The sequence below is a fragment of the Humulus lupulus genome, chromosome 3 (assembly GCF_963169125.1).
Source record: "Humulus lupulus chromosome 3, drHumLupu1.1, whole genome shotgun sequence".
NCBI classification, from domain to species: Eukaryota; Viridiplantae; Streptophyta; class Magnoliopsida; order Rosales; family Cannabaceae; genus Humulus; species Humulus lupulus.
Genome location: NC_084795.1, coordinates 74,916,159 through 74,988,247, shown reverse-complemented (window position 1 = coordinate 74,988,247; position 72,089 = coordinate 74,916,159). Strand labels below are relative to the sequence as shown.

The following is a 72,089-nucleotide window of genomic DNA, read 5'->3' as shown; positions in this document are numbered from 1 at the left end:
GCATCAATGGAGAACTCAAGATAGTGGTCCTAGGAGACCCCAAGAGAGTGGTCCTAGGAGACCCCAAGGGAGTGGTCCTAGGAGACCCCAAGAGAGTGGTCCTAGGAGACCCCAAGGATTTGGTCCAAGGAGAAACATGGCATGCTAGAGGAGAGTTCCATGTTAGGGGAGAGAAGTGCATGTCCTACCACCATGCACGTCCGACCAACAAATGTTTGTCCTACCACCATGCACATGTTCGACCAGCACTTGCATGGGTGGTCAGTAGGAGAGGTGGATCAACTAGCTAGAGGAGGACTAAGTCAAGATTCCCAGAAACAACTTCAACAAGATATGCAGGAATCTCTCATTCTTCCCACAAATGGGGGGTTTGGTTACATTTTGAATGTTTTTTGTAATTTAAATGTAATAAATATAATAAAATATCCTGATTCTAAGGGATATCAGTTGTATGACCCTAAGCCTATAAATAGAGGGCTTATGGGATTAGAGAGGGGCTTCTTCTGCTTCTTCTTTCTAGAGAGAGAAAATTTGGGTCTGAGTATTCTAGAGAGAGAAAGTGCTGATATTTGAAAGAACTCTTGTATTTTTGCAATCTGTACTGAAGAAACTCAGTTGGCTCAGTCCATCTGATCTTGAGTACGGATCTATAAATCACAACTCTAAGTGGATTAGGCTATTACCGACAATCGGGGCTGAACCACTATAAAAATCTTGTGTGTTCTTTATTTTCTTTATTAAAACTGTCTGTTGTCGTTTACATTCTCTTGAAGGCTTGTCGTTATTGACGTTCTCACGTCGTTGGCTAAAAACGCAGTCAACAGATACCAATTTATCTTAATTAATAAATCTGCCATAATTTCTCTTTTCTTCTCAAAATTATACAACTCTGTGAAACTATCCAAAATTGACCTGGTCAACTTTGATAATTCTAATTGATGATTAAATCAATTGATTGAGACTATCTAGATGATTTTATCCAAGGTACAATGGGGACCATGGGCCTATGAAATCAAGCTCCAATAAGTTATCATAAATCTAAAATTAAATTTACTAACTTATTAATTCCTCGTGACTCCACTATAGACTTGGAATTGCACTCTTGAATTCATAGAACGCTCTATAAAAAATATAGATACGCTATTAATTATCCATTGTTACAACCATAATTGTCACTCAATCCTCTATAGACGGTCTACAATGAGATAGGACTAAAATACTGTTTTACCCCTCATTGTATTTTTTCTTTAAAACACTTAGTTCCTTGTAAATGATATTTCAGTAAACTAATTTAATTACTGAAATGAGATCTCTATCATTTAACACCTTGAACCAAACTAAAAGGAAACCATCATTTCACTTCTTCATCAGAAGCTATAGATGTTCATATCTATGATTAACACTCCCACTCAATTATACTACCGAGTTCTCAAGATGTAAGTATGGGCTAGTCCGTAGGGTAAGCTGGTAACAAACAAGTCAAAGAACTCAAATAATACAATCAGTTAGAATACTAACCACTCAGAATTGAGATTGAATTGACCTATGGTCAACTATATGATATGACTAGAATAGATAATAACGGTATGTTTACTTATCTTATCAACTGTCAATATCGGTCCTGTCCGATGTAACAAATACATCCGATCTTATCTACTTTGCTAATGTTCTGGAAAGAACATAACACTGTAATGTGTAAGTAGATCATATCGTTGATTGGCAAGTCAGTGTAAATCTGGTGCACTGACTAATCTTAGGACTAACTTATTTTGAACATATAATCATATTTATATTCCATTGTGATTACGTCACTATAAATAAGATTAGCTATATGCTCGGGATTTAATAGAAGTTTATATTAAACAAATAATCATGAAAATAAAACATGTGAGCAAAGTGATTGACCAAGTCCAAAAAAATTATTTCTATTCTTTTATTGATAATAAAATGAGATTACAAAGAATTTGTGTTTTAATTAGGGCATAAAACCCCAACAAACTCCCACTTGCACTAATTGAAACTAATGCCTTAATTCTACTAATCCCATCTCCTTGATATGCTTATCAAATGTAGCTTCTGGTAGTGTCTTTGTAAACGGATCCACAAGATTGTCTTCAGTTGCAATCTTCATAACCTTCACATCTCCCCTGACCACATATTCTCGAATAATGTGATACTTCCTTTCTATATGCTTACTCCTTCTGTGACTTCGAGGTTCTTTTGAGTTGGCTATCGCTCCTGTATTGTCACAAAACAACACAAGCGGTTTATCCATTTCTGGAATAACACCAAGATCCGAATAGAACTTCTTTAGCCAGACTATTTCCTTAGCTGCTTCTGACGCGGCTATGTACTCAGCCTCCATGGTGGAATCTGAGATTGCAGATTGCTTTACGCTTCTCCAAATCACAGCTCCACCCCCAAGAGTAAACACCATTCCAGAGGTAGACTTTCTGTCATCGACATCAGTCTGAAAATCTGAATCGGTGTAGCCTACAGGGTTCAGAACAGCACCCTTGTAGACTAACATATAATCCCTAGTTCATCTCAAATACTTCAGGATATGCTTAACTGCTATCCAATGTTCCGGTCCTGGGTTTGACTGATACCTGCTCACTACTCCCACTGCATAGCAGATATCTGGTCTAGTACACAACATGGCATACATCAGGCTTCCAACTGCAGATGCGTAAGGAACTTTTCTCATTGCATCTTCCTCTTCAGGAGTCTGGGGAGACTGCTTCTTTGAAAGATGAATTCCATGGCGGGACGGTAGACGCCCTTTCTTGGAATTTTTCATTGAGAAACGTTCAAGCACTTTATCAATGTAAGATGCTTGAGATAGAGCTAAAATTTTGTTCTTTCTATCCCTGATGATCTGGATACCTAGAACATAACTTGCTTCATCCAAATCCTTCATCTGGAATTGAGTGCTCAGCCAATTCTTCACATCTGATAATTTCTTAACATTGTTTCCAATGAGTAAGATATCATCTACATAAAGAACCAGGAATACCACTATTTGATTTGCCTTCAGTTGGTAAACACAGGGCTCATCAATATTTTGTTCAAAGCCATAGGTTTTGATTATTTCATCAAACCTAAGATTCCAGGAATGAGAAGCTTGCTTAAGTCCATAGATGGACCTATTTAACTTACAAACTTTTCCTTCTTGTCCAGATACTTTAAATCCTTCTGGTTGATCCATATAAATGACCTCGTCAAGCTTTCCATTAAGAAAAGTTGTCTTGACGTCCATTTTCCAAATCTCATAGTCGAGAGCGGATGCTATGGATAGGAGGATGCGAATGGATTTGAGTATGGCTACCGGACTAAAAGTTTCCTCATAGTCCACGCCTTCTCTTTGGGTATAACCCTTTGTCACTAATCGAGCTTTATAAGTCTCGATATTTCCATCAACACCTCATTTCTTCTTGTAGATCCACTTGCACCCAATGGCCCAAAAGTCACTAGGTGCTTCCACAAGATCCCAGACGGAATTTGAGTACATAGACTCCATTTCCTGTTTCATGGCTTCGAGCCATAGTTCCTTTTCAGGGCTAGCCATTGCCTGTTTGAAAGACAATGGATCATCATCACTAGTGTCACCAACAACCATATTGGTTTCACCATCCAAACCATAGCGAACTGGGTTTCTAGAAACCCTCCCACTACGACGAGGCTCCGTGACTGTTTGCTCAGGAACAGTAGTACTTTCTTCATTTAAATCGACTTGCGTCGGTTGTACATGAAGAGTAGGAATTTCATCATCAACTCGCGTTGATGACGATGGAACATTGGTTGGAGTCAATTCTTTAACCATCTCCTCTACAACTACTTTGCTGCGAGGTTTAAAGTTCTGGACATAGTCATTTTCCAGAAAAGTAGTATTTGTAGAAGTAAACACTTTCTTTTCTGAATGACTATAGAAAAGTCCACCCCGAGTACCTTTAGGATAGCCAACAAACATGCAAACTTCAGTTTGCTGTTCTAGCTTTCCCTCCTTTTTCCTCAAGACGTGAGCGGGACACCCTCAGATTCTATAATGGCGTAAATTAGGTTCACGACCATTCCAGCGTTCTAAAGGTGTTTTGGGGATTGATTTTGACGGCACGACATTGAGAATGTCATTTGCGGTTTCAATTGCATGTCCCCATAACGAAGTTGGTAGAGTTGAGTAACTAAGCATGCATCTAACCATTTCCAATAAATTTCTATTTCGGCGTTCCGCTACACCATTTTGTTGCGGAGTACCTGGGGCAGTAAGTTGTGATAAAATCCCAAGTTCAATTAAATGATCTTGGAACTGCATATCCAAATATTCTCCACCCCTATCAGATCGCAAGATCTTTAACCTTTTACCTAATTGGTTCTGAGCCATTGCTAGTAATTCCTGAAACTTTGAAAATGTTTCTGATTTCCTATGCATTAGGTAAAGACATGAGTATCTAGAGTAATCGTCAATGAAAGTGACGAAATACTCAAAACCACCCCTGGCTTGTATATTCAAAGGTCCACAAACATCTGAATGCACAAGACCAAGTGGTTCTTTGGCCCTATCACCCTTTGCAGAGAATGGACGCTTGGTTAGTTTGCCTTCTAGACAAGATTCACAGACAGGTAATTCACCTAAGGTGAGTTCCCTCAAAGGTCCGTCCTTTGTAAGTCTTTGAATCCTATCATAGCCAATGTGACCTAGTCTCAAGTGCCATAAATACGTCATATTATTGTTATCGGTCTTTTGACGTTTATTGGTCCTAGGTTTAGCTACTTTGAATAAATCATTGTTAAGAGCGAGGGGTTCGTTAGGTCACAGAATATAAAGCCTGTTTTCCAAACATGCAATACACAATTGTGATCCATTGAAAGAAATAGATATATTAAAACTTGTGAAAGTCATAACAAATCGTTCTAATTGCGACATGGAAACTGAAATTAAATTTCTACTAAAATCCGGAATAAAAAATACGTCTTTAAAAATTAAAAATTTATTTCTGAACTTCAGACGAGCTCTTCCTCTAGCTTGGACCGCAACGAACGCTCCATTCCCAACTCTAAGCTTTCAGCCGCCTTCGTTCACTTCCTCCCACGATTCAAGAAGTTGTAAAGAGTTACAAACATGGTTGGTAGATCCAGAATCAATAATTTAAACGGATTTATCATTCTCTAAAACACATGTTTCGAAGATAAATGAACTATAATCATTACCTTTATTTTTCGCTACTAGAAACTTGGGGCAATCTTGTTTCCAATGCCCCTTCTCTTTGCAGTGAAAACATTTATCTTTACCTTTCTTGTATTTCATGTTCTTCCCCTTAGGCGTCTGTGCACGTGGTTGTGCACTCGTCTTTGCAGCCTTTGCAGGCTTGGGGCTGTTGTTTTGTCCACCTTTCCTCTTATTTCTAGCTTTCGAAGACGAAGCTGGATGAGCTTCAACCTTAGCTAGATCAGCAGCAACATCAGTAGTCTTATTTTCACCTCCTTTACTAGGTCCACCCATGATAGGTTCAATAATCTGAAGCTCGTTCATGAGCTGCGTCAGACCATAGTTGAGTTGAGCACGAACGTGCAAACACGGTGCCATCCGAGAATTTACGGTGCCATCACGAACGTGTAGAGATGATGCTATCCAAGCATTTACGGTACCATCACGAGCATTGACGGTGCCATCACTAACGTGCGGACACGATGCTCATTCTAGGGATTCCTCAATCATGACGAACTCGGAGTTGTCACCAATCAACTTTATGTTGATATTCTGCTTCCAATTAAGGAAGTTTTTTCTAGTGAGTTTCTCCATCGAAAGTTGAGAAAGGATGGGAGTATACACAGACACTTAAAACTACAAATTATCAATAAAATAGAAATCAATCACATTTGCTCAATAAAACTTCTATTCACACAAATTTTAAGAAATAGCACAACATATACCAAAAATATGTAAGATATGAGAAAAAATACCAAAAACAATCATATCTCTATTTCTTTAGGATTTTAACTAATCTATGATATCCTTGTCCCGGTTGGCGAGAGTAAAAAATACCACTAGTTAAATAGAGTTGTAAACTCATTTAATAATGGACACCATTATTAACAACCTACTATTCGATCAAAATAAGAAAACAAAATCTCTTATTTTATGAGCTAGACCCACGGTTTCAATAATCATAGATTTAGTCCTAGTAGTCACCGTAGGGGCGAGTCTAGTAGAATTTGACCTATAATTATCTATCTTTCGAAATCTAACCTTGTCAAAATAACTAATGAACACCTTCCGTAGGGGGACGAATCACAGTGCCTCGAGGCCCCATTAAGCTATTGACTATGTTAAACCAACGGTGGAGATCGAATAAAATTCTTAAAATAAGCTCATTATAAAATTAAAAATTAGTATTTTTATTATTTATTTTTAGAAAATTAATGACTATGGTTTTCCAAAAAAAATTAAACAAATTAAAATTTTTAAAACCAAAGTCCTATAATTTCTTATTAATTCTAAAGTGTCACATTGAAACAAATTCAATTAATTTGTTGCTAATCAATATTTAGGTTTAACTAATATAATGAACCTATACAATTAAGTCCAACTCAAGTAAATGAGCCTTAACAATTGGGCTTGTATGGAGGAGGGCTGGGTCCAGTATGTCGTTCCCACTACAAAGGCCCCCTATCTTCCATACAAGGTCCAAAAGACAAGAATTTAAACATTTGTTTTATTAATTGTTATTAATTGATTAGGCCCACTATAGTTATGCGAAGCAAATGGGCCTTCACAAGTGGAATCACCCACAAGAGAAGAATTTAAACTTTACATTTTCTAATGGGCCCAAATAAAACCTATCATTTTTATGAATATTTTATTTGGCAAAATACCATATATCTAACAAACATATGAGTCACTATATGCATCTAAGCCCAATTGCAAAAATACCACATATAGTGCAAACAGACATGTTATAATTGGATGGGCCTAATCATGTTACTATATGAGCAATTCTATGAATTTATGCAAAAATTCCACAATTTATTTCATTTGCAAAAATACCACAATTAATTATCTAGAATTTATCAAAAAAATTCAAATTAATTAAATTTTTACAAAAAATAAGTCAATTTAAATGAAATTTATCAACAATTAATAATAGTTAATTTAAATTTCATTTATCAACAATCAACTTGATTTTAGGTTAATTTGAAAAAAAAAATATTAATTTAATTTAAATAGGATTTATCAACAATTAACCAAAGTTAATTTAAATCTCATTTATTAAAAAAAATATTTTATTAATTGGCTGAAGAAAAAAAATTGATATTTTTCAAAGTTAACCAATTTTAAATTTTAAAATCAATATCTAAACTATTTTCCAAAAATATCTTGTGTTGTTTCAACTATTATCTAATATTTTAACCATTTAAAAATAATAAAATACAAATAGTTATAACAAGCCTAAAATATCTCAAATAGTTAAACAAATTCAAATATCCATAAAAATATCTAACTAACAATATTAAATTTCAAATAATTTAAATATTAAAAACTATAGAATAAAATGATATTTATATTTTCAAATAAAGATTTAATAAAAATATCAAGAATTTAAATGAAAATATCTTAAATATCTGATATCATAATTCTAATATTTTAATATATTAAAAGATTTTAAATTAAGTTGTTAGTCTAATTTTAAATTTGAATTTGAATCTTTGTAGAAAATATCTAATTATTTAAATCTCAACTAACCAAAATATCTTATTTTAAAAATTTTAAATGATAAAACAAAAAAGATATTTTAGATTTTGATTATACATAATAAATTTCTACAATTTTAATTTTATTTATTTTTCAAAAAAAAAAAATCTGGATGAACAATACCCGTATCGGGTGCTGTTCACCCGAGTGCTCTGGCTGCTGGTGGCGCGAGCGCGGGGCTGGGGTGCGCACGCGCGTGCGTGCGCGCTGGTGTGCAGTGCGCGCGCGCACATGGGAGCCAGTGCAAATTTTTTGAGCAATTTTTCAAACCAAAACCATTTTCTAATTAATTTTTAACATGTTTTACACAAAATAAAGCATATATAAAAATTAATAGCATAAAAAACACAACAAAATAATCTAAAAATTGCTAAAATTCACATAAAATCAATATGCTCATAAAAACATGAAAACCATCCAATTATTCAAACATATCAAATAATCCAATGTTAAACATGTTCATGCATGAAAATAAAGATTACCAAAGGCTCTGAGGCCAGTAGTTTGAAAAAGCTTATACATGATCTTTATTTATTTTCATGTATATCTAATATTAAACAAATTAATACAAGACAACCTAAAACATGTTTCTAAAATTGAATTCAAAGAGAAACAAAAAATAGAATACTTATAGTATACGCAGCAGAATTAAAGAGTCCTTCCTTCAGTTTCTCTAACTCTTGTATCCTCTCTGTCGCAGAGTATTATCAAGAAACTGAACCGATCTTCTATTTTCTTCACGATCTTCCAATGTCTCCTTAGAACCACCTAGACTAGTGTGGGCAATTCTCAACACATGAGATAGATATAGAGAGAAGAAGAGAAAATAACAAAGTGGCTTAGAAAAGGACTTGTGTTTAGAGAGAATCTAAAACTATCAGAAAATCTGACTTGTGACTTATCAAACTTATCAGAAATCTTAACTGATGACTTCTCTCTAAGCACTCCTTTTATAGACTCAATTAGGCCATTTAATTTAATTAAAAAATCAATAAAATAATAGCCATTTTGAAGCCCTAGGTCGAAATTATCATGGGCTATAGGCCCGTGAAATTTCCCATTCGATTATAAGCTCATTGGACTTAAAATCAAGGCCTGTATTATTTTCTATTGATTTAATTAATTAAATAATTATTTAAATCCTTTATCAAATTAATTATTTATAATTTGAACCTTGATTTAAACTTATTTATTAATTTAGATACCAATTTATCTTAATTAATAAATCTGCCATAATTTCTCTTTTCTTCTCAAAATTATACAACACTGTGAAACTATCCAAAATTGACATGGTCAACTTTGATAATTCTAATTGATGATTAAATCAATTAATTGAGACTATCTAGATGATTTTATCCAAGGTACAATGGGGACCATGGGCCTATGAAATCAAGCTCCAATAAGTTATCATAAATCTAACAAATAAATTTACTAACTTATTAATTCCTCGTGACTCCACTATAGACTTGGAATTGCACTCTTGAATTCATAGAACGCTCTATAACAAATATAGATACGCTATTAATTATCCATTGTTACAACCATAATTGTCACTCAATCCTCTATAGACGGTCAACAATGAGATAGGACTAAAATATCGTTTTAGCCCTCATTGTATTTTATCCTTAAAACACTTAGTTCCTTGTCAATGATATTTCAGTAAACTAATTTAATTACTGAAATGAGATCTCTATCATTTAACACCTTGAACCAAACTAAAAGGAAACCATCGTTTCACTTCTTCATCAGAAGCTATAGATGTTCATATCTATGATTAACACTCCCACTCAATTATACTACCGAGTTCTCAAGATGTAAGTATGGGCTAGTCCGTAGAGTAAGCTGGTAACAAACAATTCAGAATTGAGATTGAATTGACCTATGGTCAATTATATGATATGACTAGAATAGATAATAACGGTATGTTTACTTATCTTATCAACTGTCAATATCGGTCCTGTCCGATGTAACAAATACATCCGATCTTATCTACTTTGCTAATGTTCTGGAAAGAACATAACACTGTAATGTGTAAGTAGATCATATCGTAAATTGGCAAGTCAGTGTAAATCCGGTGCACTGACTAATCTTAGGACTAACTTATTTTGAACATATAATCATATTTATATTCCACTGTGATTACGTCACTATAAATAAGATTAGTTATATGCTCGGGATTTAATAGAAGTTTATATTAAACAAATAATCATGAAAATAAAACATGTGAGCAAAGTGATTGACCAAGTCAAAAAAAATGATTTCTATTCTTTTATTGATAATAAAATGAGATTACAAAGAATTTGGGTTTTAATTAGAGCATAAAACCCCAACAATAATACCATTACGTATTGGGTTAATAATTTTACAATTTTTAATGCTTCCCTCAACATGATATCTTAATCTTACGAGTCACTTATTAAATTTGTTAACAGTTGGATCCTTAATTTAGTGGCTTTGATGGTTGGGTGATCAAAAAAAGAAAAGCCAATAACTACGTATAATATATATAATCATGTATCTATATATATATATATATAAAAGATCATGTATATGTGTGAAGACAATTGCTAATTATATAAATAGTGTAAAAGACAAATCTCAGTATGATTCTAGTCATGCTAATATTGTTTTAAAAAGAAAATAAAAAACAACGGGTCGGGTCTGACCCGCTCCTCTTCATTCGGGGCGAGTCAAACCCGCCCCGGAATCAAGACTCTCATGGGGCAGGGCGGAACCTTAGCACCGCAGGGCGAGTCTTTTGCGAGGTGGGACCAACCCACCCCATTTACATTCCTAATTGAAAGTAGTACTCACTAATGGTGATGGCAGAATGGCTCTTGCCATTCATTATTTCTTGTCATCTTCAACTCATCGACTTTGTGAGTGGCACTTGGGGAACAATGCAACAAAGAAAATTAAGTTGCCCGCTTTCACCACAACGTTTGTTAAGTTAATATACCAACTCTACATACAGGAAAATTTTGAAGAAAAATGGGCTGCGTTGTTGGAAGAGTTTTACCTCCAGAACAGTAGTTGGTGTCGTGAAAAATACAACACATGTGATCACTAGTCAGAGACTTCCTTATGAGAGGCGTTGTATGGTGGCATGCGAACAACTCAAAGGTGTGAGTCTATTGCACTAAAGAGATTTCTACTTCCTAATACACATTGTGAGACTTTGTATCATAAACTGGCCTAGCTGTCACCACAATGCGTCACAAGGAGGCCTCCAATTATTACATAAGCACCTACATTGCTCCTCTGCTACCTTCCAAGACAGATTATTTGCTACCATGTTACAAACAGGCCTCTGAAATATTCATATGAAATATTCATAAGAAATATATATTATAAAGTAAAAGACAGATTGAAGAGGAGCATCCATATTCTATTTCTCACAGGGAGGATTGTGGTGAGTATTATCTTTTTTCTTTCAAAAGATTCCAACACTGTGAGATAAGGCATAGAGTGCGTGATGTCAAAGAGACCAATGAGTTCAAGTTTTCATGTTTGTTGTTTGAGTCTGATGGTATTCCATGGAAGCATTATGGTGTACAATGAAAAGTCTTGACATACGAGTTATACCTGAATCCCTAATTTTAACTCGTTGGCGAAAAGACATGAAGACTAGTTGTCGAACACAACTCCCTGCACAATCAATTGATCTTCAAAAGATGATTCAAATGTTAAGGTACAACTAAAATCTAAGTTTAAATCTAGCTTCTTATTTTGTTCTTCTAATAATGCATCCTCACAGGTTTGGCTCACTTAATTTGTATTCCAACTTAATGAACTTTTATGCATCACACAACGATGCCACATTCCAAATGCCAAATACTGAGATGGCAAGGCTGACGAACATGTTTAAAAAGGCTTACGACCATGGGCAAAGTAGCCAGACAACTTCATCAAAAACATCAAGACAACATCAAGAAAACCCAAACATTATAAAAGATCCAGTAGTGGTGAGGACAAAGGGCATGGGTACCCCTCTAAAAAAGCATCAAAATCACAACATTCAAATGACTGGGTACAAAGTGGTAGGCAATGCACAAATTATGGAGGTCGAGATCATAATAGGCGTACATAAGCGAAAAGGTCGGGAATGCCCTCTACAGCTCGTGCAGGGCCTTCGTCTTCAACAATTGATGACGCATACATTCCAACCCCATCTGAGTCAAACTACAACAACATTTTTTAATTCCATTACCATGCAAATTCGACACAAGAATCCTTCAATTGAATTAAAACAATAGATCTACATCAGCTTGTTATAACTGACTATGGTTAGTTTTGTATTTCTACATCAAATTAATTAATGCTCAAACAACGTCAATTAATTTAATATTTAGTCCACAGATACACATTGCTCATAGTAATAATTAACATTATGTCACAAATACCCTTGGTATGAATCTACGTTATTTACAAAGCATTGTCTAAATTAATCCAGTCAATCTCATATCACTTGTGACATATTAACATTTGTTCAGAATAAATAGATCCATCAATGACCTACAATTGTATCAGATTACGTTTTTATTACTACACAAAACATATTACTCGTAATTAATATAAAATTTATTCCACAGATACACATTACTCATAATAATAATTAACATTACATCAAAATTATGCTTCATATGAATCTATGTTATATAATATCAGTTTGATATTTGTATTATATTATATTTTTATTTTTATTTTCTCAGTTATAAATGTAGATAAACGTTACAGCACTAGTAGGTATAATATTATAGATTTATTTAAAAGTTAAATTAGGAGCATATTACACACACAATATTAAGAGCATAATTATTACTTCCCCTTATTTTTTATTTTTTTGCTCCTCTTTGGCCATGTTTGGTGGATGATGGACAAAAATATGTGTGATTAAGTAATATTTATTCCACAGATACACACAGGGAAATTTCATGTTCTATGCATAATAACATAGTGAATTTTTTTAATATGCCAACATAAAGATTCCTCCCACTAATGTGTCCCTACCATATTTTGGACAAAAATACCCCTGGCATTCAAACACTCCCTCTCTCTCAGTTTGAACTCTCTCTCTCTCTCTCTCTCTCTCTCTCTCTCTCTCTCTCTCTCTCATTCTCTCACACTCTCACTCTCTCTCATTCTAATCTTGTAGATCTCGAAAAAATACCAAAATTTAAAAAAAAAATTATCTGAAACTGATATTTGAGTGAAAAGATATGAACCTCCAAAGTTTTTGTCAAATATCAGTGTAGAGCATCGAAATTGCATCAAAATTGTATCAATTTTGCATCGAAAAAGTATCGTTTTGGCCAAAAATCAAGTTTTCATGATTGCATTGAAACACCATCAATTTTGCATCGAAAAAGCATCGTTTTGGCCAAAAATTAAATTTTCTTGATTGCATCAAAACATCATCGACTTTGTATCAAAATTGCATCAAAAAAGAATCATTTTTGCCAAAAATCAAGTTTCATGATTGCAACGCAAAAGCATCGAAACACCATCAATTTTGCATTGAAAAAGCATCGTTTTGGCAAAAAAAAAATCAAGTTTTTATGATTGCATCGAAACACCATCAACAACGATGCTTTTTCAATGAAAAATCGATGGTGTTTCAATGCTTTTGTGATGCAATCATGAAAACTTGATTTTTGGCAAAAACGATACTTTTTCGATGCAAAATCGATGGTGTTTCGATGCAAAAACAATTGTGTTTCAATGATTTTGCGATGCAATCATGAAAACTTGATTTTTTGCCAAGATGATGCTTTTTCGATGGAAAATCGATGGTGTTTCGATGCTTTTGCAATGCGATCATGAAAACTTGATTTTTGGCCAAAACAATGCTTTTCCGTTGCAAAATCGATGCAATTTCAATACTCTGCACTAAAATTTGATGAAAACTTTGGAGATTTATATTTTTTCACTCAAATGTCTGTTTTAGATAACTTTTTTTTTAATTTTGGTATTTTTTCGAGATCTACAAGATTAGAATAAGAGTGAGAGTGTGAGAGAATGAGAGACGTTAGAGAGAGAGTGTGTTTGAATGCTAGGGGTATTTTTGTCCAAAAAATTGAAACTATCATATATTTGGGATAGTAACTTATGTTGGCATTTTAAAAAAATTCACTATATTATAAGGCATATACCTTGAAATTTCCCTACACGCATTACATCAAAATATCACTTCCTATGAGTATACTTTATTTATTGAAATCGTCTAAATGAAACTAGTTAACCTCATATCACTTGTGTGTTATTAATATTTGTTTGCAATAAATATACCCATCAAATTGTATAAGATTACATTTTTATCCCTGCTCAAAACATTTGATATTACTTAATTGTCCAATTATTATTCTGGCACCAAGGTATCTGGTAAGTAATACAAGAGATAACAGATCATTCCTAGGCTGGCAGAAGTAATTCGTACAAGTTGTCAGTAAAATAAAACATTATTATAATAAAGCTAGCCCACATTACTAATATACATATTAGAGTAAATGGCAGCTAAAATACCTAATGTTTTCAAATTGTTGCACTTTTATACCTAAACTTTTTTTTGGCGATAAATATACTCAATGTTTTTACAATATTGAACTTTTATACCTATTTTTTAAAATTATTTTGATGAATAATAAGAAGGGCTTCTTGGAAAATTGACCTATTTTTCAAAGTCATTTTGCACTCTAGTATAGTTTTAATAATTATTTTCAAACTGATCTCTCATAATTTAGACAGTTAGTCGAAAATTTAGACTGATGGTCGAAAAATTCAAACAGGCAGTCGAAAATTTTAGACAACTGGTCGAAAAAATTTAAACAACTAGTCAAATTTTAGACAGAGGTCATTTTGCAAAAATTTATCAAAAGTAGGCCAGAGTGCAAAATCACTTAAAAAAATAGGCTATTTTCACCAATTTCTATAATAAGAAAGTGAAGGAAAATATAGGATTTTAATTATTTTTTAAATTTTAAATTATTTCTCTTTCTTATTCTTTCTCATAAAAACTATTTTAAATTAAACATTAATAAGTGTTTTATTAAAATTAATAAAAATGATTTAAAATAATTAAAAACTTATATATTTTTATCAATTTAAAATATAAGTTTTTTTTTTTAAAAAGTAAGAAAAAATTTAAGCTTTAATTATTTTGACTAATTTTACTAATCTTTAATTTTTTATTATTTTGAAAGTAAAAGTAATTTAAAATTCTAAATATAACTAAAACTCTATATTTTTCCTTCACTTTCTTATTATTTCTTAAAATAATTTTAAAAATAGGTATAAAAGTGCAACATTTTAAAAACATTAGGTATATTTACCGCAAAAAAAAAAAGTTTGGGTATAAAAGTGTAACATTTTGAAAATATTGAGTATATTTACCACTAAAAAAATTGGTATAAAAGTGCAACATTTTAGAAACATTAGGTATTTTAACCGCCATTTACTCTATATATTAATACTTATCAGCCTGACAAAACACATTTTTTTGCCAAAACAGTTTTATATCCAGAGTCTATAAATATATATATATATCTTCTATATAAAAAGCGTGTAGATAACGAAATTTTTTAGTTTTAATAGTTTTTTATTTATTTTTTCATTAAATTTAACAAAATATTCTTATATTTAACATAATATTTTTTTTATTTAGCACAAAATTATAAACATGACTTAAACTTAAATAATTAAACAAATTAAATAAGATATTTTTGAGATATTTTACAATGATAATTATTTAAAAATAATAAAATTGTATGCTTTATAACTTAAATAAAATTGAATTAAACTTAAATTTCAAGTATTAGAATAATATCATATTAAACATATAATATAATATGATCTACTATCAACAAGCAAGAAACTTCTTTTCAAAAAAATTAAAAAAAAAACTAGCAACAAACTTAAATTAAAAATTCACGTATAATATTAATATTATATTAAACATATAATATATAATCTATTGTTGTTACTACCAAATTCAAAAACTAGAACAAACATAAACTTAAATAAAAATAAATGAACTAGCTCAATTGGCTCTTATTATGGAGATGTCCAAGGTTTGGTGGCTAAGATTACGATTGTATTTGGCCTTAGTTTGTGTCTTTTCTTGTATGCTTGATTGTCTTATTGCCTTAATGAATTTACTATTTTCACTAAAAAAACAAAAATAAATAAATAAAAAATATGAGATATTTTTAAGATATTTTATGAAAATTTAAATAATTAAATCATATTTATCTAAAAATAATAAAGCCATACATTTTTTTTTATCTTATAAATTTGTGTGATAGTTTGTTTTTTATCAAGAGATTTGAACTCTTTTTCTTCATCAAATTCACTAAAGGACATTGCGAGATACGTTAGAAACTAAAAATAGTTGATGCATATATACTACTCTACAATGTGACTTTTTCTATTCTTATTTTATTATGTAATTAATTTCTTTTTAAATATTATTGTAATTTATATAGGAAAAATACCAGTTTGGCCCTTGTAATTTTTCCGACTACGCGATCAGCCCCTGTATTTTCTTAAAAGACAATTTGGACCCTGTATTTTACAAAATAGATCAAGATAGTACCATATACCTGATTTTGCTCAAGATATTTTCATAAATAATATTTCCTTATCAACTCCTTGACCACTTTTCCTGCTTCACTGAACCCATCGCATCGCCAGCAACCTAAGAATTGATCTTATAATTAAAAATTTACCAAAATCGGGACTAAGGTACTATTTTAGTCAATTTTGTAAAACACATGGTCTAAATTGTTATTTAACAAAATACAAGAGCCAATATAGTATTTTTTTTCATTTATATGTCATGTAATTATGTAAATTTATATCTAAGTTAATGTTGTGTTTAGATATTATATATGTACAAATTATTGATATAAATATTTTTATATACTATAGAATTGTAATTCATTATATTATATATATATATATTAAATGAATCAATTTTTATTAAAATTATAGACAATATTTTAACTTAATTTTTTTAATACATTTATGTCATTCATTATATTAAATATCTTTTATTTATTTTTATGATATTATTTATTTATTTAAAATTTATATGATAATTAAAAAATATAATAAAAATAATATTTGTTTAAATAAGCATGTTTACAACTTTAAAAGTAAATAAATATGGATTACATATTGCTTCTAACTAGTATATATATATATATCGTCTGAAAAGATCTTACCCGTAAGAACTAGATAAAATATAACTGCCCTTAGCTACGCCATATTATACTGAGTACTCATTAAATTAATTGTTTTTTTTTTTTTGGCAAAATTACATGTATTTCTTAAACCACATTCATTTGATTAAAAAGTGATTCGATGGGAGGGCTCTGAACACTTCTCTCAGACTCAGTCTGCACTTGAACGATGTCGATTAAGTCTTTGCAAGAATCGCCTTAATGCACTGATGAGAGGGAGAGGATTCTCTACGTGAACTGCATGCCCACAATTTGATATCTCAACCATTTCAGATATAGCATTATCATTAGATGGGTCATCGTCACCACTTCTCCTACTGCCATCAATCGCATTGCACATATCTTGACCTATTCTTTTGAATTTCTCATCTTTTTCTCCAACAATGATCAAAAGGGGCGTTTTGCTGCGGTTCAAGTCGTCCCACAACGGCCTGTTATGCAAAGAATCACACATGTTAATGTTAATTGTCACACTTGTACATATTGTTCATCATGTATACAAGAGTACTGGAGTTAACAATGTCTGCTGAGTATGTTGAAAATTCAAATAAATACTAATATGATATGATACAAATTTGGTAAGGGAAGCCAATTAAAGGTCTTAATGCGATTAGTAGTACAGTTTAACAGGACAGTTGTCATGAACTGCCTGGTTTTAGTATTGGAGGGATTGCTTCAGCTTAAAGAATCAGCACAAATGAAAAACATGTGGAAATGATATTGACAAACAGACTTGAATCATATGCCAACAGATTATAATAGGTTACAACAGGTTTCAATTTTATAGGAATCCTCGCCGTCTTGGGTTGGTTAGAACTTTGACAAGTGAATTAATGCATTTACAATTTCTTTGAGCGAAAATATCATTGATTAGATAAAGAAAACTCAACAAAAAAAAAGTATACTTACAGCTGCCTCCCAATGCTTGAATTAGACAGAACTTTTGCAAGACAACGCACGTCTTTGTGGTGATTCCGGCGGCTACCTACTATCTGGTTAAATTTGGGGTGTTCTCTTAAGCTGTCCAATAGGCAAACCTTAATGTTTATTAACAAGAACAAACTTCTTACATTGTACAAAATTTTAAAACGTAGGAACAGAACAACCATGCAGAAAAGAAAAAAAAAAGAAGAATTACCGGTTCCATAGTTGTCCGGCATACCAGGTCTCCAGAAAGATATCCAAACCATAAGAAACAAGGGATTGTGCTCGAGAATCATCTATGGCTCTCCGGATTTTTCTTGCTGCTTCATTCTTCATTCCAGGGCTTCCAGATATTACAACAGCTCCATTCACCTTCACAATAAACGTCAGCTCTTGTTAACAATGTAAATATATGAAACATGACTTGCCTATGACTATCTTCAAATTTATCAATTTATCTACTGTGACAAGAACAATTAATTTCTTCAAATTATCTAGTTACCTTGTCTGTAAACCTAAGGGCCATGTACAATGCTATCCTGGCTCCCATTGAATATCCCACGACAGTAACTTTCTCTGGTGTAATATGATGAATCACTGAATGTACTACATCTGCAACTACCTCAATCGATAACCTTGTTCTCAGTATGGTATTCTTATCACCATGATATTGTATTTGTGTTCCTCCGTGCCCAGGAAGGTCAATTGAAATACATCTTGCTCCTCTGGAAACAGCCTTCATGATAGCTGTCCAGTCTTCACTGGTTCCAAGAAATCCATGAAGGAAAATAAGTATGTTATCCTGCAGCAATTTTAATTTTCTTAGAGAGACCCAATATAGCAGCAGCACCACCAATAGATTAAAATCTAGAATAATGTCTGCAGCATATTAATGGCACTGAATAAAAGAAGTTTTGTAATAACACCAAAAAAGAATGTAGATATTTCAAAATAGATTAACATGCACACATGATTTTTTGAAATGGAAATAATACGTGGAGACGCAAGCAACACACACACAGATTATTAAAAAGTGTATTGGTTTCACTAACATGAGATGATTCTCCAATCTCCTGAACCTGGATACAATAAGAGACACCATTTACATCCACGGGAAGTAGGTATCTACGAATATCACCTCCTGTATATTCTTTACGAACTATATGATGATTAATTTGAAATGACTGCAGAAGTTGATTAGCATCAGCAATAGATGCTTCTATGAAGCCACTGTATGGATTGCAACTTATCTTGAGAGGAGTTGTAGCCACATCTTCTTTAAGCCATCGGTAAGTTCCTAGACCATGGAATACAGATGGGCCTGTTTTCTTGTTCATTAGTTTGCTTATCTCCCCATAATTCAGATCAAGATAACAGGCCAAATGAATATATGCTGACAACCCTAGGCCACTTTCATACGTAGCACTTACAACAGCCATTTTCCCATGCTTTTGGGCCCATTGGGCAAGCAATTCTGTGTTCTCAAAGCCACCAACCACACCTGGTTTAATAATCTGAAATAACCAATGTGAAAGTAAAAAACTGGAAGAAACTGACCACATTTTCCTAATAAATAAAATAATTTGCAACAATATTTCACCAGGATGTAAACCACATTTGGAGATTATAGGGTTTCTAGTAATCCTTATAACTTGTACATTTTGTTGATTCTTCTATTTCCTACAAGAGGTTGTAATTTCTGATAACTAAAACTATAGTGATAATGAATGAACACAGTACGGAACCCCTAGTAAGGAAAAGCATGACATAAATTGAATTAATAGGTACATGATCCAAATGTGCAAAACAAATAAAAAAATGTAATACGCAGTTTGAACTCCACATCCTGGGAGAATCAATAAGAGAAACTACAAGATGAGTCCAGCACAAAATTGATCATACCTATATATTCGAAAACATTCAATATCTGATTGCCTAGAAAACCTTTTAGATGTGACTTAACAAAGTGGCAACACACCTTGAATAAAAAATATACAATCCACTACTTCCTTCGTCAGAAGAACTATATGGTAATTGATCCAAAATAATGTCTACATTAATAAATTATACTAATGAGAAGAAGCTAACACTCACAATAGCAACTATTCCTGGATGAGTATACTTCATTAATTCATTAAGTGAATTTTCTTGAAGACAATCAAGAGTTTCATCCAATGCCACAGGTAACCCACTTTCTTCACAAAACTTGATAATATCAGCCTCATTCTGAACAGGTTCCTAAAACACATGAAAGTCAAAGGCTAGTTACATTTATAAGTTAATTGTCAAACTCCCAAGTCAAGTTACAGTACAACCAGAACAAATTAAAAAAGGTACCATATGACACAAAATGAAAGCTGCAAACATTACAAAAAGATATACACGTTATTCTCATTCATTACCTGGGATTTGACGTATTTATACTCCTAAATTAAATGTAGGTAGAAGATGTACAAATTGAATAATCTATAACAAATCATGACGCCCGCAATAGGATAAAATCTATGATAAATTAAATTATTACAATGCATAACCTGGACTCATATATTAAATTTATTAACTATCCATAAACTCTACCTCAATATACTGCAAATCACATTCCTTCACTAGAGAGCCAAACTCGATCGCTTCTGTATAGGTCCAGTTTCGATTGGCATCTACACGAAGTTCAATTTTGTGTCCAATCTTCTTTCTAACTTCTTGTATTACTTCAGCATCGTGTGAAGGACTTCTCTGGCGAGCTACCTGGTCACTAATTGAAGTATAATAACTGAAAAGCCTACTAATATTTCATGCAGATTCAATCCTCTCTATTCATATAGCCCATGGTGCCAGCATATATTATGTTTATAGATGTTATCAGTTATATAAACTGACCTTCAGCTTTATTGCACCAAAACCTTCTTCTACAAGTTTCGCAACAATATTAGCAACCTCAGTGGGCGTTCCACTGGAATCAACAAGGCCACAAATTTTAACATTTGATGATCCTTTAGGTATAGCTTCAACTTTTTGAGCATGGAGTAGACTTAAAAGATCGAGACCTTGTCTTGCAGCTAAGGCATTGAGGATAGCCATTTCCAAACCACATCTAACACTTGGGAAGAGAGATGATGGCTGATAAAATTCAAAATAGAAGAATTTATGTGAGCATATATTTAGTTCCTCTTCTCTCAAGATTATTAGTCAAGCATATGATGATGCATTACAAAAATAATTCAATCTACCCGGATTCCCAAGTGGGTCCATATCCAAGAGGAAAATGAACCCTTAAGCAGAGGAAGGAAACAATCAATTTCAGCCTCTTTCATTTTATAAAGAAGAAACCTCAGTTGTTCTTCCACTTCCAGCAAGTTTGCATTGCTGACATTAAATGGAGAAACCTGTTTACAAGACAATTAAATGTTAGATGATCAAGATTTTCTATTTCATTTTCTTTTTTACTTTAGTTTTGTGTGGGAGGTTTGAGGGGCAACAGTAGTAGGACAAATACATGATGAGCCAAAGATAAATGACATGATGAAGAAATACTTTTTTAATAAAACCAAAATTAAAAAAAAATAAAAAGTTGGAAAAAGGAGAAAGGAACTGTAGAAAACATTTTATTTTTAGCATTTATTTAGTATAGCTGTGTAATTGTAGTAGATACTATAATTAGATTATTCTGATTAGGCTAATTGATTTACTCTAGAATATTTGTAATTATTTTTTGTATATTTGGTATTAACTACCAGATTTGTTAGAGCTGTACAATGCCTAGTGCCTATTTAAAGGCCTTACTCCTCATGAATAAAAGTCTCTTTTTCCACATGGTATCAGAGCAATCCCTAAGAAATTCGAAAATCTTTTTCAATCTCAGCCTTCTTTTCTTACTCATGGCCGCCCCTCAAGAAAAAACCTCAGAATCCATCATCTCATAAAATAATTCAGCTGGTGCATCCATCCTAAAAAACCATTCTGGTGCGCCAGCTGAGTCTTTTCCCTTCACTCAAGCTCAGATAAATCAACTCCATCAGCTGCTTAATGCTTCCTCAACACCACCAACAACACCTGATCCTTCTACCTCTGAAAGACAAGGTATTTCCGCTACCTTTACTACGCAGAACTCTGCTTGGATTGTGGACTCAGGTGTCTCGAATCATATGACTGGTCAGTCACATCAGTTTACTCCCTACACGCCATATTCAGGTCACCAAAAAATTAAAATAGCTGATGGTACTCTCTCTTCAGTAGCTGGTAAAGGGTCTATCTATTTATCTCCTTCAATTACCCTTACAAATGTTCTCCCTGTTCCAAAACTCTCTTGCAATCTACTCTCTGTTAGTAAACTCACAAAAGATCAGAATTGTGTTGCATCTTTCTCCCCTAATTGTTGTACATTTCAGGACACGTCCTCGAGGAAGACGATTGGGAGTGCGAAGGCATGTAGTGGGCTGTATTACATCGATCTGTTTCCTATCAATTCTGCTCAAGTGAATTACACTCTTGTTGCCAGTTGTTTTTCTTCTAGTGATAATGATATTATGCGGTGGCATTATCGGCTAGGCCACCCTAGTTTCCCTATTTGAAATATTTGTTTCCTATGTTATTTAAAAATAAACACTTGAGCTTATTTAAATGTGAAATTTGTTAGCTTGCTAAACATACTCGTGTTGTTTTTCGTTCTATTCCATACAAAGCATCTCACCCTTTTTCTATTATTCATAGTGATTTATGGGGACCATCTAAGATAACAAATACTACCAAAACCAGCTGGTTTATCACATTTATTAATGAACACACACGAACTAGTTGGGTATATCTTCTCAAAAATAAATCTGATGCTGCCATGACATTTAAAAAAATTCATTCTATGATTAAAAATCAATTCAATGCAAATCTGAAAGTCTTTCATACAGATAATGGAACTGAATACTTCAACTTATCTTAAATGATTATTTTTTATCTCATGATATTCTTCATACAAGTTCTTGTCCCAGCACACCCCAACAAAATGGGATTGCCGAACGAAAAAATAGACATCTATTGGAAATTGCTAGAGCCATTCTCACCGCTGTTTACCTCATAAATCGTATGCCTTCTCAAGTGTTAAAATATAATACTCCTCTCTCTATCCTTCTTAAAACTCATCCTCATACACATCTTATTTCTAATCTTCCCTTGAAGACATTTGGTTGTGTCTCTTATGTGCATGTTTTAGGTCCAAATCGCTCAAACCCACGTGCTCTTAAGTGTGTTTTTTTTTGCTACTCTTCTACCAAAAAAGGGTATAAATGCTATCACCCCTCTACTCGTCGTATGCATGTTTCATACGATGTCACCTTCAATGAAGAGCAATTTTTTTATCCCACCCCTTCACTTTAGGGAGGGACAGTGAGTGAAGTTTCTGGTTGGGATACTTGTCTGCCTAAGGCTATTCCTGATTTTGCTATTCATCCCTCGTTTGATCAATCCTCTCAGCAGCCACTATCTCAGTCATCTCAGCAGCCACTATCTCAGCCTATAACAAAAGAGGTGATAGTATAACATCGAAGAAATAGAAACCATCAAGTAATACAGTCAACTACCGAGCCTCCACCTCATGAGTCCGACTCTCAAACTACTCCTAATGTAAGTAACCCTTCTCTTAATTCTATACTACCTAATGAAATTCCTAACAGTATGGAGAAACATGAAGCCGAGTTACCTATTGCCAAAAGAAAGGGAGTTCATAGTTGCATTGTACATCCTATGTCCAAATATGTATGTTATAGTAAGCTCACTCCTCAATACAAAGCCTTTCTTACAAAAGTTGAGCAAGAGGTGGTTCCAAGAGATATAACCGAAGCTTTATCGAGAGAAGAGTGGAAGAAAGCAGTCTATGAGGAGATTGGGGCACTTGAGAACAACACTACATGGACAATAGTTACAAAGCTTGAGGATAAACATGTGGTAGGATGCAAATGGGTGTTTACTATTAAGCATAGAGCTGATGGAACCATAGATCGGTATAAAGCGAGACTAGTTGCGAAAGGGTTCACACAAACATATGGAGTGGACTACAAAGAGACCGTTGCACCTGTTGCTAAGCTAAATATTGTAAGGGTTCTGCTATCAATTGCTGCAAATCTCGATTGGCCACTTCAACAATTGGACATAAAGAACACCTTCCTTAATGGACACTTGGAAGAAGAAGTTTACATGAAGATTCCTCCAGGGTTCGAAGAGAGATATGGAAAAGGGAGGGTGTGTCACCTGAAAAAATCCTTGTATGGCTTGAAACAATCCCCACGGGCATGGTTTGATTTAATCAGGTAGTAAAAAAGTATGGGTACAAACAGGCGCAGTCAGATCATACCTTGTTCTTTAAGCATTCACAAGAGGGTAAGATAACTGTTCTTATTGTCTATGTCGATGACATGATACTAACAGGAAATGATTTTAGAGAACAAATGGAACTCAAAAGACTGCTAGCCCAAGAGTTTGACGTAAAGGACCTTGGATCAATGAAGTATTTTCTGGGTATGGAGGTTGCAAGAACAAAGAAAGGAATTGTTGTATCTCAGAGGAAATATGAGCTTGATCTACCCAAAGAAACTGGAATGAGTGGCTGCAAACCTGTAGCAACACCAGTCGAACCAAAGAGCAAATACAAGGATTTAATTAAAGAAGATACAATTGACAAGGGAATGTATTAACGATTAGTGGGAAAGCTGATCTACTTATCCCACACAAGGCCTGATATTGCATTTTCCGTGAGCCTAGTTAGTCAATACATGCATAATCCATTAGAGGAACACATGAAGGCAGTATATAGGATACTACGGTACCTAAAAGGAACACCAGGAAATGGATTACTGTTCCAAAAAATGAAGAAAGAGGGGTTGAGGCTTTTACAGATGCAGATTGGGCAGGTTCAGTTAAAGATAGAAGATCAACAGCTGGATATTGTACTAAAGTATGGGGGAATTTAGTCACATGGAGTAAAAAACAACCAGTGGTAGCTCGCAGTAGTGCAGAGGCAGAATTGAGGGTCCTTGCTCAGGGAGTTTGCGAACTGTTATGGATCAAACGAATATTCGAAGAATTAAAGCTGCAACAAACTGAGCCTTTAAAGCTGTATTGTGACAGTAAGTCAGCAATCAGCATAGCACACAATCTAGTTCATCACGACAGGACCAAACATGTTGAAGTGGATAGACACTTTATCAAAGAAAGGATCGATGGAAAAGGGCTATGCGTTGTGTACATTCCTAGCAAACTGCAGCAAGCTGATATGTTAACCAAAGGCTTGTCAAAAGAAGTTTTTAACGAGTTAGTTTGCAAGTTGGGCATATGGAATCTTTATGCACCAACTTGAGGGAGGGTGTAGAAAACATTCTATTTTTTGCATTTATTTAGTATAGCTGTATAATTGTAGTAGATACTATAATTAGATTATTCTGATTAGGCTAATTGATTTAGCCTAGAATATTTGTAATTATTTTTTGTATATTTGGTATTAACTACCAGATTTGTTAGAGCTGCACAGTGCCTAGTGCCTATTTAAAGGCCTTATTCCTCATGAATAAAACATAAGAAAAAGTCTCTTTTTCCACAGGAACAATATCAAGCAAGCATCAACTACCAAACTTCATTTTTCAGTAACACTGCAGACCATAGAATTCGCTTGAGAAGCTAATTGACATCAAAAGTACTCTGCATGACGCAAGGGGAGACACAGTCAACCAACACTAACCTCACCAAATCCAACAGATCCATCTTCAAGAGACAAAGATAAGATAAACCCTTCTCTATAGAAGCCGGTGCTGTTGTAATCAACAATGCTCAAAGTAGGTGGTGCACATAGTGGTATTCTGTCACAAAGAGGACAGAAATAATTAAATTTGTGTTGCCTTTGTAAATTATTTTATAAAATAAAAAAAAAAGTTTATTCAAGGAAGCAAAATTACCTAATTATTGAGTACTTGATAGATTGGACTTTGCAACAAAAAAGATCAGATACAGAGTCTTCAACAGGAAGCCTTAGAAGGAATCTTAAAGCACGATCTGCCGCTTGACGTGCAAACTTTCTCAAAATACTTACATGAGAAGCAGAATATGACAGAAATCAGTTAATAAGCTCAAAATTGATTTGTATTGAAAAGCAACATAAGGTAACAACCTGTGGAAGGTAGCGTTGGAATCGATAGAGCTCACAACTTCAATAACACAATCAATTTCTTGGTATTTAGATCGGACTAATGCATCATGAAGGTCGGCCTTTGTCTGTACTTCCACATGCTTCACACTATGCAATCAACATATCTTTAAGTTAAGAAGTGAAAACTTAATTCACAAATATACATGGTGGGAACCAAGATCAGGTTGTTAATAGAATTTGCAGCATAGTTTCAGTATAGTGGAAAAATAATCATGCATTTAAGTCTGCAGGTACATTCTAAATTAGTAAATCTATTGGATCTTCCATTTTAAGTGGCAAATCCAAGATAAAAATATCTTCACTTGGTACAATCTTAATTGAAATTTAATCAAGACATATACAACTCTAACTTGCTTCCCAGAAATTTAAAATTGCAACTTTCCACAAATCTTCATCCCACAGACAACCATAAAAATAAATAAATAAATAAAAACATATTTGATATTTTCACTTTGTTTTATAGGGAAATGTATGGCTGCACTATTACATGAGGGAAAAAGAAAAACAGGGGAATAAAATGAAAGCACATACAAATGGGATGCGTGGTGTACAAGTTTACTTATGAACTACTCATAAAAGATTTTACCCATGTGCCATACACAGTCCACGGATTGAAATGTCATGAGAAGTGTAGAAATATTGATTTAGTATTCTTTCTTCAGTTCTTTCAGCAATTGGAAGAAGGCTGAAAATCGCACCTCCGTGATTGTTATTCACAAGTACTGTCATTGGTTTCCGTGAATTCCTGCACACATTGTAAATTATTATTGAAGTTACCGAATAGTATGTTGAATTTGTTATTAATGGATAGATGCAATGTAAATATATTGAACATCGAATGGATAACAAAATTAAAACCTAATAACCCAAGCCTGAAAACTGAAATGATAAGATCCCTACCTTTGCTTCAAAAGTGCCAAGCCATTGGTATCATGAAGAAAAGAAACATCTCCAATTACACAAAGGACCTGAACAACAACACAGAAACAGTGAAACACTGTTTATAAGAAGCTTTGTAGAAATAGTGATAGCATATGTGTAAATACCTAGGGTGTGTTGTACAGCTAAGCATAGGTTGTCATATTTATTTCTTTCCTTTTTTAGCTATCTTGTACATTGTAATATGCCTATATATTGGCCTTTCTATTCTTCAATAAAATCAGATTAGAAGAATTAATCCCAAAAACCTACACTATGTAATAACAGCTTATTGATTTTGCAGATAATTTTCTCATATTCAGTCTCCACTAAGGTCACAGTGGGAAACTAGCCATCCTGATTTCCAGTTATCAGTGCCCAGCATAGAATCATAAAAAAAATTCTATAAATATGATACATAAGGAACTTACCCGTTTATTGCATCCTACTGCAAAGCCAACAGCTGTACTGACCAACCCATCAATACCACTAGCTCCTCTGTTCCCAACGACCCAAACCAATTGACAAAGTACTTCTGAGTTTAAAACCATTGCTGAAGTACTGTCACAACTTGACCAGCCATGACCATACATGTCTGCATCACGTATTGCCATACTATTTCCAATGAAAAGAGCTGTATCACCAGAAAGTTCTTCTGAAATTACTTGTGCAACTTGCGGCTCAGTCAAGGAGTATTCAGCAGAAATTTGAAATGACAACTCCCTGGCTACCTACAAAATAGGGAAAAGAACTTACGAAGGCACGAATACAATCCCGAAAGAATAGCTTAAATTTGTTTAGAACTTTACACAGTGAGCTCCACTTTAACGCTTCTAGTCTCTTTCTAAAAAGAACATGTCGGAAGAGCAAAATAAAGTTTTAATTTTTACATTAGAAGTCTCAAACTTATGTCCAAAAGAAATGGACGAATTAATATAAAGACAAGGGATAACAAGGACGTTATATTAAATCAAAAAGAATAACACAAACCTAGTAATGAATACAATTTTATAGATTACCATCAGATTCACTGTGTGTAGATAAGAGCTCCATCTGTTTCTCTTTTGCGGAAATTCAACTTGCATTATATAATTAGCAAACTTGACGATGCTACTTTGTATCCTATGTGTTACAATATGAGAAGGATCATAGCGGAATGGATGGTGGTCCACCATGATGTAAGAGCATGGAGAGCAGTCCTCTAACATCTTTGAAACACGCTTGCTTATAATCCTACTCCCAATCTGATCATGATACATGTTAAGAAGGAAGATAATCAACGTGGGAAAATAAATAACCAATATGCAACTAGCATAACATCTATAATCCACAAAGAAGCCTATTCTAAAATTTATATATAGAATGGCTTAAGAAAATTACTCATATCTGAACTAGATTGTCCATTCTATTTTCTGAAGGGTATGAAGATGTGGGACTGTTACAATTTCTTTTTATTAAATGAGTCAACTTTTGGACTGTGTACTTTTAACAGTGATTACCAAAAAAATAAGCACCTAACACACCCAGAGTAGCAAGAAGATAATATACCTGAATAATCACATCTACATGCATCCAGTCACGGACAACATCTGACAGCAGAGAATGATCAAGATGATCAATGAATAAGATGTTAGCTTTAATTTCAGGAAAAGACGTCAAAAGTTTTCTCAGCCGTAATCCTGACAAAATATCAGCTACAACAGGCCATGAAAGGTGTTTAGCCAAGAGAAGAACCGCCCACATCTCATCCACTGTATGAATCCCACCAATAATTAGAATCCCTTTGTTTGCCTTTTGAATTGCATTTACAACCTCTGACATGTCATGAGGGCAAACTTTACATGCATGAGCACAATGTTCATCAAAATACTTGGTAAATGGCTCAGCACTATTTATCCAGAAATCTAATCCTTTTAAACAGCTTGACATCCATTTGCTAGGACTATTTTCTAGTGGCTCCCTGAAAGGACAATTAATATGAACAGGGCCACCAGGTGAAGAAGTTGCCCAGTGTACAGCAGAATCAACTGTCGTAAGTACCAGTCTAGCAGGAATGCAATCGGAGGGTGCAGGAAGGCTGAAGAAGAACCTCACAAAAGAACCAAAATGTTTTATCTGGTTTTACGAATTAAAAAGTGAATTTAGGGAGGAATCATAAATTTGTAATCTCATAACGACAACTAATTCTCTACATTTTAAAATTAGTATATTATGCGCTAAGGAGGATATTATGTGCATTTTAGAAACGCTAAGATGCTATAACTTCATAGATGATCATGACAAACGGAAGCACTTCCAGATATAATCCCATGATTAAACAATAGAATAGCAATTTCTTGTTTCCAGTTGTAAAACTAATAGCTATGCTCATGGATGAAATAATTTTCTTCCGTACCTGATTTATTGATTGGTTTGCCCCAGCATCCTGCAGCTCAGCTGGGCGATCAGCTGTGAGCAAGAGAAGAGGTACAAAATCTTGAGAAGCCTCAACAACCTGAACATTATAGAATTTTGTATTAAAGCAAAACAAGCAAACAATCATTGCTGGTGATGAGCAGTATCTTCCATTTGAAGCATGTATGAAGGCTGTGTGGAAGCTAAAATTGATGAAACTTTATGGTTACTAGAGTCAAAGAGGGCCCAGGACAGTATTACAACCTTGAATTTGCAGAATTAAATAGAGCAGGAATATATACTCACAGCAGGAAGAAGATTTGAAACTGCAGTTCCAGATGATGTTATGACTACTGCTGGTTTACGAGATCCTCTGGCATAACCAACAGCATGAAATGCAAGTGAGCGCTCATCATAACACACAACACATGTAATGTGTGGATGAGTGGAAGCAGCAATAGCAAGGGGAGATGATCTTGACCCAGGGGCTACACAAAAATACTAGAATGAAAAAAATCAGATTCATGTACTAGAGCAATTTGACCAGTCAAGAAATATTAATCTCACCATCAAACCGAGACGAGAACATTCCTCAATTATAAGTGATGCCCAAACAGTATTTATATTGGCACAATCTTGCATTGAGTAGCCGAGTCCACTGTTTTGATCCAGCTGCTAGTAGAAAGAGACAAAATCGGAACACCTTTACTCATATGTTTCATCTGACACTATTGCTCTAAAATATCAATATGGTCAACAACAGTATAAATCAAAAGGAAGCTACGTAATCGGTCAAGAAAGAGCAGAAATGTGTAGATTAAATATCTGATAGAAGCATTAAACCAGAATTCCACAAGCAGTCCTCCCAAAATCCCTTTTCTAGTGAACGTGAGTAATGAATGATTCCTTTACACTTTCAGACCTCTGCTCCTCAAAAGATACTTACCTCACCAACTTTTGTACTCTCCCACATTACAATGATTCTCTTATTTATATTTTACAATCAGAATAAAATTTAAGTTTTATATAATTACTCCTTACATGTAAGAAGCAAGGTGTCTCAAATAACCAAATGCACAACATTTTTTCAACTTAAAAGTAAACCTCGTGCACATCAATATTCCCAAGACAGGCATAGAGAAACTCTGCCAATATGTCTATATAATGTACTCCTACTTAGAAGAAGAGACAATTTTATGTAAAACATTCCCCTTTAATTTCACTAACATGAGAGTAGCATACCATGTTACTGGAAACAACAATGCTTCCAGAGAGCCTAACACAGAACTGCTTGGAAGATGGAGCTTCCCTCTGTAGTGTGTAGAAATCAAGATGGTTTCAGCAAGGGCTACTAACAGAATAATAATAGTTAACTGAGACCGGAGTTAATTATGAGAGTTATGACTGAAAGTCCTCCAAATAGATTGGCGTTAAAAGAACGAGGATGAAAATTACCAGGAAAAAGAGGATACCAGTTCTTTGATGTCATCCACAACATACTTCCCACTTGGCAAAAGAGTGTTCATGTAAACCTACAAAACCTTGTCTCAATAAAGGGTTACCAAATATGAAGAACAAATGAGAAGTATCATAGATAAATGCCAAGCCAAATAATATGAATATGCTCACTAAAATAATTTTTTTTAAGAAAACAAAGAAATCTGAGAGGAAAATGTATATATATATATATAAATATATATTTATATAAAATGACATTATATATTGCACGTGTAAATGGATGGATAAATACACCATAAGTAATTCAATCCAAACAATGAAAAACTGGGTGATGAAACTGAATTAGCAACTACAAAAATATGTCTATAACAAATAGTAATAAAATATATAAAAAATAAAGAGTACCCAATGTTTTCAAAATATTACACTTTTATACTCAATTTTTCTTTTGGCGGTAAATGTACTCAATGTCTTCAAAATGTTGAACTTTTATACTTAAATTTTTTGTTTGGCGATAAATATACCCAATGTTTTAAAATGTTGTACTTTTATACCTATTTTTTTATTATTTCGAGAAATAATAAGAACATAAAGGAAAATGTAGGTTTTTAATTATTTTTTAAATTTTAAATTATTTTCTCCTTATTTTTTCTCAAAATAACTATTTTAAATTAAAAATTAATAAATTTTTTATTAAAATTAATAAAAAAATGATTTAAAATAATTAAAACTTATATTTTTTCCATCAATTTAAAATATAAGCTTTTTAAAAAAAGTGAAAGGAAATATATAAGTTTTAATTATTTTGATAAATTTTTTTTATTACTTTGAAAAAGAATAAGGAAGGGAAATTAATTTAAAATTTAAAAAACAATTAAAAATCTATATTTTCCCTTCATTTTGTTATTATTTTGAACTTTTTTATTATTTCTCAAAATAATAAAAAAAATAGTTATAAAAGTGCAACATTTTAAAAATATTGATTATATTTACCGCAAAAAAAAACGTTTGGCTATAAAGTGCAACATTTTGAAGCACCAAGTATGTTTACCGCTAAAAATAAAAATTTGGTATAAAAGTACAATATTTTAAAAACATTGGATATTTTAGCCGCAATTTACTCAAAATAAAAAAAAATTAACTATTGCACAAGGAAATGTTAGGCCCCTAGTGAGGTTCACATATGCTAGATGTGGGAAAGGCAATCAAGGGCAGGGGTAATATTGGACAGTGGGGATTGTGTAATAGGGAGGGCATTTTATTCTTTGCTGAGTTAGTTAGGAAAAAGGGGATATAGTGTGGGAGTGCTGGTGCATGGGGTATGCATGAATTCAGACAATTGCCTCATTGCATCAGTGGAGAGAGACAGGCTCTTGAATTCCTGTATTTGCTTTTGGTTACTTTTGGCTTAAGTCAATAATATATCTCCCCATTTCCATTACTGTGTTTGTTGTTCTTGGTGTTTTTCCTGCTATACTGGAACTGATTTGCAGGTGGTGCATATCAGGACAGCATGTCAAGGAATGGACAAAAAGATACAGTTGTGTCATTCAACACATATCATGCAAATGAATTTGAATTCAGACAGTTATCTACATGTCATACAATATAATCGTGAAAAGGAAAAACAAAAGTGGAAGAAAAATTTCAAGGTCTTTATGAAGCCGTTAAGTCTCTTAAGAATGACTTAAGACATTGACAGTAACTGAAATTTTTGACATCATCCTACAAAAGAAAATAACTAGAAGCCTAAAAATCGAAGATTCTGCCGAAAGTTGGTATTTTTGATTTTTTTTTTTTGCTAGTTCAATGTATAAGATTAAAACCAAATCCCTTTGCCAATGAAAAGGGCTTACCCTACATCCCAAAGACAAAGACGAGGATAAAGCTTAAATTGGTATTTGAGAAGGGGAAAACAGGAGCATGAATTAGTTCATGTACTTGAAGAGGATCAAACCTCTTAATAAGTAGGAAGTCACTAACATGTATAATTGTCAAAAAGATGATGCTACAGAAATCTGGAACATAGAAATCATTCAGCACTAAGATTAAATACATAAATTTAGGTATCTGCTAGACCTTATTTCATTTGATCCAAGGACTATAATCAAATTTTGAGATAAAATACAGCAACAAGGAAGCCAAAGAAGAAGATTTGAAAATTCTATACTAAACATACTTTAGAGACAAATATTAGACTTGTAATTCCCTAAAAGATACAATCACATTAATTGGTGAAAGCAATAAAAAAAATAAAAGAAGAAATCTTTATATCTAGAGACCTCTTACTCACAACACACCCACACAACCACTTGAGCTAGACTCAAATGGCTTTATATACTAAACTAATTATTATTAGCATTGCAGTATGAATAAATCAGTTTGTCCAAAATGTATACGAAATGTAGAGTAGACTTCTTTACCTTAGGAATAGTTCTGTCCTCAACCATATTTAGCTTTCTCAGCGTAGCGTTTCTGGTGTAACATTTCTCTGCCGTGGGCAAAAAGTGAGAATAAGCCTGAAAAGATCACTAAAAGATGAGGTGATAACCTTTGAATTACACTATTAGATAAAATATCTTCTGTACGAAAATTATTAGTATCAACTTTCAAACCTATTCTGCAACATATAGTCTTTTCTAAAATATTCAGTAATATAAATTTTATAACATCTCAAACAACTAATTGTTTTCAGTTTCTTTTGGAGGGGAAGATTTCAACAGACAATTGAAGTATTTACAGAGGTATGATAACTTATAGTTGAGAATCTGATAGCATTGTCCTGTCAAACAGGTTAGCCAAACAGCAAATAGAAAGGAAGAACAAGGAAAATGGCGCATGTATTGAATACTTCTGGAATTCGAGAGCCTAGTCTCTCCCACTTGAGTTACAACCCTACTGTTAGCTATATATATTAGTTGTTCATATTAACTGTAAATTAGCTATAAATTAGGACTAATTCGTTTTCTATTCTCTCAGTTTCCTAGAATAGCTTCCCTAGTTTGTATATAAATATATGTTTATTTCTCATTGAAATACAAGTGAATACAATTCTCTTCACCTCTTGTTATATGGTATCAAAGCATTAGTCTGTAAAATTCAAATTTTGCTACAAAATTAGGGTTTTTTCTTTTGGGATTTTCCATAAACACAAATTAGGGTTTAGTCTATTTTAGGGTTTATTTCGGAAACCCTAGTTCTGTTGGTCTACTATTCTCACCGCCCACACCAAAGGATACCCCAGCCGCCAATCTCCATTCCCCAAAAGTCCGGCTGCCAGATCCCCTGAGCGTGGGCCCCACGTGCCGCCGCAAGTCGCAGCACCACCTCCCACGCGCCGACGCGTGAGAGCGCTTGGCATCGTCTCCAGCAGCCCTTTTTGTTCCATTTGGTCTCCACTGCGTTTCTAGTTGATCAGTGCTTCGTTTTTGCACACCTAGTTTCTGTAGTTGCAACTGTCAAGGTTTGTTCTAGGATCTTTGTTGTGATTCTACATTGGTTTTTCGTGTTTTCTGTTGTGTTTCTTTAAGGAGTTATGGCTGAGAATAAATCAGAAACGAAATTCGTGGTTTCGTCTGATGTGGTTCCTGTGATATCTAAAATCACGGACCATAAAATGATTGGTTCGAATTATTTGGAGTGGTGTAAGATTGTTCGGCTTTATCTACAAGGTAGTGACAAAGATGACCACTTGACTGATGATCCTCCTAAAGAAAAAGATGATTCAAGACAGGCGTGGCTCAGGGAGGATGCTCGCTTATTCCTTCAAATCCGGAATTCTATTGACAGTGAGGTAATTGGTTTGATCAATCATTGTGAGTTTGTTAAAGAACTAACAGATTATTTGGAATTTTTGTATTCTGGAAAAGGCAATCTTTCTCGTATGTATGAGGTGTGCAAAGCATTCTACCGTGTGGAGAAACAAAATCAGTCCCTTATGAACTACTTTATGTCTTTTAAGAAGACGTATGAGGAGCTTAATATGTTGCTGCCATTTAACACTGATGTGAAAGTTCAACAACGCCAAGGAGTGCAGATGGCTATTATGAGCTTTCTAGCAGGGCTCTCACCTGAATTTGATTCTGCAAAAGCACAGGTTCTTTCTGGTTCTGATGTTTCCTCTTTACAAGATGTCTTTAGTCGTATTCTTCACATGAAAATTACTCCTTCTGTTATTCTTAATAGTGCTTTAGTAAGTCGTAATAATTAGGCACCTGGGAAATCTTCTATTCCAACTGGGCATAAAGGAGGTCATTCACAAGGAGTTGAAACTCGAACACCGGATTCTGGAGGCATTATTTGCAACTACTGTAAAAAGCCAGGTCACACCAAGTTTGAGTGTAGAAAGCTACAGTTTAAAAATCAGCAACACTCTGTTAATGTTGCAAATACTATTGATGCCACTAATAAATCCGTTCTTATTTCTGCTGATGAATTTGCCAAGTTCTCACGATATCAGGAATCACTCAAGTCGTCATCTACTTCTGTCACTGCTATTGCCAATTCAGGTAAATCTAATACGTGTCTTCTCTCTTCATCCTCCAAATGGGTCATTGATTCTGGTGCCACTGATCACATGACAGGTAATTCCCATCTCTTTTCCACTTTTCATTCTCACACTTCAACTTCTACTGTTACCTTAGCTCATGGGTCACCATCTTGTGTTCGTGGGTCTGGCACTATTACTCCTACACCCCTGCTTACTTTGTCATCTATCTTACATTTACCTAGTTTATCCTTCAATTTGCTCTCTGTTAGTCAACTCACTCGTAATCTTAATTGTTGCATCTCATTCTTTTCCGATCATTATTTATTTCAGGATCTTATGACGAAGAAGATTATTGGTAAAGGACCGCCACCAACTTCTTTTGCTTGTTTGAGTGTCACTTCCGCTTTTGAGGCTCATTGTCGATTGGGTCATCCGTCTCTTCCTTTGCTCAAGAAACTTTGTCCGCAATATAGTAAGGTGTCTTCATTAGATTGTGAGTCGTGTCAATTTGCCAAACACCATTGTCTTAGTTCGAGTCCACGAGTCAATAAACGTGCTAGTGTTCCTTTTGAATTAGTTCATTCTGATGTTTAGGGTCCTTCTCCTATTTTGTCTAAACCTGGATTCAAGTATTTTGTTACTTTTGTTGATGATTATTCTCGTGTAACTTGGTTATATTTGATGAAAAATTGTTCTGAGTTGTTTTCTATATTTTGTGCATTTTGTGCTGAGATTAAGAATCAATTTAATGTTTCTATTCGTACTTTGCGAAGTGATAATGCCAAAGAATATACATCTGCTTTATTTCATTCTTATATGGTCTCTAATAGCATGCTTCATGAAACCTCTTGCGTTGATACTGCATCCCAGAATGGTGTAGCAGAATGTAAAAACAGACATCTTCTTGAAACTGCACGAGCCCTCTTATTTCAAATGCATGTTCCTAAACATTTTTGGGCCGATGCCGTTTCTCCAACATATTTTCTTATCAATCGCATGTCGTCTTCTGTTCTTAATGGTGAGATCCCGTATAAAATTCTTTTTCCCGGCAAGTCATTATTTCTTGTTAATCCTAGGATATTTGGTAGTACTTGTTTTGCTCGAGATGTTCGTCCAAATGTCACTAAATTATAGCCTAATTCATTGAAGTGTGTATTCCTTGGCTATTCTTGTCTTCAGAATGGGTATAGGTGTTATTGTCCAAATCTCAACAAGTATCTTGTCTCCATTGATGTTACCTTCATGGAAAACACACCCTATTTTTCATCTTCCTCTATTCCTAGTCGACAGGGGGAGGATGATGATGATTTGTTGGTATATTCTATCACTTCTTCTGCCCCTGACCCACTTCCTGAGGAATCTCCTATTTCTGAACCTATCTCAGACACTACTCACGATGAGTCTCCTATTACTCACCCTGTCTCAGCCACAACTCCTGACATGCCTCCGCCTCCTATTTAAGTGTACACCAGGCGTCTGCCTCTTGTTTCATATCCTGCACCTGCTTCTTCATTATCAGATCCAGTCCCAAGCGATGATCTTTCAATTGCGCTACGCAAAGGTAAACATCAGTGCACTTATCCTATTTCTTCTTTTGTTTCTTATAATCACTTGTCATCTTCTTTTTGTTCTTTTATTGCTTCCCTTGATTCTATTTCGATTCCTAATACTGCTCGTGAAGCCATATCGCATCCTAGTTGGCATGATGCAATGATAGAAGAGATGAATGCTTTAGATGACAATGGTACTTGAGACATGGTCGATTTACCTTCAGGAAAACGGGCCATAGAGTGCAAATGGGTATTCACGATTAAGGTCAATCCAAATAGACCAATTGCTCGATTAAAGGCCCGTCTTGTTGCTAAGGGTTATGCCCAAACCTATAGAGTGGACTATTGTGATACTTTTTCTCCTGTTGCTAAGTTGACATTTGTTCGATTGTTTATTTCAATGGCAGCTACTCATCGTTGGCCTCTACATCAGCTAGATATCAAGAATGCTTTTCTTTATGGAGATCTTCAGGAGAAGGTGTATATGGAGCAACCTCCTGGTTTTGTTGCTCAGGGGGAGTCAGGGCGAGTCTGTCGTCTTCGAAAATCTTTATATGGTTTGAAGCAAAGTCCTCGTGATTGGTTTGGTAAATTTAGTCAGGCTGTTGAGAAATTCAGTATGCTGAAAAGTAAGTCCAACCATTCTGTGTTTTATAAACGATCAACTGCCGGTATCATTTTATTGGTTGTGTATGTTGATGATATTGTTATTACTGGAAATAATACTAGAGGAATCTCATCTCTTAAGTACTTCATTCATACTCAGTATCACACGAAGGATTTGGGGGTGCTTAAGTATTTCTTGGGAGTTGAGGTAACTCGGAGTAAACAAGGTATTTTTCTATCTCAACGAAAGTATGTCGTTGATTTGTTAACTGAGACAGGAAAATTGGGAGCAAAGCCTTGTAGTACTCCAATGAGTCCTAATGTGCACCTTACAAAAGATGGGGAACCATTTGAAGATCCTAAAGGATATCGCAGGTAGGTTGGAAAGTTGAATTATCTTACTGTGACTCGTCCAGACATTGCATTCTCAGCTAGTGTTGTCAGTTAGTTCATGTCATCTCCAACAATTCATCATTGGGCAGCGTTAGAGCAAATTTTGTGTTACTTGAAAGGAGCACCAGGACGAGGTATCGTGTACGCAAATCATGGGCACACGCATATTGAGTGTTTCTCAGATACAGATTGGGCAGGTTCTAAAGTGGATAAAAGATCTACTTCAGGTTATTGTATTTTTGTTGGAAGGAATTTGGTCTCTTGGAAGAGTAAGAAGCAAAATGTTGTATCACGATCAAGCGCAGAATCAGAATATAGGGCTATGGCACAGTCTTGTGTGAGGTAATGTGGATCCATCAACTATTGACTGAAGTAGGACTTAAGACTTCAGTACCAACAAAATTATGGTGTGATAACCAAGCTGCTCTTCATATTGCATCTAATCTTGTATTCCATGAGCGGACTAAGCACATCAAAATTGATTGTCATTTTGTTCGTGAGAAAATTCGGCAAGGCTTGATCAGGAGCAGTTTCCTTATGAGTCTTGGCCGCACTTCCAGCACCAATTCCGGTTCTAATATCCATTCTGATGTCAACCTTGGCGGCAAGGCAGTGGCCTGCTGGTTTGGTCCAAGGGTAGCTCTAAGCAACGAAACATGAAAAATAGGGTGTATAGTGGCATCCAGAGGGAGCTAGAGACGATACGCTGTCATGCCCACGCATGCCACCATAGGAAAAGGCCCAAAGAAGCGAGGGGACAGCTTCTCATTGAGGCGTTTGGCAACAATTTTACATAGACATCCAGAGGGAGCTTCTCATTGAGCACTGACGGTAAGGTATCAATTTTACATAGACCAAATCACCAACCTCATACTGCACATCTCGTCACTTACGATCAGCTTGAACCTTTATCCTCAATTGGGATCGATGCAGATTCTATTTCAGCAAGACTAGAATATCATCTCGAGCTTGAAGATTCTGCTCTACTGCCGACAACTTAGTACTGGCTGGTTCAAACCGAAGCAGAGGGGGTTCTCTATGATAAAGTGCACGGAAAGGGGTCATGCCAACTGAAGAGCGAAACGAGGTATTATACCAATACTCCGCCCAAGGCAGCCACTTGATCCATTGAGTGGGCTTTGAACTAACAAAACAACAAAGATAAGTCTCCAAACAACGGTTGACCACCTCTGTTTGCCCATACTGTGCTCTGCTTCAAAGCGGTGCCTTGCAAACGAAGGACCTCTTCCCAAAAGAGACCAAGGAAGATCTTGTCTCGATCGGATACAATCGAACGAGGTAACCCATGAGGTAACAACCCCTTGCACAAACACTGTCGCCACTGTCAAAGCAGAAAAAGGATGACGAAGTGGTATAAAGTGACCATACTTGCTCAAGACATCCACCACCACAAAAATAGAGTTAAACCCAATCGAAGTTGGCAGCCTTCAATAAAATCCATGGAGATATCTTCCCAAACTTGCTCAAGTATCGGTAATGATTGCAATAAACTGGCCAGCGACTAAGCTAGATACTTATTCTGCTGACAAACTGTGCATTCCGCTACAAATTTCTGTATGTCTTTCCTCATGCCTCGCCAATACAAGTCAGTTGCTATTCGCTGAAACGTTTTGAACACTCCTGAGTGCCCCCCCACGTTGCTACTATGATATTCTTACAGCAATAACGGAATGAAATGAAAGGAAGAGGGCATCACCAAATGACCACAGAACTTGAGGCAGCCTTGCACCAATGAGTACCCCCCACATTGCTACATTGCTGGCCTGCAGACAAATCCTTCATTACTTTGGATAATGTCAGATCAGCAGCTACATGTTTTTTCTTTTTTGAAAAAGAGACAGAGATCAAAGACTGACCCCCTCTCAATAACATTGAGAGCCCTCACTTATGGCGGAGGAATACCGTGGTAACAAAAATAAAAACAGGGTCAAGAAAACACACAACGACCCTCACACCCCAAAAGTTGTTTATGCCACAAACTACCCCACTCCCTACAAAGATCCAAAAAAGAAACTCCCTCAAAACCTCTTGATCTATACACCCAAGTGGCAACCCAAAACTTGATCTTATCCCAGAGACTACATGTGCTTATAAATCCGAAATAGACAGCACGTTTGGAACAGAAATGGCAGCTAAAGAAACTTCACAATGCATTCAAGACAAGGCATCTGCAGCCTTATTTTCCAACCCCAGGCTATATTGGATATCAAAGTCGTACCCCAATATTTTAGTGAGCCATTTTTTATGCTCTAAGGCCACTAATCGCTACTCCAACAAGTACTTCAAACTTCGTTGATCCGTCCTCACTAGAAATTTACGCCCTAACAAATAAGGACACCATTTCTGGATGGCCAGCACTATTGCCATCAACTCCCTCTCATAGATGGACTTAGTTCGCGCCCAAGACGATAAAACCTGACTGTAATAAGCAATAGGATGCCCATTCTGCATTAACACAACCCCTAAACCAGCCCCTGAAGCATCCGCCTCCACAATGAATGGCACTGAGAAATCTGGTAAAGCTAACACAGGAACCGAGCACATTGCTTGTTTCAAGTGAAGGAAAGCCTCACTAGCCTCTTGTGACCAGCCAAAAGCATCCTTCTGTAACTGATTTGTAAAGCACTTTGCGATGCTACCATACCCCTTTACAAATTTTCGGTAATAGCCCGTGAGTCCTAAGAAACCTCGTAGCTCCTTGATCGACTTCGGGGTGGGCCAATTTACCATGGCCTCAAGCTTGCTTGGATTGGCTGCAACTCCTTGGGCTGAAATAACATGACCCAAATACTCCACTCTCTCTTGAACAAACATACATTTCTTCTTATTTGCGTAGAGGCTATGTTGGTGAAGGCGTTCCAACACCAAAGCTAAGTGGTGTAGATGTTCCTCCAATGACGGGCTATAGATCAGAATATCATCGAAAAACACCAACACAAGCTTTCTCAAGAAATCGCGAAACACCTCATTCATAAGGGCTTGAAAAGTTGTCGGGGCATTGGTGAGACCTAAAGGCATCACTAGGAACTCATAATGCCCCTCATGTGTGCGGAATGTCGTTTTCTCCACATCTCGAGTCGTGATTCTAATTTGGTGGTATCCCGACTTGAAATCCAGCTTGGTAAACACTCATACACCATGAAGCTCATCCAATAACTCATCAATAACCGGAATTTGAAACTTATCAACCACCGTTTCGCGATTTAGAGCTCTATAGTCCACACAAAAACGTTAACTCCCATCTTTCTTCTTAACCAACAACACCGGACTCGAAAACGGGCTTGTACTTGGCTGAATAATACCTGCTTGCAGCATCTTCGTTACCAGTCAATCAATCTCATCATTTTGAACTTGTGCATATCTGTATGGTCGTACTGAAATCGGACTTGCCCCAGCTCGAAGATTAATGGCATCCTCACGAAACCGAGTGGGTGGCAAACCTAATTGCATCTCAAACACAGACTCAAATCTCTAAAGTACCGACACTACTGCCGGTGGAAGTTGCTGCGGTAGACCATCTGCCTCACCCAATAATGCCCCTAACTGCACCCAAAATCCCTGAGCTTCTTTCTCCACCGATAAAATCATTGCTTTGAGCGAAATAGGAGACTTGCATAAACTAGGATCCCCTTGCAAAGCCACCCACGCACCTGCCATTTCAAACCTCATCACCATTGTCCTCCAATTCACTTGCATGCTACCGAGAGTCTCCAACCATTTTATACTGAGAATCACATCAGCCCCCCAAAGTTCCAATGGCTAAAAGTCAGTAACTACCCTTAGAGCTCCCAAATCCAACTCCACTTGAGCATATATACCCTTTATATGACTTTGCCCCCTATCCCCAAGAGTACCCCATTACACGTGGTAGTTGTGATAGGGATACCTGTCGCCAAGACCACATCAATGGAGATAAAATTGTGGGTTGCACCACTATCAATCAGGGGAGTAACTGGTTGCTGCCCAATGTGTCCAGCAAGCTTCATAGTATGCGCAGAAGAAATGCCCACCAAAGAGTTAAGAGAAATAGTTGCCAAAGTCTCCTCAATCACCATGGTTTCACCTGAGTGTGGGGATGGTGGTGGTGACTCCTCCATAGGTGTCGAATCCTCTTCATCTGTCATCAATAATACTTGCAAAATTTGTGCTCACTCATGACCACGGTAAAATTTCTTATCACATTTACAGCATACCCTATGGGCTTTCTTGTACTAGTACTCGGCCCTCAGTGAGTCTTCGGAATTGGGATGGCTTCGACGTTTGGAGCAATGCCGACCTTGGTGGTGGTCGATGCTAGAGAAGAAACGGCAGCAACTGATGGTGTGAGGGACCTAGCCATAAAAGGGTTTAATGAAATTCTCAGAGGTGTAATTGGGCTAACAACCGGTTTGGCGAAAGTTGGTCGAATGAGTTGACCCGTACTCAGCAATTGGTGGCCCTCTTCTATCATCTGGGCCGTGTCCATGAATTGGGCCTGTATAGTGCAGCCTTAATGTTTTCCTTGAGCCCATGAACGAAGCTCCCTTCAAGGATGTGGCCAGGTGCATCAGGCACCCAAGACGCAAGCAGCTCCCATCGAAGGCGATACACCTTAACAATGGTCGTCTGTGTGACCGACAACAATTCCTCGGAGATGGGTCCCACTGGTGAGTCTCGGATTCGAAGGATGATTTGCTTCTTCAAATTGGTCCATGAAGTGATCGGTCAGCGCTGGTTCTCCCATTGAAACCAGGTTAAGGAATCGCCGTCCAGCCCGATGATTGTTGTCTCTAACATCAACGACTCAGTCATTCGAGTCAACAAAAATAGCGCTCCGCCCTATATATCCACTCATCCGGATTCTTTCCTAAAACAAACACAATTCCACTCTCGGGGGTCTATAATCATGACTAAAACTCTGCCCAGAATAATAGGGCTCCAACGGAGGCGGTGTTGGCGACGAATCCCCTATCGCCGATGATGGAGATGGTGTGGTCTAAACACCAGGCGAAATCGACTTCGAAGCTGATGAATCTCCCTGTCCAGTGCCCGTGGTTGACGATCAACATCCATGGCAGTATCGTCTCGAGGTCGGCTTCCCTGAGGCTTGCAACAACTGTGCCAAGTGAGCCACCAAGAAGTCCATCTTCTTCTCCATTGTCGGTAACCTCTAAACTTCTGCTTTCATCATCTCCATTTCTTTAGGAAATTACTACAATTTCGAACGGAACTCCTGCAAATCCCGGTGAACTTCCAAGTGAATCGCTTCCACCCGTTCCTCCAACACCTCCAACTGAGGATCCTTCTTTGGTCCCATGCCGATCGAGTGCTCTGATACCACTTTGATAGGATTGTCCTGTCAAACTGGTTTGCCAAACAGCAAATAGAAAGGTAGAACAAGGAAAATGGCACCTGTATTGAGTACTCCAGAATTTGAGTCTGGTCTCTCCCACTTGGGTTACAACCCTACCAATTACTTCCTACTGACTAGGAGCTCACTCTCCCTTTTATTCATTACCCCACTGGTACTACCGTGTACCTTACACACAGCCAAGCTAACCTCTCATAATTAACTCGTAACCAATCCCACTACAATTAATCAGCTGCCGCTAGCCTACCTTAAGTCTTCCTATTCCTTATAGCATAAATTATAGAAATATCATTGTAAATACCTAGAGTATTTTGCACAGCTAACTTTAGGTTGTAATTGACAATTAAGTTTAGGTTGTATTTTTTTCTTATTTTTTTGTCTAGCTCTTTGTATTCAGCCTATATATAGGTCATACTATTCATTAATAAAATCATATTAGAAGTATTATTAACAAAATCCGACATGGTATTAGAACATTTGTAGTCCAAAATTGGAAATCTTTCCAAAAATTTTTTTTTTTTTTGCCCTAAAAAAATTAGGGTTTAGTTCTTTGAGGCTCAATCTTAGAAATCCATTTTAAAGTTGTCTTCTAATCTCACCTCCTGGCCAGAAAGCTTGCCCCACCCCCGATCGACAAAACCCCAAAGTTTGGGGTCCAGAATAGTGGCAAATGTCAGTATAGTTTGTCATCAAGGTTCTACATCTCACACATTTACTGCAACCTCCAACAAAAGTACTTGGATAGTTGATTCAGGGGCTTCCGACCACATGACAGGTAATTTCCAAGTCTTCACCACCTTCAAACCATGTGCTCATTCCTACACAGTCAGAATTGCCCATGGATCTCTCTCAAAAGTGATAGAGACTGGCACTGTAACATTATCAGATGACCTTCTCCTTTCAACTGTTTTATTTGTCCCTAAACTAAATTATAATCTTCTTTCAATAAGTAAACTTACTCGAGATCTGAATTGTGTAACTAAATTCTATCCAAATCTTTGTGAATTTCAGGTTGAGGGCTAGGAGAAGGTGATTGGCAGTGCAGAAATGCATGATGGGCTCTATATCCTCAAGGATTCTCCTAAAAGTAAACAAGTTCACAAATCAAGTTGTGGTAACCGTTTCAATTTAGATTCTGTTTTCACTTTTGTGTCTGTTTCGAATGAAAATCTCGTCATGTTGTGACATTTTCGAATTGGACATCCAAATTTTGGTTATCTTGAAAAACTATTTCCTCAGTTATTTGTCCACAAAAGACCAAAATTCTTTCATTGTGAAGTCTGTCAACTTGCTAAACATACTCGAAACTCTTATCCCAGTCTTCCTTACAAACATTCACAACCTTTTTCGATGATACATAGTGATATTTGGAGACCCTCGCGAGTAACAAATATTAGTGGATGTAGATGATTTATATCCTTTATTGATGATTATACTAGGACCAACATGGACATTCTTTATGAAGAAAAAAAATCTGAAATTGCTTCAATTTTTAAAATTTTCCATTCCATGATTCAAAATCAATTTAACCGTAAGATCCAAATTCTGAAAACTGATAATGAAAAGGAATATTTTAACTCTATTCTTGGTTCATACTTGTGAGATCAAGGAATTGTTCACATTAGTTCATGTGTTGATACTTCACAACAAAATGGTGTGACTGGGAGAAAAAACAGACATCTTCTTGAAATTTCTAGATCTATTATGTTCCTAAACAGTTTTGGGGGAAGCCTTACTCACAGCCACCTATCCCATCTATCGTATGCCTAGTCGTGTACTACAATTCAATGCCCCAAGAAATTTGTTACTTGCAACATTCCCTCATACCACAGCCTTCTCCTCGGACCTTCCATTCAAAGTTTTCGGATGAACAACTTTTGTCCATGTTTATGATCACAAAAGAACAAAACTTGATCCAAAGTCTCACACGTCTCTTCATCGGGTATTTCAACACTCAAAAAAGGTACAAATGTTACTCCCCAATTACAAAAAAGGTCTATAACACTATGGATGTCACCTTTTTTTAACATCAATCTTTCTTTCCCAAATCTGGTCTTCAGGGAGAGCATTCACTGGAATATCAGCCTTGGGAAACTCTTCAGGATCATCAAGCTACATTTCCTCAACCCAATGTTGTGGCACACAAACATCCAAGTGCTCAGTCTTTGCCAGCTTTGCCTATCCAACCAGATCAATCAACGGGTCCTTCCTTGCCTTCTTTTCCTATCCAACCAGATATCAGTCCAGAAAACACATCCAATCCTCTATAGTCAATCCGACCTCACCTTCCTCCTCAGAAAATCCAAACACTCTTTCAGACTTGCCACCACCTCTTTTTTCCTTATTTTTTTGTCTAGCTCTTTGTATTCAGCCTGTATATAGGCCATACTATTCATCAATTAAATCAGATTAGAAGTATTATTCACAAAATCCTACATAAACATATGTAAGGGGTGGCCTTTCAAACCTATTATGCAACATATAGCCTTTTCTAAAATATTCAGTATATAAATTTTATAACATCTCAAACAACTAATTATCTTCAGTTTCTTTTGGAGGGGAAGATTTCAACAGACAATTGAAGTATTTACAGAGGTATGATAAATTATAGTTGAGAATCTTCTACGTTATCACCTGGTTGAATATGATCTCATACTATTGATCAACCTAAATACAATAAATACTTGAACAGAATATAACCAGAAGCATGACAAACTTAGAGTACCTGGATAAGAGACAATTCAAAAGAATTTAGGGCTTCCTCAAATGTAGAAAAGGAATAATTACACCACACAAGTGTTGCTGATAAAATAGAAACACCTTCACACTCATTTAACTCAATCTGTTCAAATAATATACTCAAGAGTCAATACTGACAACAGCAGCAAACTTTAGTAACTCTCAATGGAAATATAACAGAAGAATCACGACAAAAATGTGGGGTGAAATCTATGGTTCACAAGTTTACCTGAGGAATGAAGAAGTAATAAGATTCTGCCTGATGTTCCATGACAGACAATTCTTTGTTGAAATCAAAATCCACAAAACCATAAGCCATTATTGGTGATGATTCATTTGAGATATATCTGAACAAAATTATGCACTCTGTTTAGCCTATTTTGCACAAAGAATCCATAATTTTACATTTAAATCTCATACAGCAAGAATGATACTCTTCCTATCAAAAAACCAAAATAGCAATTTATCCCCATGTAGTGTATGGCAATCAATTTCCACATGACTTGCCCTATGTTAAACAACTTGTTTACCAATTCAAAAAATTCAGATCATGTCCACATAGAACAGTCAAAATGTACTCAATTCAAATTATAAAAAAAATGAAAGGAAAGAAAAGAAACACCCAAGTGAAAAGCATCAAACTTTATGGCTTTGTTTGTGAAATATTAAGAGAATGTTTGGTACAGTGGAATGAAGATTGGAATGGAATGAAAAAGTGGATTCCATTGGAATGTTAATTCCATCATTTAGTGGAATAAAGATTCCACTCATCAAGCTATGGAAAGATTTTCCTTTGCTAAAGGAACTATAAAAATAAGGCGCATTATATTTGCACCTAAAATTGGTTTAAGACACCTTATTTTATTAAAATTAATATATAATATTTTCTTTTAACTTATGCTCACATTTTTCTAATTTTTTTTCTTTTTCATATTCTAAAAAATACATACAAATAATAAATATTTTAAATATTTAAATAAAATAAAAATTAAAACAAAAAAATATATAAAAACTTATTGAACTAAGTTTTTTTTCTAAAAAATTATACATTATTTTTATAAAAAAAATTATGAAAACAAGATAAAAAAAAATAATTGAAATTGATAAAAAAAAATTAAAGAATGTCAAAAAGATATTGATAAAAAGTGTTAAAAATGATTTAAATTTTTTTTAATTAATGAGGTGCCTATAGATATTCTTGGAGTGCAAATATAATATCCAAATATAATGGCACTAGAAGTAAACAAAATTTACTATCTTACCCTTCTTAAATGTAAAATTATATTTAGTATGCTATAATTTATACAATATTTTTTTAAATATATATCTACATATTAAAATTATAAAAATAAATCAATTCAAATTATCTAAAGTAATATTATTATTTTGTTATGTATCGAAATCATTAGCCTATTTTTAATTTTAGTTCAATTTTGAAGATATAAATATTTAAAAACAATTAAAGTATATTTTTCAATACAACACTTATTCTATTTTATTCCTATAATCAACCAAACAAAATAATTATTCCAATGTTCATTTTAGAAATAAACCAAACATCCTAACTAATATTATTCTCGATTACATTCTTATTCCACTACATTCTAGTTATCATTCTAATTTCATTACAACAAACCAATAGTTACAAACTTTTTCTTCCATATTTGATAAAGATTTAACAATAAACTGACAATGCAATTGAAGACGTCAAAGATACAAACCTTTTGGGCCTATTCTTCTTTCCTGAGGCGCCAGAAGAATTTCGCTTGAAGTAAACAGCAGCACCAATCCCAAAGACCCCACGAGTTTCATTCAAAACCAGAGACTTGTAACTCGGCTCATTTGTATCCTTAGATATGAAAAACAAAGGAAATACAGAAGACGACTCTGGCTGACAGGAAAACCAATTAAAAGCTTTCGCACTAGGAGGCACAGCTACCTGCAAAATTCAATCACAAAATCCACATTAAAACGACGTTGTATCACTACAAATCAACACAAATACACGCAACTTGTTGTATATGGTGACTAATAATCTTGCTGTACATTTACTCTTATCCTATTGGTTTTGCTATCTTAGTCAAATTTCTTGTCTTGACCAATTCTATAGTTAATTTCTTGTACGCGTGAGCTTGAACCTATGTCTTATAAATAGGTCTCTTGTTCCTTTATTTGAGATGTAACATTCAGAAACTTTTTCAGAGTAATAAAATAAGTGAGAGCTGTTATCCCCGTGGACTAGACTAGAATCTAATCAATTCTAGTTGAACCACGTAAGAGTGTTCTTGTTTTGTTTTCTGGTTTTGTGTAAGTGCTGTGTTGGTGCATTTCTAGGTTTTGTGTAATCTGGTGTTGTTGTTGCATAACAACTGGTATCAGAGCCAGGTTGTTCGAAGGGTGGAGTGTTGATCTCAGATTCAAGATTCAGGTGAACAGCCAAGAAAATGGGGTATGCAAAGTTTGATCTTGAGAAGTTTACAGGCAAGAACGATTTTGGATTATGGAGAGACAAGATGCGTGCTTTGTTGGTTCAGCAAGGACTTCAGTCAGCGTTATTGGGAGAATCCAAGTTTCCAGCTGGGTTGTCTGAGAAAGAGAAGACTGATATTCTCGAGAAGGCCCACAGTGTTATCATTCTGAGTTTGGAAGACAAGGTACTGCGTGAGGTCTCGAAGGAGAAGACTGCAGCTGAGCTATGGTTGAAGCTAGAAAGTTTGTATATGACCAAATCCTTGGCAAATTGATTGTTCTTGAAACAGAAATTGTATTCATTCAAGATGACACCAGGTAAGAATGTTGAAGACCACTTAGATGAGTTTAATAAGATAATTCTTGATTTGGAAAATATAGATATTAAGATTGATGATGAAGATCAAGCAATCATTGTTCCGAATTCTCTTCCCACCGAAAGTTATGAACACTTTGTGGAAACCATATGATGTATGGTAGAGAAAATTTGACACTTGAGGAAGTGCAGAATGCATTGATGTCAAAAGAATTCAAGAGGAAATCTGAACTGAAAGAAGAGCCTAATGGTGATGGATTGTTTGTTCAGGGAAAATCATTCAAGAAAGAGAAAGAAAACAAGGATAAAAAAGGACAGAACAAGGGAAAGGTAGGCTATAAGTTCAAGAGAAGGTGCTTTGTTTGTAACAAGACTTCTCATCTTAAGAAAGATTGTCCAGTGTTGAAAAGCTACAATCAAAAACATGGAAGTGCAGATGTGACCACTGAAGTTGAAGATGATGATGGATATGAAAGTGCAGGGGTTTTAGTTGTTTCTAAAGATTACTTGAATGTAGATTGGGTAATAGACTCTGGGTGTTCTTTTCATATTTGTCCAGATAAAACTCAATTCGGTGAATACACAAAATTTGATGGTGGCACTGTTAAACTTGGGGATAATCGTTCATGTTCCATTATAGGGATTGGAACTGTAAAAATTAAATCAGACGATAGTGTTGTCACAGAACAAAAAGGAGCAAGATATGTTCCTGACATAAAGAGAAATTTAATTTCTGTGGCAATGTTAGATCGGGATGATTACTTGGTGAAGATTGAAAAGGGGCTCATGAAAATAATGAAAGGTGCTCGAATAGTCATGAGAGGAGTTAAGAAAAATGGCATATACATTCTTCAAGGAAACACATACAAAGGACATGTGAGTGGTGCTGTCAAAAACAACCAGAATCCAACAGTTATATGGCATCGAAGGCTTGGGCACATTAGCAATAGAGGACTCAAAATTCTTGAGAAGAAAGGTGTGTTTGGCAAGGACAAGATTCAGGAAATTGACTTCTGTGAGCAGTGTGTTTATGGAAAATCCACCCGGCTGAGATTTGGTGTTGGACAGCATACTTCAAAGGGCATCTTAGATTACATGCACTCAAATTTGTGGGGGCTATCTCGAACCACTCCAAGAGGTGGAGCAAGGTATTTTCTTACCTTTGTAGATGATTTTTCAAGATATGTTTGGATTTATACTTTAAAGAATAAGAATGATGTTTTTAACAAGTTTAAAGAGTGGAAAACATTACTTGAAAATCAAACGGGTAAGAAAATAAAGAAGTTAAGGACAGATAATGGGCTGGAGTTTTGTGCAGATGAATTTACTTTATTATGCAAGAAAAATGGTATAGGCAGGCACTTAACTGTACCAAGGACTCCTCAACAAAATGGCTTAGCAGAGAAGATGAATAGAAATATTCTTGAAAGGGTTAGGTGCATGCTGCTTTGCTCAAAATTACCTAAAAATTTCTAGGCAGAAGCCGCTACTACAGCTTGTTACTTGATCAATAGATGTCCCTCTATTGCTATTGATTTCAAAACTCCCATTGAGGCCTGGACTGGAAAAGTTGCTAAGTATGAACATCTCAAGGTATTTGGGTGTGTTGCTTATGCCCACGTTAGACAGGATAAGTTGGAGCCAAGAGCAAGGAAGTGCATTTTCCTTGGTTATCCTAAAGGAGAAAAAGGGTACAAGATGTGGAGTATAGAATCTGGTGATCATAAAAGGTATTTCATCAGTCGAGATGTAGTATTTAAGGAAGATATTCTGTACAAGGACGCTCTGAAAATTAAGAATAAAGATGTTGAAATAACAGCTGAAGATAGCAGTAAAGATAGTATGCAATTCGAGGTGGAGGTAGAGGAAACAAGTACTGAAATTCAAGGCAAACCAGGTATCAAAACAGAAGTTAAAATTGAAGAAGAAGAAGATCAGGAACAGGTTGAACTTGATGAAGATACATCTGAAGAAAATGAAGATTATCAGCTGGTCAGAGACAGGAAAAGAAGAGCAGTGAAGGCTCCTGAAAGATTTGGTTTTGCTGATGTTGTTCACTATGCTTTAAGTGTAGCTAAAATGAGTGGTAATGAACCATTGACTTATGAGGAAGCAATGCTCTCGACTGATAATATGGAATGGGAAAAGGCAATGAAGGAAGAAATAGACTCCTTACATAGAAACAACACATGGATACTCATTGAAAAACCAGCTAGCAAAAAGGTAGTGAGTTGCAAATGGATATACAAATTCAAAGAAGGAGTTCCTGGTGTAGAGAAGTCTCGGTTCAAGGCAAGGTGAGTAGCTAGAGGTTTTACTTAGAGAGAAGGTATAGATTACAATGAAATTTTTTCACCTGTTGTGAAACACACATCAATTAGAATGTTTTTAAGTCTTGTAGCTACAGAAGACTTGGAATTAGGACAGCTTTATGTAAAAACAGCTTTTCTACATGGAGACTTAGAAGAGGAAACCCTAATGAGGCAACCAAAAGGCTTTGAAGTGAAAGGAAAGGAAGAGCAAGTTTGTTTGTTAAAAAGATCCTTGTATGGTTTAAAACAGTCGCCTAAACAATGGTATAGAAAGTTTGATGAGTTTGTTACCAAGTCTGGTTTTAAGAGAAGCTCATATGACAGTTGTGTATATGTGAGGAATTCAAAGGCTGATGTTTATCTACTCTTGTATGTAGATGATATGTTAATTGCGAGCAAGAACCTTGGGGAAATAAACAAAGTAAAGAAGTTGTTGAATAGGGAATTTGAAATGAAAGACCTCGGTTCAGCTAAGAAAATATTGGGAATAGAAATCATTAGAGATAGGCATCACAGGAAGCTCAAACTATCTCAAGAAGGGTATATCTCAAAGGTACTGAAGAGGTTTGGTTTTTCTGATGTTAAGGTTGTAAGTACACCTATTGGGCAACAATTTAAACTTTCTGTTTCTCAAGTTCCTATCACTAAAGCTGATATAGACTATATGAAAAGAATACCTTATACCAGCATCGTTGGAAGTATCATGTACCTCATGGTATGCACTCGGCCAGACACCAGGTTAGTATTGTTTGCAAATTTATGAATAATCCAGGAATTGAGCACTTTAAGGCAGTCAAGTGGCTAATGAAATATTTAAAGGGTACTTCTCCTACAGGTTTAGTATATGGTTCACAAACTGATACATCAAGTGTGATTGGCTTTGTTGACTCTGACTATGCAGGAGATTTAGACTCAAGAAGATCTCAAACTGGTTTTGTATTTCAACTAAATAGCTGCACTATAAGTTGGAAAGCTAATCTTCAATCTACTGTAGCTTTATCAACTACTGAAGCTGAATATATGGCCTGTACTGAAGCAGTAAAAGAGGCCCTATGGCTTAAAGAAATCACTAGAGAACTTGGTCTGAATCAGAGAACAGTGACTGTATTTTGTGATAGTCAAAGTGCTCTACATCTTAGCAAAAATTAGGTGTTCCATGAAAGAACTAATCACATAAAGGTGAGGCTTCATTTTATCAGAGATGTAATCTCAGAAGGAAGTGTGAAGCTTAGCAAGGTATCTACTGAAGACAACCCAGCTGACATGCTTACTAAAGTGCTTCCAACAGCAAAATTTAGACACGGTCTAAATTTACTACAGATCACTGCTGGATGAACATAGTGAAATTTTTTATGGTGATATTATTAGTCAAGGTGGAGATATGTTGTATATGGTGACTAATAATCTTGCTGTACATTTACTCTTATCCTATTGGTTTTGCTATCTTGGTCAAATTTCTTGTCTCAACCAATTCTATAATTAATTTCCTGTACACGTGAGCTTGAACCTATGTCTTATAAATAGATCTCTTGTTCCTTTATTTGAGATGTAACATTCAGAAACTTTTTCAGAGTAATAAAATAAGTGAGAGCTGTTATGCCCGTGGACTAGACTAGAATCTAATCAATTCTAGTTGAACCACGTAAGAGTGTGTTCTTATTCTGTTTTCTGGTTTTGTGTAAGTCCTGTGTTGGTGCATTTCTGGGTTTTGTGTAATCTGGTGTTGTTGTTGCATAACACAACTGTACCTGAAACCTGAAGAATCCGCTAGAGGCAGAAGTGGGAGGAGGATTGAGCTTTAAATTCTCCACAGCTTCTTTGATTCTGTCAAGCCCATGGTCAAGCGTCAAAGCCGGAGGCAGAGTACGCGTAATGCAAGTCTCCATTTCAAATTCTCCGTCCTCCATTTCCAAAATCTCGTTAATCTCCATTACAGGACCATCGAATCGGAGCCCTTGAACAACCTGAACAGAAGCAAACCAAAAAAAAAAAACGAGCAGTGGCAGAAGAATCATTATCCCAATTCCAAAATTTAAACCAGATATATATTAAATAAGCTCATACCTTGGAACGAGGGTTGTTGGGGAGGCGAAGGGAGCTGCGGTGGAGGAATAGAAGAGGTGGAAGTGGAGAAGGTGTTGTGCTCGGGAAAGACCTTCTGGAATGGGATTCCAGGAGTGGGAGAAAGAGCGTTGTTTTGGGGAGGATAGTTTGAGGTTTCAAACTCATGGTGAAAGAGGAGTCGGAGAGAGAAGGAACTAAGACTGGGAATGGGAATGGGAATGGGAATATGAATGAAAGGAGAAAGATATATAAGGTGAGCTGATAATGGTATATATTATCGGAGACCTAGAGTGGAATCTGGGATAGCGCAAACGGACGAATTCATAGATTAGACCAAGATAGAAGATGTTAACGATAAACTTTGCTCACGTGACGAGAAGATGAAAATATATATATAGGATTCACTTTATCTTCGGGCTCTTATTGGTTATTGTTTACCCCTGTGAATAGTTTTCGGCCGATTTTGTATGTTGTAACTGTTTAGAGCATCTGCAAATTTTTAGAAAATTTCGAATAATTTACAATACCGAAAACTAGGTTCAAATATGTTGTTGCACGCGTTACTAATTCTTTTATACGTGTGAAAAATAACATATTTGAACCTAATTTTCGGTACTATAAACTATTCGGAATTTTCTAAAAATTTACAGATGCTCTAAATAGCTACAATATACACGGTCATAAAAAAAAATTACGCCGAAAACTGTTCACGAATCGAGAAACACTGAAAATCCTACCACTAAAGCTTAAAGTGAAACCCTATAAAAAATTATCCTCTATATATATATGGAAATTTCATATGCATCATAATATACTTTAACTAGGCCGAAAAAACGTGCAAATGCAAGTTAGTTATTTTTTGTAATTTTTTTATTATTCTTAATTATCATATAAATGTTGTAAATTATCAAAGAAGATTTGTTATATAATGTATGCCATTAATACATAAGTAAAAAAGTAAAAATGAAATTAAAAATAAATTTAAACCAGAACATTGCTTATAATTTTAGAAAATGTTTCTTAAATTTTGTTTGTAATTCAGAATAAAGATGTCTTCTTCTCATCTTGTGTCATCTTCGTAAAGTGAATAGTAAAATATTTGTATTTTATATGCTTTATTTTTTTCGATCTCCATATAATTTGATTGTCCATTTTTTTATTGATAATTTCTTTGCAACAATTTGAATTATTGGCAATGTTTCCACAAAAATAAATTTGAATAATTTTACATTAATGCAAATTATATTTTTATTGATGATGGAATATTTTCTAATAAAATTATTTTATTTAAGTTTGTTTTTTTTTTTTTATACCTCTTTAGCATGTTCATAAACTAATTAACAATTATCAAATAGAGTCTTTTTAAGTGTCGCTCTACTAAAATAATTAACAATTAATTGACATCGAAAAGAAAGAGAAATTATTAATGTGTGGTAAAGCATATGCTATATTATATAATTAGTAAAAACTTTGTGGAAAAGACTGAGTTTTGTGATTTTTTTTATCTGCTATAGACTTGCAACCATCTAAATATTTTATGTGCATGTCTCTGTGTTGGAAACTCACCTCTTATTGTGTTGGAGAACATACACTAAAATCTTTGTATAGTAATAATGTTGGGACCAATATATTTTTATTACTATGAGTAGGCTAAAACTTATCAGAATTATATCTATAAAATGTTGGAAACATACACATGGAAATCTAAATTAAATAATAATTGATAAGTCATGTTAAATTCAATGTATAAACATAGATTAACAAAAATGACATAAAAATATAGCTAAAATGTACATATCTATACATACAAAATTCTTTTAGAAGTCTAAATTGATAATTAATTTTATCATAAACTTTTAGTATGTATAAGATAGCATATATATGTTTAATATTAAGATAATTATTACTGTGTGGAGACATATTTTCTAAGGATGGGATCAACAACTATTATAATTTATTACAATGTGCAGTTTATTCGTAGGAAAAATATCATTTTGGCTCCTGTGTTTTGCCCGAATACTCAATTGGCCCCTATGTTTTGTTAAATGACAAAACGGACCCTCTGTTTTGCAAAATTAAACAATATGATACCCTGAGCCCGATTTCGATCAAACAATTTTTCAATATGACTCAATGCCCTCAGTTTTTTTTATTTTCTGTTTTTTTTAATTCCTTTAATGAATTTTATTTTATTTTTAATATAAACAATTTTATAAAAACATTGTAAATAAAAAGGAAATATAAAATATAATTGAAATGTAAAAAGTAAAAAATCTATCCCACCATCTTCTCGTCCTTTCGTCTTCTTCAAGCAATCGGAGAACCAGAGGTCTTGAGCTTCCTCAATGACGCAAGGGTTTTCGAAGGATTTTCTTGTGCATTTTTGTTTGAGAAAGTCCATTTTCAAAGATTGAAGGGATCATAAAGGTACGTGCTCGTCCTGGTTTTAAAAGGTATGCATGGTGAGGGTGTTTTCATTTTTCATCTTCAAAAAAGGATTTCTTTTTGCTATCGTGTTTAATTTCATCTATGGGAATCTAAAAAATGGTGCTTTGGACGTTGTTTGTTCTCAGGGGAATGGTTTATGAGTATTTTTTAAAGTTGGCAGAGCTTGTTCTTGTTTTGCAATGTTAAAGTTTCAATTTTAATTGAATAATATTGTAGTAATAATCATTGCTTCGTTCAAAGATTTTGGTTTAATTATGTTAGGGTTTTTGTTTGTTTTTTGAACACTAGTTATTTATTGTGGCATGGGTTACATTTGCTGGCTTTTAAAGTGATTGATGATCATATTATTCACTGTATGTGTGTTGTTTTTGTGATTACAGAATTGAAAAATGGAAGTCCATTGGTTATAGTTCGTGTATGAAATGAAGGCATGTAAACCTTTCAAGGTGAATGCTGAGACGTGTAATATGATGGAGCTCTATCATCATTTGTATCAAGATTTAGTACCTAATATTGAAGAATTGAAGGGGAAGAAAAATATTCATTTCAATGTTTTGGCCGAAATAGGAGGGGAATTTATGATGGATATATCTAATGATAAGGATTTGATGACAATGTTTAATGTGAAGGTTGGTGGTGATTGTATTAAGTTGTACGTTACACTGGTTGAAGCACTTGCATTGCGAGTTATGGAGCCAAAATGTGAGCCAGAAGGTGATGATTGTAGTGTAGTTGAAGTAAACATGGCCAGTTCAAGTAGTCCTGAGGTGGCCCCTAATCCAAGAGTCCCTAAAAATGAACCAAGTGTTGAAGCAGCCCCTGATTTGCCCTATGGTCCATGTGCCCATGCAGATGATCCGATGGTCATACCAAAGAGAATGAAAACGCTTGCCAGAAAAATAGTTTGTCCTCCTCCAGCGATGTTTAGAAATCCAAAAGATTCCAATGCAGCCTCTGAGTCTGATGATGAGGAATGTATTCATTGTGAGGCCCCTGAAATTGTTACATCACCAACTCGAGATGGAGGCAACAAAGCTCAACCAGATCCAAGGCCTCAAAGAGAAGCTTCACCTACACTTAATGATGGACTTGAAAATGAAGATGTCCTAACTGAAGGTAAGTTTGTTAATCTAGGAATGGTTTATTTAATGAAAACTATGGGATTGGTTAACATGTGTTTTTTTTCTTTACAGTTCCAACTGAAGTTGATGCAAGTTATATGCTAGAGGAACAAGAGGCCCTTGAGAATGAGAGTGCAGCTTCTCAATTCGAGGCAAGTGCTCAACTAGAGGAACATGGTGCCCCTGAGAATGAGCCTGCAGCCTCTGAAGATGATGCAGATTATATGCAACCTAAGCAAGGTCTTGCCCCTGATAATGACATTGCAGCTTCTCAATTCGAGGCAAGTGCTCAAGTAGAGGAACATGGTGCCCCTGAGAATGAGCCTGCAGCCTCTGAAGATGATGCAAATTATATGCAACCTAAACAAGGTCTTGCCCCTGATAATAACACTGCAGCTTCTCAATTTGAGGCAAGTGCTCAACCAGAGGAGCATGGTGCCACTGAGAATGAGCTTGTAGCCTACGAAGTTCATGCAAATTATATGCAGCCCCAACAAGGTCTTGCTCCTGATAATGACATTGCAACTTCTCAATTTGAGGCAAGCTATATGCAAGAGGAACATGGCAACCCTACAACTTCTTAATTTGATCCAACAGCTATGCAAGATGAAGATATTTCCCCTAAAAATAAGGCTATGCCTTTTGAAGCTACAGGTAACCATTTAATTTGTAGGTAGTCATTTAAATTTCATTTAAAACTTCATATATGTTGGTTAGTTTAACAATGCAATATGTGTTCTAAATGCAGGTCCATTTCCTGAAGCTGATGAATTTTCAGTTGGTCCTAGCAAAAGACGCCATTATCAAACTAGAAGTCGTGGTCAACGTGTTGGAGCTAGTGAGTTGCATGAATCGTTGTCATCACCTACTGACGACAGTGACCTACTGTGGAAACAAGGAAAAAACTACAGTGAAGAAGATGATAGTACAAAGTCTGAGATGGGATCATTGACAAATAGTGACAGAGAAATTGTTGATGATTATTATTCCAGTGATGAAGGTGATCACATGAACACTAAGAGACTAAGAAGACAGGGATTGGATCCTAACTCAAACATTCCACTGCCCGAGTCAGATAAAATTTATCATGATGGGAAGATAGTGTTTCGACTTTGGTTGAAGTTCAATGACTATAGGCACTTTGGTGAAATCTTGAGGGATTATGCAGTTCAAGAGGGTTTTGAACTTCGCAAAATTAAGCATCAAAGGTGTAGGTTGACATATGGTTGCAAAGAAATTGGCTGCCCATGGTGCATTCCTGCATCCCTTACCCCTAATCAAAGAAATTTTGTGATCAAGACTTACAACACGAGCCATACATGCTAGTGTGTTGGGAAAAATAAAACAGCAAGTAGTAGTTGGATTGGTAGAAAGATGGTAAAGATTTTCCAAAGACATACAGAAATGAAGTTGGCTGGTATGAGAGAACAATTGAAGGACAACTATGGCATTGATGTTGATAACAAGAGGCTTTGGAGAGCTAGGAGATATGCTACAGGTGAAGTCCGTGGAAACCATGCCGACTTATTAGAGGTGAAAAATGCACCTTTATTGATCTTAAATGTCAAAATAAATTAAGTTTTGATTATTATTTTCATTTAATTAATATGATATATTTTATGGATGAAAATATTTGATCATGATTTAATTTATTGTTATTTTGTAGGAATTAATTGATATTTTGGCATAAAGAAAAAGAAAGAATAAAGAAAGAGTTAAATCTGAAAAAACTAAAGGAAATGTGGCATTTTTGAAGTGAAGAAGAAGCTTACTATTCGGCCCAAGCCCAGCAGCAACAGCCTTTTTCACCTTGCCCAGCCGCCAGGTGTCACCTCCCGAGGCCGCCACGTTGCCCAGCCTAGTCTCCAACAGCCCTTCTCACCCTTCAGCCATCTGCCTTCTCCTGCATTGACCCAAGCAACTCCCCAGCAGGCAGGCCCAACGCAAACAACCTTCAGCCAGCTCCTTCAATATAGCTTCAGCCCAAACATTGACCCAAGCTCCTCCAACGGCCCAAAGCAGTCTCCCAACTTTGACCTAGCCAGCCGCCTACGTGGCATTTCCTCATTGTCTAGGAATGGGTCAAAACCCACGTCTGCCACCAGCCACCTTCAACCCATATTTTGTGGATATTGGGCCTTGCAAAATTGCCATTTGAGCTTTAAAGCTCATCTTTTTTGGTGCTTTAGAAAAATTGCATTATAACCATACACCAAAATAACTAGGTTAATATTTATAATAAAATTTGATTTTTCAAAATCATATTTTATTATTAATATTTCAGATTTATTTTGCAAACCCTATTTTGTTGTTTAATTTATTTTTAGTCATTTTCTCCCTCTATAAATAGGGACTCTCATTTCACATTTACCATGTAATTTTTAGGTAGCAAAACTCTACCAAATTTTAGTCTCATTTCTCATATTTTCTCTCTAGAATTTCATGAGAATTTCTAGCATAATAGGCTAACATTCTTAGGAAGGATAGGATGATCCTATATGCACTATGACTTTGTTTGGTATTTTTGATTCACCGTGTGCTTAAAGTTTATATATTTGAGTGATTTATTTTCTTTCATCTCTATTTCTTCATCTTGCTATCTATATTTATGTTTGCTAATAGTATATAGATTGTGTCAAGCATTTTCTCCATCTCATCTATATATATTTACTTTTACTAAAATCTATATAGAATTAGTCATGCTCTTTCTATGTATTTTATAAATGGTAAAAGTAATATTTGTGTTAGGTTTTATGTCCAATCTTTTATTGCATTATTGCCAATGGTATAATGTCATTTTTAGATTTCTCATAAGATTTATCTCATCATTCCATGGTAAAGAATAATAATCACTTGAATACATTTTTGTAAAATATATTTGTGCTTCAATATTAATCTTCCAAATGAATAGTTGGGGTGTGAACTATCCATTTGTGTAATTTTTGTGAATCAAAGATCCAAATAAATAAGTATGCATATTGGTGACTCTTGATCCTTCCTACTTGTTACCTATTGTTACATCACACTTTATTCTATCTTTATTTCTAATCTTTAAATCTAAAAAACAACAAAAATATCACTTGTTTTATTTTTCTCATATTATTTATCTCTAAACTTTATTTATTGATTAACTATATCTCTTTGCCTCCTTGTGGAATCGACCGCCCGATCTATACTACGACTACTGCTCAGTGGAAGTCATGTTTGGGCGTTAAACAAATTTTGGCGCCGTTGCCGGGGAGGTAATAGTAAAAAAAAAGTTTTTCAATAAATTTTGCAAAGAGGTAAGTAATTATAATATCATTTTCTTTTTGTGTATATTTTTCTAGGATTTTTTTTTTTAGATTTATCTTATTTACTCTTAAAAAAACTAAAAAAAATCACAATCATTATTTTTTTATTGTTCATTTTTAGTTAGTTTTTCATTTTTTCTTTCATTGTTGTGCTAAAAAAAATTATCCTTTCTTTTTCTTAGTTTATTTTGTTGTTATTTTGTTAGATTTCTTTTTCTCTCTTTTTATTTATTATTGTTGTAAAAAAAAGTTAATTAAAAAAAAGAGCTTGTTGTGTGTGTATTTATTTTTTTTCTTGTTAATTTATTTTTAGTAGCTTATTTTATTTTATTTCTTTTTTTATTATTAGTAAAAAAAAGCTTAAAAAAACAAAATAAAATAGGTTGCCTATCTCTTGCTAGTTTAGTTTTCATTTATTTTTTTATTTTAATTATTTGTGTTTAGGAGTTACATTTTTTTTACTCTTGTGATTTTTTTTGTGGTTGTATGATTAATTTAGTTTTGTTGTTTACTTAGTTTTTTTTTCACTATCTTTGAAAAAAAAATATATATTACTTTCTTAGATTTTTTTTAGCCCTTTTATTCATTTGTTTTAATTTTTTTTAGGCTTTGTGAGCATCTTATTTCTTGTGTTTAGATCATTTTTTATTTATTTATTTATTTTTCCTAGGTATGGCTCTTTATTATTATTCCTAGCCCTTTATTTATTTATTTTGTTATTAGTTTTTATTTTTATTTTTAGGTTTTAAATCTTAAGAAAAAAAATCATAAAATACAAAAAAATAATAATAACAATAAAAAGAAAGCTTGTTTTGTCAACAAAAGCAATTTTTGTTTAAAGGCCAATTTGAGTAAAGTTCCATCCATGCTTACTTAGTAACATCGGGGAGTTCTAGTAAGTGTTGGTTGTAAGAGGACCGTTTTTGCGAATTGTGACCCCTCCACAATTATCTAGCAACCTCGGGGAGTTCTAGATAAAATGTGGTCCTTAAGTGGGACCGCTCTAAAAATCTCAAATCGACCTGGAAACAAGTAAAACAACAAAAACAAATAAATAAAAAAAATCATAAAAACAAAATTTTAAAAAATGAATGAAGAAGAAAAGAAACGTTTCGAGCTATATTTTCCAATGTATTATCCTTCAGTGAGAAATAATCGTAATTCTAGTGCTACTGAAGGTACTAGTCATTTTAGGAGTGCATGCAAACTTAGTGTAAGAGAATACCGATAACTTGAGGTCTTAGAAACTAAGTTTGAAAGAGAAAGTTACGAGGTTCCCGAGATAGATTATGATGAACGTTATTGTGACTTTGAAAGAGTCGACCATAGAAATCATAATTCTAGTTGGACCAACCCCGTAGATTTTAGTTGGAAGCTTGAGTACAACTACCATGCACCGCCTCCCATGAATTTTGAGCAAAATTTTCCTAACTTCCCACATGAACCTCCATATAATGTCTGCACTAATACGACTTCTTTAGATGACACTTTACACACATTTATAGAGGAGCAAAGAGAATTCAATAAACAATTTGTGGAAGATTTTAGGGAAACTAGTACTCAACTATCAGAATTGACCAATGCTATTATTTCACATAATTTAAGTCAATTCCCGTCCCAACCTGAGGCCATAACACCATCCCTTTCTCCTAGTTCTAAACCCAATGAGGATGATGCTATTACCATTTGGAGTGAAACTCTTTCCCATACTGAAATTCTTCCAACCACTCCAAAGAAATATGGAAGCTATCATACTGATGTGATAGACTTAATCATTGAGGAAATCATAAACATATTTGCCATGAAACATTCACCCAATTTCCTCCACGATTTTGAACCCAAACATTTTCTTTATCCTGAAAATGTTACTAACGCTTCTATTTTTGAGACGCAGGATAAAAGAAAATTCATTTTCGATATAGAATAGCACACAAACATGCATTTGGTAGACTTACCTGAGAGCGATGCTTTTGTCTACCAAAGACTGATCAGGTTTTATCTTTTTTTTAGTGTGTTTTATTTTAATTTGTGTCTTTATTTTATGTTGCGAATTTTACTTTTTGGGGTTTTGTTGGTTATCATATTCCTTTTTTCTCGCACAATGAGCTTAACGTTAGACATTGAGGATAATGTCTCATTTAAAGTTTGGGGTAGTATGCATATTCATACGTTGAAATATATTTTGATTACCATTTTGAAATTTTGAGTTAAATTTTTGCAAAATTCATGACAACAAAATCTTGGTGAGATAGTTTTTGCTATTTTTACTATTAGGAAGTAGTTATTGAGAGTAATTTCATGCACAACCAAACATTGATAAAAAAAAATTCACACATTCAATTGAGAAAAATCCTAAAGTTTAAAGCTTTTAATTTTTGTGAGATGTGAGAATGAGAAAACAACTTTGAAAACTTCTATTGATCATTTGAGTTGTTAAAATTAATTTTTGGGATTTAAAACATGACATTTACTAGAGGGATCATTTTTGTTTTAAAGAGCCTTTATTGTATTTTAATTTTCCGTTTAATTTCTTGTATTTTTATGTTGTCTCTTGTCAAAAAAGAATTATAAAAAAAAAAGAAAAAAAATTAGAAAAAAAGAAGAAAAAGAAGAATTATAATTAAAAAAAAAATTGAATGAAAAAAAAAAGAGAACAAGAGCAACATTTGTCATCTTAATCTTTTGTAGTTTTGTTGAAAAAAAAATTAGTCAAATAAAAAAAATTAATAAAAATTCAACATTACTACATTTGTTTTCAATTTATGTCATCAAAAACAAAATCAAAAGAAAAAAAGTTTGTGTATTTTATTTTATTTTTTGTTTTGTTTTGGCTCTTAATATTATTTTGTAGAATCCCGAAGGTTCTTATGTCATTTAGATTCCAATTAATTGATTAACCTATATTTTGATCAATATTTGTTAACATTGTTTGTCCTAAAACGATAACATCCATTTTTGAGTGTTAATTGATAAATTTCCAACTCCAAGAGTGTCAACCATCTCTCATAAAAATACTTTCAATACATTTGTGAGGATGTGGAGTTGGGACTTTATTCTTTGGTGATTTTTCAATATTGTTTGTGTTGTAAATTTTTGGAAAGAACAATATGGTTTGGTGCACACACACAAAGCTCTTGAATTACAATTTTGATAGTTTTAAATAGCATTTTCTAAATTCTCATTAAACATTTTGTTAAATAATTTTGCATAATTTAGTTCACTAATTCATCTTGGTAATAATTTATATCCGCTTGAATTGCTAGGGACTAGCAATAAGCTAGTTGGGGGTTGTGATTAGAGGTGAAAAGTACACCTTTATTGATCTTAAATGTCAAAATAAATTAAGTTTTGATTATTATTTTCATTTAATTAATATGATATATTTTATGGATGAAAATATTTTATCATGATTTAATTTATTGTTATTTTGTAATAATTAATTGATATTTTAGCATAAAGAAAAAGAAAGAATAAAGAAAGAGTTAAACCTGAAAAAACAAAAGGAAAAGTGGCATTTTTGAAGTGAAGAAGAAGCCCACTATTCGGCCCAAGCCCAGCAGCAACAGCCTTTTTCACCTTGCCCAGCCGCCAAGTGTCACCTCCTGAGGCCACCACGTCGCCCAGCCTAGTCTCCAACAGCCCTTCTCACCCTTCAGCCATTTGCCTTCTCCTACGTTGACCCAAGCAACTCCCCAGCAGGCAGGCCCAATGCAAACAACCTTCAGCCAACTCCTTCAATATAGCTTTAGCCCAAACATTGACCCAAGCTCCTCCAACGGCCTAAAGCAGTCTCCCAACTTTGACCCAGCCAGTCGCCTACGTGGCACTTCCCCATTTGCTGGGAATGAGTCAAAACCCACATCTGCCACCAGCCACCTTCAACCCATATTTTGTGGATATTGGGCCTTGCAAAATTGCCATTTTGAGCTTTAAAGCTCATCTTTTTTGGTGCTTTAGAAAAATGGCATTTTGACCATACACCAAAATAACTAGGTTAATATTTATAATAAGATTTGATTTTTCAAAATCATATTTTATTATTAATATTTCAGATTTATTTTGCAAACCCTATTTTGCTGTTTAATTTATTTTTAGTCATTTTCTCCCTCTATAAATAGGGACTCTCATTTCACATTTACCATGTAATTTTTAGGTAGCAAAACTCTACCAAATTTTAGTCTCATTTCTCGTATTTTCTCTCTAGAATTTCATGACAATGTCTAGCATAATAAGCTAACCTTCTTAGGAAGGTTAGGATGATCCTATAAGCACTATGACTTTGTTTGGTATTTTTGATTCACCATGTGCTTAAAGTTTATATATTTGAGTGATTTATTTTCTTTCATCTCTATTTCTTCATCTTGTTATCTATATTTATGTTTACTAATAGTATATAGATTTTGTCAAGCATTTTCTATGTATTATCAAATTAGTGAAAATAATATAGATAACATCCTTATCATTTTCTCCATCTCATCCATATATACTTACTTTTGCTAAAATCTATATAGAATTAGTCATGCTCTTTCTATGTATTTTATAAATGGTAAAAGTAATATTTTTGTTAGGTTTTATGTCTAGACTTTTATTGCATTATTGCCAATGGTATAATGTCATTTTTAGATTTCGCATAAGATTTATCTCATCATTTCATGGTAAAGAATAATAATCACTTGAATACATTTTTGTAAAATATATTTGTGCTTCAATGTTAATCTGCCAAATGAATAGTTGGGATGTGAACTATCCATTTGTGTAATTTTTGTGATACAAAGATCCAAATAAATAAGTATGCATATTGGTGACTCTTGATCCTTCCTACTTGTTACCTATTGTTACATCAGACTTTATTATATCTTTATTTCTAATCTTTAAATCTCAAAAATAACAAAAATATCACTTGTTCTATTTTCCTCATATTATTTATCTCTAAACTTTATTTATTGATTAACTTTATCTCTTTGCCTCCTTGTGGAATCGACCGCCCGATCGATACTACGACTACCGCTAAGTGGAAGTCACGTTTGGGCGTTAAACATCGACTCCTTCAGATTGCTAATAAGATATGCATCGATGATTATTAACACCAATCCTGGAAGTGCGGCTATTATATAAACTAAGCTGTCAACTGAAGAAACAACCAATGAAGAAGGTGAAATAGAGTTAAGCACCCCACCTGTGATGAAGCCCCTGTTCAAGACAATATTTGTTTGTTACAAGGGATTGAAAGATGGGTTTTTATCTGGCTATATGCCTTTCTTTGGCCTAGATGGATGCCATTTGAAGAGCCCTTACAAGGGTATATTACTGTCTGTAATGGGATTGGATGCAAACATGCATTTCTACTTGATTGCTTATGCCATTGTTGAAGCTGAAAACAATGACAGTTGGAAGTGGTTCATTCAGCATTTAACAGAGCAAATTGGAGAGCATGCCCCTGCTGGTCATGCTTGGTGCATTATGAGTGATAGACAAAAGGTAAGTCTGTTATTAATTTTATTTTATAAATGTGTGTTATTAATTAATACTTAATTGGTAAGTTTTATTCACATGATGTAGGGTTTACTGGAGGCTGTGACAAATATACCTGATGGTCACCATCGATATTGTTGTTTTCATATTAAAAATAACATGGTGAAGGAATTTGGCACTTTTGATCTAAAGAACATGTTTTGGGCAGCGGCTGAAACAGGAAATATTGAACACTTTCAGCATATCATGGACCGAATTAAGGAGTTCAACAAAGATGTGTACAAGTGGTTGTCGGACATTGATCCTAAACATTGGTCAATGTCTTGTTTCAACTCAAATGCAAAGGTTGAGCATTTAACAAACAACCACGTAGAATCATTTAATGATTGGATCGAAGAGGTTTGATTCAAGCCTCCCATCAAGTTGCTAGAAGGTATTCGAATCCAGAACACCAATATGATGTACTTGAGGAAGGTGACTGTCAAAAGATGGGAAGAAAAACTAACTCCTAAAGTACATTTGAAGGTCCGTGAGATTATGAGGAAAGCAATATATGCTCAAGTCACAAGAGTAGGGCTTATGAATTTCAGGTGGATTACAAGAATCGAAGGTGCCCAGTCAAGTAAGATGAACATTGGTGTATCTGTGGCCAATGGCATATACAAGGCATTCCTTGTATTCATGCAGCTGCCTGTGCCATACATGTCAAAGCCAACATCTATGACTATGTATCTGACTACTTCATAATTGAAAATCAGAGAAAGGCTTATGAAGGAGTCATACACCCAATACCTGATGAGCCTATGTGGATTAGGGATGATACAGAGTTATTGTTTCCCCTACCTATTAGAATCCAACCAGGAAGACCTAAGAAGCACCGTAGAAGGAAGGTTGTAGGGGAAGAGATGACTGTGAAGCCAATTTCTAGCACAAAGACTTGCAAAAATTGCAAATAAGTTGGTCATACAAGATGGACGTGCAAGGAACCTCCTTCTGACAAATGACAAGCAACTCAAGTTGCACCTACAGGACTAGGTACAATATGGGGTAGGGGAAAGGGCAGGGGAAGTAGCAAGGATCGTGCTACAACTTCAGGTGCACCAGTAGCTTCTGAATAAGGCAACAAGAAGAGAGGCAGAGGAAGACCACGTGGCATAGGTCGTGCTCGCTCTCGTTATACCAAAACGCAGGTAATATTATATTTCATTACTTGGTCTGATCAATTAGTATACATGATTGGTGACCAACCAATTGGTTTCTTTTTGTAGGAACACGGTCAACCAGAAATTAGAATCGAAGTAGGGAATCTACAAACTGAGTTTGAGGACTATGCAGCACCACCTGATTTGTTCCAATCATAGCCAGCATAGTGAATAAAAAGCAGGATTTTGTGTATTTTGGATAGTATTTCTCTTTTGTCAGCAGCCTAGAGCACCATTGCTTGCTTAGTGATTTAGACATTATGGATTATTAGCTTTTGGTTATGAATTTCTCTGTCTGTATTTAATGGTAGCTTTTATTTTGTTGGTTAATGCTTTGGACATTAATTTAGCAGGTTCATGTATGCCTTTTGACACTTACTTTGTGCTTGTATTTTGTTGGTTAGTGCTTTGGACACTAATTTAATAGACTTATGTATGCAATTTCAAAGTAGACAACTTGTATTATGTTGGTTAGTGCTTTGACATTGAAATTAAGCAGGTTACTTTATGCCTTTTTTGATGCCTTTTGAACAATATGCATTTTTTATGCCCTTTATGTCGTTTTCATCATTGGTTTATACAACTTATATCCAACACAAGAAGTTCAAACAAAGAAAATTTTATATGGAACCAAATTGGCAATAATCTCTTCAATTAAGTTAAGAAAGACTAAATATTACATCTTCATTACCATACACAAAGCTAGAAACATAAAAAACAAACATATTGTTCCAAAGATCTTCAAGAACAATTTCCCCGCAACTAAATTGGCTTCCAAGTTTTGTAATCTTTCTTGAAGATTTGAATCACTTCGGTATGAACTTGCTTTTTGCTCTCTTTCTTCCTTCTCAAAACATTCTTTCCCAAAATCTTCATCACCTCACCATGTGAAATACTTACACCCTTTCTCCCCAAATGGACAGCAAAAGTAAAGACGATTTGGATTATTTATTGACTCACTAATTCGCACAAGATATTTCTTGCCGCAATTGCATCTCCTATTTCTGAATCTTATACCATTTTCAGCCACTGAATTGCTACTGTAAGAGGTCATTCTCTTGTTACCAAAAAGTTTAATACTGAAAAACCCTAAATCAATACAAAACTCTTAAACACCCATTTAGATTGAATGAAAGAGAAGAAAGAAAAGAGAATGAGAATGAAATGCATAGAAGGGGGAGGCCATTACTTTACATTCTGCTATAGACCTTCGTCTGTGTTCGACGAGTACCTGAAGATGAAGACGAAGGAGAAGCTCACCTGGGTTCAAAATTAGAGATTTTTTTTTTACTTTTCAAATATATTTCCTTTTTATTTAAAATTATTTATAAATTTTTTTTATGTATTAGAATAAAGAAAATTCATTAAAGGAATTAAAAAAACATAAAATAAAAAAAACTGATGGCATTTTAGTCATATTGAAAAATTGTTTGACCAAAATTGGACTTAGGGTATCATATTGTTTCATTTTGCAAAACAGAGGGTCCATTTTGACATTTAACAAAACATATGGGTCAATCGAGTATTCGGGCAAAACACAGGGGCCAAAATAGTATTTTCTCTTATTCCTATTTATAATTAATTTCAAGGAGGTACTAAAACTTTTTATGACTATATGAGAGCTATTTCAATATACAGTAACACTTTATGGAGGTTTAACTGTGTTATAGCCAATTTGTTTTGCTCAAGAGTATATCTTACCAAAATTCCATCGATCAAAAGTTAGGATGATAAAAACTGTATCTATGTTATATATATAGCAAAAAGTGTATGAGTCATCCCCCCTCTCTCTTTGCGTGAATGAAAGATAAATTTCTCTCATCCTATTTTATTTATTTATTTATTTACAAACACACAATCACAATTAAACTAACCTTTTGAATGCTTTTCTTACAAAAAAATTGGACCATCAAAACACCAAACACCTGATTTAGGATAAACACATTTTAGACTTAAAAATTTAAATTTTCTAAATAATAATATAATAAATATGTTACCTTTAAACTATAAACACACAAATCAGATTTAAACTAACATTTTCAACCATCTTCTTAAATGATTTCGATAGTCATGGACAATATATATTTATAGTTTTAAAGTTTCTCACATGTAGAGTATCATTTGTTTTTTACGATGATAATATAGCCATACATTTTTTTAATAGAATACTATTTGTTTGTATTTTTTATTATCTTTATACATAAAGAATTTATAAGATATGTTTCTCTTTTTTATTACATTAAATTATTATAATATATATAAATATATTTAAAGTTTCATAATATATCCACACATTTTTTTTAACAGAATAACAGTTATTTGTATTTTTTATTATCTTTTTATGTATATATGGAACTTATTGGATATGTTTCCTTTTTAATTACATTCAATTATTATAATATATATATACATATATTTATATATATATAAACTTAAAGTTTCTCTTACATTTTTTTAAAACAGAATTAAAAAAAGATTGTTAATACATTATTAAAACAATAAAAATATATTAAATGAAACTTTAATTTTTAATATATATATATATATATTGATATGTGTTTACCCAAAAATGGCTCCTGATGACGTGGCAAGAATTTATTGCACACGGTTGGCACGTGTGTAACGACCCAAAATCACTAATAAGGCTTAAGTGCCTTGATTAGTGTGTCGGGAGGGCACAACTAGTTTACGTGTGAATTTACTAAGTTTACTGCGTGATTATATGATAAGCATGCTAGTATGTTTATATGAATATAAATGTGAATATATGCTATAATTGTGAGAACCACATTATTATATGGATAAATCTTCAGCATGCGACTTGAGGCGATCCTAGGGAGCTTGTTAGCGGGAAAGTCAGAACGGGGCTTAATACTTGACTTTGGGCAAGTCAAGGGGTATTTCAGGTATTGGATGTTTGTTTAGGTTATCGGGTTATGGAAATAAATAATTGGAGATATATTTGAGGTTAGGAAGTCTAGGTGGGAATACTAGGGAATTTTACCATTTTGCCCTCGGGGACGTTTCCGGTACCCCGAGCCTCGGGATTAACTTAATTGCCAAAGAGTAGACTAAGTAAATCACAGAATTCAGTAGAACATTAGGAACTGACCTTCTTCCCTTCTCTCTTTCTCTCTCAAAGGAAAACCACTAGAACCTAAGGAAAACTCAGCTGGAAACTCTGTGAATTGAGCTAGAGTTTTGAGGGATTAGCTCAGTTTTAGCAAAGGAATTCAACCAGGACTGAGGTAAGGATTGAATCACACTTTTTGTTGTTGAAATTCTGTGGTTTTGATTGAGTTCTAAGAGGTTTTTGGGTTTTGAACTTGAAGACTGAATTGAAGCTAGGAACTTGGAAGTTAGCTCAGAAATCGCTTAGACAACTGATTCTGCAGTGAAGGTAAGCTCGAATTTATGGTTTAATATTTGAATTCTGATGTTTTCATGGCTGGTTTTAGTGTTCTTAAGCTTTTGGGTTTCAGAGATTGAAGTGGGATTTTGATGAGTTTTTAAGCTAGGTTTTCGTTGGATTATGTTGCTGGAATCATGTTAGAAGTTTTGTGATAATTGAGTTGTGGAATTGGGATAGTTTTGGATGGTTTTGAGTGAGGTTTGAGAGTTAAAAATGGAGGTTTTTCTAAGTTTGAAGGGGTCGGGCCGCGACATAGTTCTTGGTGAGTCGCGACCCTCTGAAGTTGATGCATGCTGAGGAAGGAGGGCGGGCCGCGGCATGGGGCTTGTAGGGCCGCGGCCCGTGTCTGGTTTTGGGTGTGGGGGAGCCTCTAGTTGGGGCCATGCCATGGCATGGGAGGCTTGTGCCGTGGCTCTAAGGGAATTTGGGATTTTAAGCATGGGAATTTAACCTAGGGTGCTCGGGATCGAATCTACTACCGTGCTTGGTGGAATTCGATGTTCCGGAGATTAGAACTTTGTCTAGAAACCCTTCTTTACAATTATTGATGGTATCCCTTATCTTGGTTGTGACTAGGTACTAAGCTAGGGCTCGGGGATCGGATCGTGCTCAAGAGGCATCGCTCGTAGTCAGTGCACTTGGGAACTAAAGGTAAGAAAACTGCACCCGGTTGTGGATTTATAATGGGACTAAGGGTTCCCTATTTTGTATGCTTTGTGAAGGATGGTATTATGCCATGTAAATAGTAGACAAACGGCCTAAGAGTGCTGAAGTTTACACTAGCGCACAGGGCGCGGCTTGCCCACTGGTAGCTGAGGACAACTTATTATGCACTGAGCTCGGTTTAAGCGGGCCGGAGTCAGTGGGTTAAATAGAGGGTGCGACCTAAGGTGTCGACCTTGATTACCATGTGATTTGATTGTTATTATTGATTGGTGGATTGTTATGCTGTATGGCTGGGTGTTAATTAGCTGAATCTTTGGTTGAATCTTCATCCTTTGTGATTATTGTGGTATGTTAAGTGTATAAACATGCTTAAGGGGTTATCCAAATGTTATTGTTGCTTGTTATATATTATGATATGTTTTCTTGCTGAGCCTTGGCTCACGGGTGCTTCGTGGTGCAGGTAAAGGCAAGGGCAAGTTTGATCAGCCTTGATTTGGAGAGCTCTGAGAGTAGAATGTACATGATCAGCTGCTCAGCCGCCACAATTGAGAGGGAGACAGGAACATGAGAACCAGAAATGTATGTTTTGCCATTAGAGTGGTTAATGGTTGTTTGAACTCTGGAAATTTTGTAAACTAACTTTTGAACGCTGTTCCTTTTTGGGATCCCATGTGTGAAAATGTTTAGTTAAATGAAATGTACCTTTTGAGACCAAAACCTTTTAACCCTAGTTCATTAGTGGTTTCTATATCACGTTTTTCACTAAATGACTTGATTAGCAAGTCCTGCACCTTTATAAGTACATAGTGTAGCGGTCTTGGCTATCCAGGGTGTTACAACTTGGCAGCGTCAAAGTGAAAAGGTGTTGTTCGACTATCGACCAGCTCCTTATTGCTTCATTAGATCTCACGATTAGATGCGACCAGACTGGTCGCATGCTTCGGGTTATTTCCTTTAAAGATATATAATCTTGTAATAACTACATTTATTATATTATTTTTATTTCCTTAATACACTGATATTAAGGAGAATTAAGGCCCATTGGCCCATGTAACACCCTTGAGCCTATAAATATGCATGAGAGGGCTCAAGGAAGGGACTTTTGAACCTTTTTTCTGAATATTCATAAAAAGAGCGTAAGTGTGATTATCCACCGAAAAGTTGTAATTCTCCTAAGACTTGTGAAACTCAAGAACCCTAGTTCTTTGATCACAACATTGGGATTCAACATCAATAATAACACTAAGTGGACGTAGGTTGTTTCCACATTGTTGGGGCCGAACCACTATAAATCATTTGCG

General features: G+C 34.8%; 1 protein-coding gene across 6 annotated transcripts; it reads right to left on the bottom strand.

The window, feature by feature from the left end:
* Positions 1-16,853: 16,853 nt before the first annotated feature.
* On the bottom strand, positions 16,854-53,473 carry LOC133822839 (protein PHYLLO, chloroplastic). 6 transcript variants are annotated; one of them, XM_062255282.1, is made up of 28 exons: positions 53,175-53,473; positions 52,859-53,074; positions 47,735-47,952; positions 46,243-46,360; positions 46,000-46,116; positions 33,289-33,384; positions 30,880-30,939; positions 30,650-30,718; positions 29,975-30,082; positions 29,714-29,908; positions 29,409-29,507; positions 28,562-29,128; positions 28,033-28,257; positions 27,445-27,744; positions 26,996-27,063; positions 26,682-26,840; positions 26,057-26,182; positions 25,845-25,973; positions 25,631-25,748; positions 21,141-21,296; positions 20,791-21,030; positions 20,491-20,658; positions 20,008-20,151; positions 18,966-19,427; positions 18,416-18,715; positions 18,128-18,285; positions 17,899-18,009; positions 16,854-17,420 (listed from the first exon to the last, which is right to left on the bottom strand). In XM_062255282.1, exons 1-28 carry the CDS (start codon positions 53,337-53,339, stop codon positions 17,141-17,143), a joined length of 5,172 nt encoding a protein of 1,723 aa, XP_062111266.1. In that variant the 5' UTR covers positions 53,340-53,473; the 3' UTR covers positions 16,854-17,140. The 6 variants fall into 6 exon arrangements, with proteins under 6 accessions (XP_062111266.1, XP_062111267.1, XP_062111268.1 ...); XM_062255283.1 differs by having other exon boundaries at positions 29,975-30,079; XM_062255284.1 differs by lacking the exons at positions 46,000-46,116; positions 46,243-46,360; positions 47,735-47,952; positions 52,859-53,074; positions 53,175-53,473 and having other exon boundaries at positions 30,880-30,948.
* Positions 53,474-72,089: the final 18,616 nt, after the last annotated feature.

What these genes read in the sequence shown, in the direction of transcription:
- LOC133822839 (XM_062255282.1), bottom strand. Translation starts at nt 53,339, where the DNA reads ATGAGTTTGAAACCTCAAACTATCCTCCCCAAAACAACGCTCTTTCTC. An exon ending in TTTCAAATCTTCTTCCTGCT is followed by an intron (nt 29,508 to 29,713) that starts GTGAGTATATAT and finishes TATAATGTTCAG; the next exon opens with GTTGTTGAGGCTTCTCAAGA. An exon ending in GGACCCACTTGGGAATCCGG is followed by an intron (nt 21,031 to 21,140) that starts GTAGATTGAATT and finishes GAATTTTATCAG; the next exon opens with CCATCATCTCTCTTCCCAAG.